This window comes from Vipera berus (assembly GCF_964194415.1).
Source record: "Vipera berus genome assembly, chromosome: 1".
Lineage (NCBI taxonomy): Eukaryota > Metazoa > Chordata > Lepidosauria > Squamata > Viperidae > Vipera > Vipera berus.
In genome coordinates this window covers 361849464-361917673 of record NC_138202.1, presented here as the reverse complement: position 1 = coordinate 361917673, position 68210 = coordinate 361849464, and the positions used below count along the sequence as shown (strand labels likewise).

Here is a 68210-nt window from a genome sequence, read left to right as displayed (position 1 = left end):
TCTGGGCAGTCTTGAGTGGACTGTAAGCCTTCCATGCTTCCCTCTGTGGCTTGCAGCTGTGGGGAGGCATGCGAAGGGGTCCCTGTAGCGAAGCTTGCCTCAGGGGCTGGATGCACGGCTGCCGTCTTTGATTGAAGACTCCTGGTCACAATTGGGGATCTCCTGCCATCCGTCTCAAATGGGTTCTTGCTGGAACCTCCAGGCATCTTGCTTGTAGCTGCTGGCTTGGAAGCGTTGCCTTAAACCATCCTCTTTGCTACCAATTTGTGAGATGGCCTCACGAGACCGATGGTTCGTTAAGGTGCTTCCAAGTAAAAGGCAGCACGCAGGGATGCAATCAGCCAAAGCTTTATTTAACGATAAAGTAAATAGAAAGAGTTCCCTGGCATGGAGGCATCCATGCCTGGATTGAGCTCATGGATCAGAAAGCAAGCAAGCAGAAGAGAGAACAAAGAGAGCAGACAAGAGCAGCCCCCTGAGCAGAGGTTTTTATGGGGGGTCTCAGCCCCTCCCTTACCAATTAACTCTCGCCAATGGGGCTGCAGGGGCCGGGGACGCCTGACCCACCAGTGGGAGCAAAGATGCCTCTTTGCTCCCATCTGATGACCTTTTGGGGGAACTGCCATGGCTGGCACAAAAACATCTAACAGGTGAGACACAGTCAAAAGTCCCTTCCAAGGACAAAACCCAAATAGGAGACAATCTAAAAGAGGTTCATAAAAGAGTTTTTAAAAAATCATCTTCATAACTTTGCTTTACCAGGGAAAATTCAGGGGCAACACCAAGAAAAACTAAACAACAACAAAAATCGTACTCTAATAAAAGTGTCTAAAATGAAACAGTTGATGTCGATTTATTTTAAAAAGACAATTCAATTTCCACATTTTTCACACGTGATTACAGCTAGCCCTTCACTTAACAACTTTTCATTTAGTGACCGTCTGAAGTTGCAACGGCATGGAGAAAAGTGACTTATGGCTGTTTTTCATACTTATGACCGTTGCAGCACCCCCAGCGTGATCGGAATTTGGGGGCTTGGCAACTGACCCGTATTTATGACGGTTGCACTGTCCTGGGGGGGGGGTCACGTGATCCCCTTTTGCCACCCTCATGGCAAAGCTAAAGCAGGCAGGGGTGGTGGTGGTGGATGCAGTGCCATTGTAACTTTGAGCAGTCACTAAATTTATTTATTTATTTATTTATTTGATTTGTATACCGCCCTTCTCCCTAAGGACATGAACGTTTCTAAGTTGCGGACTATTTGTAAAGAACAAATGCCCATGGTGCTCTAGTGGGAAGATCTGACCACAGGGTTCTCGGTGTCCAAAAGTCCAGCAAGGTGTAGGGTGTGTTTGGAGGGCTGCTCCTGGCCAAATCTCGCTGACCTTTTGCAAAGAATGTCTGTGTGATGCAAATGGCCCTCTGAGGTTCACGGATGATTAGCCAGTGGCATCCTGGCATGGCCATGTTCGTGCCCTCTGGAAGGAAGGCGGTTTGGCCAAAGGCTGAGCACCACAGCTCCCAGAATGCTCCAGCCAGGAAGAGGAGGTGGGGGAAAGGAGGGAGGGAGGGGAGGAGGGGGAGGGGGAGGAAAAAGGGAGGGGAGGAGGAAGGGAGGGAGGGAGGGGGGAGGAAGACTGTGGAGTCTTTGCATGTCTCTGATATTGCTGGTTTTCTTGCAGATGTTTCATGAGCCAACTAGGGAACAGCTTCAGTGCTAGAAGGGAGGGGGGTTTGCACAAAGATGGAGGAAGGGGAGGAGGAGGAGGAGGGCGGCTGTGGGGTCCTTTGTGCCCTCTGAACTGGCAGACGTTTCATGACCCAACTAGGTAACATCATCAGCGCTGGAAGAGAGAAGGGTTGACATTCTATTCTATTCTATTCTATTCTATTCTATTCTATTCTATTCTATTCTATTCTATTCTATTCTATTCTATTCTATTCTATTCTATTCCATTCCATTTAATTTCTATTCTACTCTACTCTACTCTACTCTACTCTACTCTACTCTACTCTACTCTACTCTACTCCACTCCACTCCACTCCACTCCACTCCACTCCACTCCACTCCACTCCATTCTATTCTATTCTAGACTCTGCTCCTCTTTTCCTGCTCTGTTGGAAGCCAGGAAAGGCCTGTGTCTGCCCTGGTCCCAGATAAACGTATTATTCCACACAAGCGACAGATTCAGCTTCCATGAGGCCCAGCCCCAGCTGGAGGCAAAGGAAGACAAATTAAATTTAATGAATAATAAAATATATTATCAAAAGTAAAACAAAACATTTTTAAAAAAAAAAACAAAACACGTTTCTGTGTTTTAATTGTTGGGGGCAATTAAGCTGACTTTGTAATAATGCCGCTTGGGGTGTGTGTGTGAAAGCCCTAATAAGCAGGCATATACATAGAATGAAGGCTACTGCTAAGCTTGTAAGCCGCCCTGAGTCTTCGGAGAAGGGCGGGATATAAATGGAATTTTTTTAAAAAATTCACTTTTAAAGGTTTTTTCTAGTTTTATTTTACTTTGTATTTTTTTTCTTTTGGAGTTTATATTTTAATTTTCTGTGTATTTTCTTTTTAAATAATAAAATGTTCCAAAGGTGCTTTTTCCTGGGAGTGAAGATGGGATGTGGGACCCTCCACCAGACTGTGTTCTCAAGCTACTAAGGGCCATAAAAACACCACCAAGCAGCAGCTTATAAAGTGTAAATGGGTCTTCGCGCAGCCAAAGCTGGCTTAAGTCTCTAGTCCTCACGGATCCTGCACTGCGGATCTGAGGCCCTAATCCCCAAACAAAGCCACTTATTCATTTGATTTATAATCCGTTTAAGAGCAAAGCCGTTGGAGGGCTTGTGGGCGAGCTTCAGTCATTAAAAAAAACCAGAAAAACAATCGGCCACATCAAACGAGGACTCCACGTGGATGGATTGGGGACGCGCGGGACTACAACTCCCACCGCTCCGTCATTAAAGACCACAATTCCCATGACCCCCCGCGATCCCGCCGGCCCTCGCAGCCCTCGGTGCGCACGCGTACCCCGCCCCCTTTAGCCTGGCCGGCCACGCCTTCCTATTATTTTTTTTCTTCCCCCGGCAGGCGGAGTTAGCGCGCGCCCTCCTGTGTGAGTCCCGCGTGGCTTGGCCGGGCAGCTCTCGCGAGATTTGGCCTTATAAGCGCAGGCGGCGCTCACGCGGCCGCCTCTTTTCCGCCGAGCCAAGATGGCGCCGAAGGCGAAGAAGGAGGGTGAGCGCTGAGGGGCTCTGGCGGGAGGGGGGCCCCGTCTTACCCCACCCCGACCCCGTCGCCCTTACCCACTCCCCAAACTGCCTCAGCATCGCCACCCCTGGGAGCTGGGCCTGGCCCTTCCCCACGTTTCCCCCTCAGAGATGGATCGTGGCCTCCTTGCAGCCCCCTCAGAATGGGGCTGGATGCCCCCCCTTCTTCTCTCTCTACCCGACTCTCGCTGCTGCATGGCAGTTCCCATCATCCCCGGCCGGTCGAGGCCTGTGGGTATTTGGCAGGGCCTCATGGGGTGGAGACTTGCTGGGGATCCCAGTGCCCATCATCCTCGGCCGGTCGAGGCTTGAGGGTGATTGGCAGGGCCTCATTGGGCGGGAGACTATTGCTGGGGATCACAGAGCCTATCATACCCAGCTGGCCGAGGCTTGTGGGTAATTGGGTGGGGGGGAAGAAAGTTGCTGGGGATTACAGAGCCCGTCATCCCCGGCCTGTCGAGGCTTCAGGGTGATTGGCAGGGCCTCGTTGGGCGGGAGACTATTGCTGGGGATCACAGAGCCTATCATACCCAGCTGGCCGAGGCTTGTGGGTAATTGGGTGGGGGGGAGAAAATTGCTGGGGATTACAGAGCCCGTCATCCCCGGCCTGTCGAGGCTTGAGGGTGATTGGCAGGGCCTCATTGGGCGGGAGACTATTGCTGGGGATCACAGAGCCTATCATACCCAGCTGGCCGAGGCTTGTGGGTAATTGGGTGGGGGGGAAGAAAGTTGCTGGGGATTACAGAGCCCGTCATCCCCGGCCTGTCGAGGCTTCAGGGTGATTGGCAGGGCCTCGTTGGGCGGGAGACTATTGCTGGGGATCACAGAGCCTATCATACCCAGCTGGCTGAGGCTTGTGGGTAATTGGGTGGGGGGGAGAAAATTGCTGGGGATTACAGAGCCCGTCATCCCCGGCCTGTCGAGGCTTGAGGGTGATTGGCAGGGCCTCGTTGGGCGGGAGACTATTGCTGGGGATCACAGAGCCTATCATACCCAGCTGGCCGAGGCTTGTGGGTAATTGGGTGGGGGGGAGAAAATTGCTGGGGATTACAGAGCCCGTCATCCCCGGCCTGTCGAGGCTTGAGGGTGATTGGCAGGGCCTCGTTGGGCGGGAGACTATTGCTGGGGATCACAGAGCCTATCATACCCAGCTGGCCGAGGCTTGTGGGTAATTGGGTGGGGGGGAGAAAATTGCTGGGGATTACAGAGCCCGTCATCCCCGGCCTGTCGAGGCTTGAGGGTGATTGGCAGGGCCTCATTGAGTGGGAGACTATTGCTGGGGATCACAGAGCCCGTTATCCCCAGCCGGTCGAGGCCTAACGGTGGCAGGCCATTGCTGCCTCACTACACCCCCCCCCCCGCCTTTTCCATCTGCTGAGGATGATGGTTCTTTGGGGGAGGGGTGGCTTTTGGGTTCGGTGGGAGGGGGGTGAATGTGCTCTTTATGGAAGTTTGATTTATTATTTAGCAAATGGCACAGAACACGTGCTTTTACAGGGGGGGGGAACGTCCCAGAAGGAGAGGGTCCCCTTAAAGATCATCTGGTCTGGCCCTGTCTATTCAGCACGTGCTTCCAGCAAAGACCGGACCCCATTCCAAGGAGACCAGTGTTGAATTTGATTCATTGATGATTGATTGATTAAATTTCTGTGCTACCCATTTCCCCCCACAGGATGGTTCTAGGCCGTTTGATGAATGGAAGAAAAGCTCTTCTCCTCCCCCCCCCCCCCCGAATTACTCAAACTGAGCCTTCTCCTTAATTTCTTCTCCAGGGATAATTGTTTCATCTACTTCAGCGGCTCCCAACCTTTTCTGTACCCCTCACCCCAAGAATGCTTCTGATATATTCTTGCACCCCTTACAAAAGTTCGAAATAACTGCAACGAATTATCCATATAATTATAATGTTGAAAAGCCAAGTTTTCGCACCCCTGGAATATCATCTTGCACCCCCATTTGGGAATCCCTGAGCTACTTGATGTAGAGAACCAGACTAAAACTAAGGAAACATTTCCTGACAGTGAGAAACAGTCAGTGGAATGGTTTCCCTCCAGAAGGTATGGTTGCTTCAACACTGGAGAGGTTTTTAAGAAGAGATAATAATAATAAGAAGAAGGGACCTTGGAGGTCATCTAGTCCAACCCCCTGCTCAGGCAGGAAACCCTATACCATTTCGGGCAAATAGCTGTCCAGTCTCTTCTTAAAAACCTCCAGTGTTGGAGCATTCACAGCTTCTGGAGGTAGGTTGTTCCACTGGTTAATTGTTCTAACTGTCAGGAAGTTTCTCCTTAGTTCCAGGTTGCTTCTCTCCTTGACTAGTTTCCATCCGTTGCTTCTTGTCCTGCTTTCAGGAGCTTTGGAGAATAGCTTGACTCCCTCTTCTTTGTGGCAGCTCCTGAGATACTGGAACACTGCTATCATGTCACCCCTCGTCCTTCACTTCGTCTGAAATGTTATAAGTTCTCCTGCCTGAGCAGGGAGTTGGGCCAGCTCTGTTACTCTGTTAGCATGTCCCCCTGCAGTCTTCTACAGGCTGATGGTACCCAGCATCTCCATCAGTTACCCTCTTTTTTCCCCCCATAACTTTTATTCCCTTGGTTGATGTCCTCTGGCCTAGAGTGGTGTATTTGCCTACTTAAAATATGCTACTCAGATCTGAACACTTTTAAAGTGATTTTAAAAGTTGTAGAATACAAAGGGGAATTTTTTTTGTTGACTTTGCCTAGGACTGAATTTATTGCTTTTTAATTGTGTCAGAAGCACCTACAAATTATGTAACAGCATTTTTGATTATTGTTCATGTTCAGCTAGTAATCCACAGGACATCCCCATCCTTTTTTGCATACTCTAGTCCAGGGGTCCCCAACCTTGGCAACTTTAAGACTTGTGGAAGTCCACAAGTCTTGAAAGTTGCCAAGGTTGAGGACCCCTGCTCTAGTCCCTTATTCTGTATTTTATTTTTTTTCATTTCTAAATCACTTATAAATTTGGTAGCTCTATTTTTTTTCCATCCAAATTATTTGTAAATATGTTGTACAGGTTAGGGGCTAGAATAGAGCTCTTTGATGTAGCACTCAATGACCAGTTAAATATAGAGCCTTGCCATAGGTGATTGTGTGTGTGTGTGTGTGTGTGTATGTATGTATTTCCATACAGTGTATCTTACTGAATAGTGCCCTAGTCTGAGTACTGAGGTCAACATTTACTGTGTTCATTTGGATTCCCATAAACAGCAAAAGTTCTTTTGTTAGAGATTGGGTCTAATTAACCCATGCTGGCTCCTACCAAACAAACATTCCTTTTCTTGAATGTTCACAAAACAGTTTGTCTCCAATATTGTGCTTGCTAACATCAAGCCAAACAGTCTAACCTTTTTTTCCTTTTTGAAATTTTGCCGTTTCCCCATCCCTAAACAACCATGTGTGTCCTCAGAGCCAAAATGGCAAGCACTCTTCAGATGATACTTGCAAGCTTTTTCAAGATTTGTGAATATAGTCCTGGTGACTTTATAATGGCCAAGGGCTTCCTAGCATATATATTTTTTTTACTTCCTTCTCATTCCCTCCTTTTGCCAGTCATTCTGCTTAAAAATATTTGAACAGAATTCCCCATTTTTGAGAGGAGCAACTTAAAGTCATTTCAATATGAGAGATGGGTGGCAAATTTAATAAAAAGCTAAGTTAGGCTGGGAACTGTTCCTGTGATCTGTTGCCTACCACCTTCTGAGCAGTCGGCCTGTGCTTTTTTCTTTTACTGCTGTTCTTGCATTTGTTTTGAGACCCAAATATTAAGATGAAGCGTCCTTTCTCAAACTGAAGCCTCTCGATATGTTGGGCTGCAGCTCTTTGGCTGCTGCAATAATCTAGACTGGCATCCCTGGGAGTGCGAGACGAAATTCCGGGGGGGGGGAATGAAAACTTTGCTTTTCAAAATTATAGTGCATATGCATAATTTGTTGCTGTTATTTTGAAGTTTTGCAAGGGGTGCGAGAATATATCGGTTGCGTTCTAGGGGTGCGGGGTTTAGAAAAGGTTGGGAGCCACTGATCTAGACCAATCTCAGTAATTCGAAGAGGTGTGGCCTTCAACTCCCAGAATACTTGCTGAGGAATTCTGGGAGTTGAAATGCACACCTCTTAAAAGTTAAGGATCATGATGTAGAAGGTGGCGCACAGATGGGTAAGGCTGCAGCTATGGATTTCTAAGAGGACCTATACCTTAGGGCCCGAATGTGAAAATATGCTTTTCACCCAGGTTGAGTCTCCATTTTGTATATACAGACATCTTGTCAACTTCCAGATTGTTTCTGCCTGGTGTCCATGGGGCTTCTTGAGCGAGTACAACAGCTAGGAACAAGTTAGGGACTGAGTTCACAAAACAGAGACATCTGTTCTGCAAGACAGGGCAGAAATCAATCATCTTGCTCAGGGGTCTTCAAACGTGGCCCTTTTGCCTGGCTGAGGAATTCTGGGAGTTGAAGTCCACAAGTCATAAAAGGGCAGAGTTTGAAGACCCCCTGATCTTGCTTATCTTCTCCGAGCTGTTTTTTCCCCAGATTAAACCTGCCCAGGGCCTCCTCCATCTGTTCTCCCAGGCCTTCCCTTCCAACCCTGGGAACTCTTCTCTGGACACATGTTCCAGTTTGCCAAGTGTCCTTTGCCAAAATGTAGTGCCCAGATTGGGCTGTTACCATCTTGGTGGTGATCTGAGTTTTATCGCTTTCTGCTCAACCGCGTTACTCATGTTTGCACTTCACAGATGGTGCCCCTTTTTTCCTCCCCAGGATGGAGGCTGTGCGTGTTGAGGCTTAAGCGACCAAAGTCTGAGTGGTTGTGATTGTAGCCATGAGCTGATGCACCTCAATCCTGGGCAAAGCCTTGGGCCTTTCGGGGCTCCCCTTGGCCCGTTCCCCAGTGGGCTGATGAAAACCTCTCCCTTCCCAAGTTTATGCCATCATCAGGTTCCCACTGACCACGGAGTCAGCCATGAAGAACATTCTCCTAGGCTAGCTCGGGGAATGCTGGGAGTTGAAATCCACACATCTTTAAAGATGCTGAACTTGAGAAGCCCTGATAAACTCTGACTACATTCTCTCACAGACAGTGTTACATCCTAAAGCTCGCTTTTAAATTGTGCCCCTCAAGTTTCTTGTAACGCATCTTTGGCTAGGCTGGCCCTAAAGTGCTTTCTCCCCACCCCCCCACCCCAAAAAGGCAACTGGGACTTTCTTGGCCTTTTCTTTGAAAACATTTCCCTTGGTTGGGATTGAAGAAGCTTCTGGGATGAGAAGCAAGACATTTTCATAGGGGGAAAAAACAACATGGTCCAGTTGCCTTTTTTTTGGGGGGGGAAGGCACCTTTGGGAAAAAACCACGACCTGGAGAATCTCCATGGACATTTGGCTACGCTGCCACCTAGTGATGGGTTCATCCGGGTTCATCAGTCGTGATTCTTGGGGGGGGGAGAGATTGCAGATCTGTTTGTCGGGATCAGATCCTTAGTGCTTGTGGGAGGAGTAGAGAAATGGCCCAGCTGTAAACTGAATTCTACTCTGCTCAACCTGTTTCTTCCTCCCGCAGCTGTGCCAGCAAAGACTGAGGCGAAGTCCAAAGCACTTAAAGCGAAGAAAGCCGTGTTGAAAGGTGTCCACAGCCACAAGAAGAAAAAAATCCGGACATCGCCCACCTTCCGGAGACCAAAGACGTTGCGGTTACGGCGACAGCCCAAGTATCCCCGAAAGAGCGCCCCACGGAGGAACAAGTAGGTTGGCCCTGTCTCTCTCTCCTTCCCTCCCCCCCGCCCCCGAATGTCAAAGGGCTTCCACTTGACCCTAAGCCAGGGGTCTTCCAACTTGGCCCTTGGCTGAGGAATTCTGGGAGTTGAAGTCCACAGGTCATCAAAGGGCCAAGTTGGAAGACCCCTGCCCTAAGCCATTAGAACAGGCCTGCCCAAACTGCACCCACAAGATCGTACACTTTTAACATTACGGGATTTTTAGCAATAGGGGGATGACACAGAATGAGGTGGCTGGATGGAGTCACTGAAGCAGTAGGCGTGAGCTTAAATGGACTCCAGAAGATGGTAGAGGACAGGAAGGCCTGGAGGAACATCGTCCATGGGGTCACGATGGGTCGGACACGACTTTGCAGCTAACAAAAAACTATGTGATATATTTAGTATGTGGCCCAAGACGACTCCTCTTCACCCGTTGCGGTCCAGGCAAGCCAAAACGTGGGCGAGGCCTGCCTTAGAAGCTGGCTCTTCCCCCTGGAATTGTTTGCCTGAATGGGTGTGTGTTGGAACCCTCGTGGGATGGTTCAGATTATTAGGCTGTGTTTTCCAGACACCCATTTTTAGATTGCACCAGCCGGGAAAAGGAGGTCCTAATCCCGCTGTATAGGGCTTTAGCGAGACCCCATGGAGAACACCGTGTCCAGTTTTGGAGACCGCACTTTAAAAAAAATGGCCACTGGATGTCCAGTTCAGCTATCCAGACGATGGCCCCTGGTGTTCCTCCGTGAAGGGGTCCACAACCTTGGCAACTTTAAGATTGGTGGACTTCAACTGAGGAATTCTGGGAGTTGAAGTCCAACAGTCTTCAAGTTGCCAGGGTTGGAGACCCCTGTTCTAGGGAACCAGAGAATGCACGTCATGGACAGTCCTGCACACTATATTCGAATCTCCATCCCCATGGATAGAGGGGCTGCAGAGCTGCTTCTTCCGGTGTCACAACTAATTCTGGACAATTCCCATCCATAGCAAGGCAGGTTGAAACCAAGTGGTTTGGAAGAGGGATCCCTTAGTAGAGGGATCTATCTGTCACTTTGGTAGAGGGATCACCAAGAGCCGTCGTGGCGCCGAATGCAGCATTGCAGGCAGACTCTGCCCAAAATCTGGAGTTCGTTGCTGACCGGCTCAAGGTTGACTCAGCCTTCCGTCCTTCTGGGGTGGATAAAAGGAGGACTCATATTGTTGGGGGCACTAAACTGACTCTATAAACCGCTTAGAGGGGGCTGTAAAGCACTGCGAAGCGGCATATAAGCCTTGACTGCTATTGCTATTCCCCTCTACAGGCAGTCTAGTAGCTGTTTTCCATACTGGCCTACAGGAATGTGAAAATGTGATTTTCACCCAGGCCGAGTCTCCATTTCACTTGTTCAGACATTGCTATCAAGTTCCAAATTGTTTTGGCCTGGAGACTCTGGGGCTTCTGGAGCTAGTACAACAGCTAGGAAGATACTAGGGACTGTCAGTTTGCAGGGGCTGTAGAGAAAGCAGTTCTGCAAGATAGGACAGAAATCAAACCATCTTGCTTATTCTCCACCTGGTAGCCCTCCAGCCCTTCTCAGGGCTGTCATGTTTCTCCCCCTCCCCCTCCTTCCAGTTTTTTTTTAATCCCAGTTTAAACCTGCCCAGGGCCTCCATCTGTTCTCCCAGGCCTTCCCTTCCAACCCTGGGGACTCTTCTCTGGACACATGTTCCAGTTTGCCAAGTGTCCTTGCCAAAATGTAGTGCCCAGATTGGGCTGTTACCATCTTGGTGGTGATCTGAGATTTATCGCTTTCTGCTCAACTGCGTTACTCATGTTTGCATTTCACAGATGGTGCCCCTTCCCCCCCCCCCCCCAGGATGGAGGCTGTGCGTGATGAGGCTTAAGCGACCAAAGTCTGAGTGGTTGTGATTGTAGCCATGAGCTGATGCACCTCAATCCTGGGCAAAGCCTTGGGCCTTTCGGGGCTCCCCTTGGCCCGATCCCGGGTGGGCTGTTGAAAACCTCTCCCTTCCTTCCCAGGCTTGACCATTATGCCATCATCAAGTTCCCACTGACCACAGAGTCAGCCATGAAGAAGATTGAGGACAACAACACCCTGGTCTTCATCGTGGACGTGAAGGCCAACAAGCACCAGATCAAACAGGCGGTCAAGAAGCTGTATGACATCGATGTGGCCAAGGTCAACACCTTGATCAGGTAGAGAGCAGCTGGAATCGCGAGGGGGACGGGTACCGGGGCTGTTTCGTGCAGATGATGGAAACTGTTTCCGGCTGAGCTGAATGATGTTTTCAAAGGAACCGCTGATGCACGGAGAGGCCTTTAGAGCAGGGGAGTCCCCACAGTGGACACTTTTTAAGAGTGGGGAATTCTGGGAGTTGAAGTCCACCAGTCTTAAAAAGTGGCCAAGGCTGAACGCCTCTGCTTTAGAGAACACAGGAAAGAAGGAGTGTGTAATTGAAACATTTGAAGGCTTAAACATAAAAACTTTGGGAAAGGATCCATCCCGTAAACCAGCCATGCTGGCTTCCAGAACAGAAGTCAGAACGGTTGGAGATTTAATAGATTAAAGCAGAATACGTATAAGTGGTCTGAAGCCCTTTAGCAAGTGGCTCGGTGCTTTTATTCAGCTTGGGCATGTTGAAAAGAGAAGCATCTTGTTGGAAAAACCTGGTCTTAGATGAGTCTGGAGAATACAGTCCTTGACTTACCACCAAATTTCTGTTGCTAAGCGAGACAGCCGTTAATGGTTTGCCCCGTTTTAGGACCTTTCTTGCCACCGTCGTGAAGCGAATCACCGCAGTCATTCAGTTAGCGACAGGGTTGGGGAGCCAATCCGGCTTCCCCCATTGTGAGTAGGTTGCAAAGGGGGGATCACGTGACCATAGTAAAACCGAGTCAGGTGCCAAGTGTCCGAATTTTGATCACGTGACCCGTGGGGATGTGGCAATGATCGTAAGTGTGAAAAACACTCAGAATCCGTTTTTATCAGTGGTGTAATTTGGGTCACTGAAGGATTGTAACTTGAAGGGCTATCTGCATTGGAAATATTAATATTATCAGTTTCTTTGGGGTCAGCTGCCTTTGACCCAGGGAGACTCAGACTGCACCCCAATTCCTGTGCTGAGGAAGCCTCCTTTTCTTTCGACTAGTCCAGGTGTAGGCAACCTCGGCTCTTTGATGACTCGTGGACTTCAACTCCCAGAATTCCTGAGTCAACTGACTCAGGAATTCTGGGAGTTGAAGTCCACGAGTCATCAAAGAGCCGAGGTTGCCTACCCCTGGACTAGCCAATCCTAGTTCCTCTTCTCTGACTTTTTGCCAAATTCAACTTTTGGGTGTGTGTGTGATATGGTGAGCAAAATTGGCTGCAATGCTCCAGGTGTGGAATAAATGGATAGTCGTAAGTCGAGGACTGTATTCGTGCTTTTAGAGACCTCTGGGGATGGCAACCTTCTCGATGGGTAGACCTGGGGAGGAGCTGATTATTTTCTGGCGCTTAAGTCCTCCTTCCTCCTTACAGGCCGGACGGGGAGAAAAAGGCCTACGTCCGTCTCGCTCCAGATTACGATGCCCTCGATGTAGCCAACAAGGTAAGGCTTGTGCCTTATGGGACTTGCTTCCGTAAAGGGATGGGGGTGGGGTTTCTTTTAGGAAGGGGGAAGGGAGTCTGCTTTGGGGGGGGGCCTCGAATCCACCCGGGCTGGAGGCTAACGAAGAGTTTCTGGTTCTTTTTCAGATTGGAATAATCTGAGCGGGATCTGGCCAGAATTGCTCAAAACGTGGCATTTGTACAAGTAGCTTACAAAACTGTTCAAAGGTCTTACAATAAATTATCCTGAACGCCGCTGCGGTTTCCGCCCTTCGTTTCAAAAGTGAAGAAAACTTGGTGTAATTTCCCTCTGAAGGATTGTCCTGATGACAGGTGTGGTCCTCACTTAACAACCGCCACTGGGCCCAAAATTTCTGAACAAGACAATTGTTAAGTTCAGTTTTGCCCCATTTAACGACCAAAGTTAAGTTGGTAACAGGGTTGTTAAGTGGCTCTGGCTTCCCCATTAACCTTGCTGGTCAGGAGGCCGCAAACGGGGATCGCGGGACTCCAGGACACTGGCAACCGTCCTGAATACGAGTCAGTTGCCAAGCGTCCGAATTTTGACCAGGCGACCTTGATGTAGGCCAGGGGTAGGCAACCTTGGCGCTTTTATGACTCATGTACTTCGACTCCCAGAATTCCTGAGCCAGCTGGCTCAGGAATTCTGGGAGTTGAAGTCCACGAGTCATAAAAGCCAAGGTTGCCTACCCCTGATGTAGGCAATTTAGATTGCGAAGGCTGGTCTTTGGGGGGGGCTCGGTATCTCTGTCCCACCCAAGAATTTTTTTAAAAAGTAATATAATGGTCAGACTGGCTAATTGGAGGACTTGGGGCTTTTAAAGCGAGAGATTCAATTCCGAGTCTGCAAATCCTCAGCGACACATCACTGTCCAGCCTTCTTTTCTAGAATTTGAATCCCTCGGCCTCATTTGGACCGTGGCCGCTTTCAAGACCTTGTGGACTCCCAACTCCCAGAATTCCCCAGAGGTGAGGAGCAGCGTCTGCCCCTTCCAAACTCAGCAGTGCCCCGCTGGCTTTGTGCTTCTTGGCCACCAGCCTCCCCCAGGTGTCCTCACCTGTCCTCTTAATGAAACTTCACCTGAATGACTCGGACCGATTGACCCTCATCCTAAGAAAAGTCATATAAATACACGGGTCTGTCAGGGCTGCCTCGTGCTTGGCCCCACAGAACCCGGGACCCTCTCTGGACCCCCTGCCCGCTAAAGCCAGCGGCTTATAAGGTCGCAGTCTCCCACTTGACCTGTAGCTGCATTCAAGCCACAATGGATCTTTGTAGCTGCTGGCAGCACTTTCAGAGAATTTCCCCAAAGGCTGAACCAAAGAGAGCCCCACTTGTTTGCCACTTCCAGCTATTTTACTGTAAGGTACACTGCCTCTGCATAGGGAGGCTCCCCACTGATATTGATTACTTGAGCCGAAGATTTGATTTACAGGCAGGGTTTGTTGGGGGGAAAAGAACCCACTCGTTTTGTGACCATTTGAAGCTACAACTGGAAAAAAGCGACTTACAACCAGTTTTCACACAACGGTTGCCGAGTTCCCCGGGATCATGTGATCAGAATTCGGAGGCTTGTGGCAGCGGCCTCGTATTTACTGACGGCTCCGATGACCCGGGTGCCCCCTTTTGCGAACGTCTGACAAGCAAAGTCAACAGGGAAGGCAGATTCACTTTGAAACAACTGCCAGTGATTCAATTAGCGACTGGCAGGGAAGGTCATAAAATGGGGCAAAACAACTGTCGCTTAGCAATCGAAACGTTGGGCCCAGTTGTCATAAATTGAGGACTACCTGCATTGAAGCCAGTTTTCCCCTCCTTGCCTTCTCCATCTGTCTTGGGCTTCCCATAAGCCCCCACCAGCTTAGCGGATGGTCAGGTCAGATGGGGATTATGGGAATTGGAAGTCAGCACCATCCAACCCGAGGTGAAAGTGACTCAAGCAGCTGCTGCCCTCTTGTGGGCCAGTGTTGTCCTTGCAGCGAGATGATGTCACTCGAAAACAAGTCATCCAATTAAGCCCTACTTTGTATTTCTCCAGGGGGTTTCACAGCTCTCCAATCACTCTGCTGTTTGCTCTTTCCCCACTGGAGGAGCGAGGCAGGGGCTTCTGGGTTGCCAGGGCTCCAGGCGTGCCAGTCTCCAGGCGGGTCTCACCCCTGAGGCCCACCTGGGAGCCCTTGCATTGTTTGGGCAAGGGTCAGAAGTGTTGGGCTCCAACTGGAAAGAGATAAGGTGGTAAACATGCAACCGAGGGAGGGCCGGGCAAAGTGCCAGGAAGGGACTGATTGATCTTTGCAGACAAGGCGAAATTTCAATTCGGCACTGCCCAGCAGCTGGTCAAGTTGGAAGCTGGTCCTTTTGTGAGAGCGTCAACAAAACCGTCTTTCCAGCAGAGGAGGAACAGATTTGGGGAAGTCTCGAGAAGGAAAGAAAGCTGCAAGATAGAATTTAATGAAGAGGAAGACGAGGGGTGACATGATAACAGTGCTCCGATATCTCCGGGGCTGCCCCAAAGAAGAGGGAGTCAAGCCATTCTCTAAAGCGCCTGAAGGCAGGACAAGAAGCAACGGATGGGAACTCATCAAGGAGAGAAGCAACCTAGAACTAAGGAGAAACCTCCTGACAGAACAATTAACCAGTGGAACAACTTGCCACCAGAAGTTGTGGGTGCTGCAGCACTGGAGGATTGCAAAAAAGAGATTGGACAGCCATTTGGCCAGGATGTTATAAGGACTCCTGCCATGGGCAGGGGTTGGACTAGATGACCTCCAAGGTCCCTTCAAACTTATTCTGCAATCTGTATCCACACAACGGTTGCGGCATTCCCCACGATCACGTGGTCAACATTCATTAACCGTGAGAACAATCAACCAATGGAAAGGCTCGCCTTTGAAATGATCATGATGATGATAAAAAGTTAGAAGGGGCCTTGGAGGTCATCTAGTCCAGCCCCCTGCTCAGGCAGGAAACCCTATACCATTTCAGACAAATGGCTGTCCAGTCTCTTCTTAAAACCCTGCAGTGTTGGAGCACCCACAACTTTTGTTCCACTGATTAATTGTCCTCACTGTTAGGAAGTTTCTCCTTAATTCTAGGTTGCTTCTCTCTCTGATCACTTTCCAACCGTTGTTTCTCATCCTTCCCTCGGGTGCTTTGGAGAATTAATTTCAACCCACCCACCCCCTCCTCTTTGTGGCAGCCCCTCAAATACTGGCATGCTGGCTATCCTGTCACCCCTGTTTCTTCTTTTCTTTAGACTAGCCGGACCCAAGTCCTGCAGCCGTTCTTTGCGTGTTTTTAGTCTCCAGGCCTTTGAGAAGTTGTGGCTGCTTCACCACTGGAGGTTTTTAAGAAGAGATTATACTGACTGGGGAATTCTGGGAGTTGGAACTCCACCAGTCATAAAGTTCCAATGTTGGACACCCTGCCTTCTGCTCAAGCAAAGGGGTTGGACTAGAAGACCTCCAAGGTCCCTTCCAACTCTGTCATTCTATATTCTGCATACTTGGATAGCATCAGAGAGAGGGAAGTTTTAAGACATTTTTTCCCCTGTCACCTGAGCACAGAACTGAGACTTGTCGGATCAGGTGCTTCGCTGTGAATTATTTTCCCAGCTGAGCAGTGAAACCTGCTGGGTGTGTTTGTATGTTTGTGCAGGCAAGTTTCAGAGGATGAGCAATGTCTTTATCAGGTCTAGTTTCTTGCAAAGAGATAAGAGTCACACACACACACACCCCAATTCCCTTCCCCAACCGGCTGCTTGAACATGTTTGAAGATGGCAGAATTTTGTCTCCGCACGCCAAGCCATTGTTTTCCGTCTGGGCTGGCTTCCCTGGGGGGAACGCCTCCGAGGAACCTGTCGGGGCTCGTGGACGTGGTGCCACATCGATTGAGTATTCGTTTAGTCAATTGTTCTGGCACTGAAGGACTCCTGTGAATAACTGTAGTGTTCGCTCAGTCAATGTCTCATTCAATATGTGTGCCCGTCTCAACAAGTGACTTTGGGTGGGCGAGTAACCGTGAAACAAATCAAAGCAATTCCTGTCATTTTTATTACAGTTTCCTTACAAAGTTAAAGCACCAAGCGCACACTCTCTCTCTCTCTCTCTCTCTCTCTCTCTCTCTCTCTATATATATATATATATATATATATATATATATATATATATATATATATATATATATATATATATATACAGTATATATATATATGTGTGTGTGTGTAAATTACTAACAAAGAATTAAGGGAGACTGAAATGCATTTCTAACTCATTAGTTTTCATCAGTCAGCTATATACATATATATATGTATGTTAAATGCTTGTTAACTATTTAGATTACCTTGCTAGGCCCCAAACATGGGACAAATCTTTATTTCCTGTTTCAGCCTAACCAGAGGCCATCGACAGGCAGTAGTCACAACAGTGACAGCTCATATTTGTGTAAATTTTTTTAGATTGCTAACAAAGAATTAAAGGGAGACTGATATGCACTTCAAACTTATTTGTTTTCATCAGTCAGCCATACCCTTCTGAGATTCGAACCTGGGCTGATTGCACATTAGGCAGTTGTTTTAACCTCTAGGCCACAAGCTCTATCTCACTTTGTTAGCTGAGAAGCAAGGGAGATATGTGTCAAATGCTTGTTAACTATTTAATTACCTTGCTAGGCCCCAAACATAGGACAAATCTTTATATATATATATAAAGGAGGGAGGGAGGGAGGGAGGAAGGAAGGAGAGCAAGGAAACTCGTCAAGGAGAGAAGCAACCTAGAACTAAGGAGAAACTTCCTGACAGTGAGGACGATTAGCCAGTGGAACTCCTGGCCTCCGGAAGCTGTGAATGCTCCAACACTGGAAGTTGTTAAGAAGAGACTGGACAGCCACTTGTCCGAAATGGTCTAGGGTCTTCTGCCCGAGCAGGGGGTTGGACTAGGACTAGATGACCTCCGAGGTCCCTTCCAACTTCATTATTATTATTATTAAGGTAAAGAAAAGGAAGAAAGGAAAAGAGAATAAGGGAAAGGAAAGAGGAGAAAAAGGGAAAAACGCCCAGTTGATGGGGGGGCGGGGGGGGGCTCCCTTTTGTTTGCCAGGGGCCCATTTTCAATTTTGGCTTCCTCGCTGCCCTTTTGAGGTCTTTCCCCCCCCCTCCGTGGGCCCCTCCGGTTGGTGCAATTGAGGGCACCTCCCCTGCCTCCGAAGAGACCCCCCCTTTGCCCCCAACCCCTTTCAAAGACGCCCCAGGAGGTCAGCCCGAATGCTGCTACTCTCCCTTTGTCCTCTGCACAAAGGCCCGGAGGAGGAGGAGGGGCCGGCGATGGGCCAAGCCTCTGCAAGGGCCCCCTCCCCACTAGAGCCCACCAGGACTGGGCAGACCTCATGGGGGGGAAGGAAGGAGGAGACCCCGAGGAGGCTCTGGTGGCGCCAGCCCCACTCCAAGGCAGAACAGCGGGCGGGGGGGGGGGCGCGTCCTGGGCCTTGTCAAAGAGGCTGAGTGCTGGCAGCCAATTTCCCCCCCCCCAAGAGAATGTTGGCTCCAGCAGGGGAGGGGAAAAAGATCTTTCTTTTTAATTTTCTCTTTTTCTTTCTTTCTTTCTTTTTCTTTCTTTCTTTCTTTTCTTTCTTTTTCTTTCTTTCTTTCTTTCTTTCTTTCTTTCTTTCTTCTTTCTTTTTCCTTCATTCTTTTTTTCTTTCCTTGCTTTCTCTTTCTCTTCTGCCTTTCTCTTCTTCCTTCTCTCTCTTCACTTTTGCTTAACCTTTGTTCGTCGTATTTTGTATTTTACCCGATATTGAATGTATAATAAAAATAAATAAAAACTCGCCCGTTTCCTTTCAGGGCCCATCCGCTGCCCTAGAGAAACGAGCTTGCTGGGTGGGCCTCGGGGAGGGGGGGGCACAAGCCCCCTCCCCACCCCACCCCTTGGGCAAAGGGTTCGAAACCCGTACCTCCCACCTAGAAGGAAGTGCCAAAGTCCTTCCTCACGGCTAAAGTTGCTTGGCTGTCGCGTTGCGTTAAACTCAGGCCAGCATCGATACTATGACTGAAGCGTTTTGGTATTTATTTTATCTCCGATCTGCTTCCTGGATGGAAAAGGGCAGTTAGCTGAGTTTTCACCCCACCCACAAAACACGCTTGGGGGAAATTTGCATGGCTGGTTCCTGAATTACTCTTGAGCGGTCCACAGTACAGGCTGTCCTCGGCTTACAACTCTTTGAAATTACAGTGGCTCAGAAGAAGAGACTCGGGACCCCTTTTCACACTTAGCGACCGCTGCACATCCACAGGGTCACGTGGACCTTGGCAACTGACTCATATTTACAACTCTTGCAGTGTCCTGGGGTGTGTGTGTGTGTGTGTGTCACATGATCTCCTTTTGCAACCTTCCGACAAGCAAAGTCTATGAGGGAAGCCAGATTCACTTAACGACCGGGTTAAGCAGCCACTGCAGTGATTCACTTAACGGTTGTGGCAAGAAAGGTTGTAAAATGGGGAAAAATTCGCTTAACAACCGTCTTGCTTATCAATACAAATCTGGGGCTCAACTTCGTGAAACCTGGCTGGGTGACTTTGGGCCAGTCACCGGGAGACGGTGAGTTCTAGTCCTGCCTTAGGTATGAAAGACAGCCGGGTGGTTTTGAGCCAGTCCCCCTCCCTCACCCCAACCCACCTCACAGGGTTGTTGTGGGGAAAATAGGAGGAAAGAGGTTTAGGTACCTTTACCGCTGCCTTGAGTTATATGTAAAAAATAATAAAGGCGGGATACAACCAACCAAGCCAGGATCCTGCCTCCTGGCTTCCCGTATTTCCCCCCACCCACCCAAGGCCGGACCCCCTTGTGCTGCACCCCTGACCAGGCCCCCTCCCCCCAAAGGAGCAACCTGACCAGGTGGGCTCGGATTGCAAATAGATTTAATGCACAAAATAGCCGCTCTTCCTCTCCCTTCAAAAGTCCCCAGGCGGCTTCCTCTTCCTCCCTGTTCCTTGCGGTCATCTCCGGCCCAGACTTGCTTCTTGACCCTTCCTTTGGAACCAGGCCAGGCCGAGGGCCAGGCCGAGACCCAGGCCCAGCTGTGGGTGGAGTCCTCCCTCGAAGGGGCACCGTGGACCAAGTCGCTAGTCCTCCGTGCTTTAAGGCACACCAGCAGCCACGCAGCCGGACAAAGGACCCCATTTTTTGCGTCCTCTCCGCTGCGGAGGGAGGGGGCACGGGGGGGTGGGTGTGTTTCCTCGGGACCTCAGTCGATCAAGTACTTCTTCTCGTCGTCCGAGTCCGGCCGGCGGCTGCCGGGGCAGAAGTCGGAGCGCAGCAGGCGCGAGAAGTACATGAGGATCATGGCGTCCAGCAGGATGAGGTTGACCATGAGGAAGGCGCCCTGGCCTCGCATCTCCACGTGCCGCACGAAGTACCAGGTCAGGTAGGTCTGGGGGGCCAGGCGGAAGAGGAAGTAGGCCGCCAGGTTGGCATACTTGTTGACCTCGTAGAAGGTCGGGACGGGCAGCTTACCCAGCCGCATCATCATCCTCATGGTCAGGAAAATGTTGCTGACCTCCACAAACATGGAGAGCAGGCCGGCCGCCACAAAGCGGTTCAGGACGATCCCGGACATCAAACCAGTTGCGGCCTGCGAGGAGACCAAATTGGGGTGGGGTGGGGGGGTGTTGGGTGAGAATCCTGCGACTCTAAATAAGGCCGACCCCTGCTAATCCCTGGACCACCCAGCCCCCTCACACCTCTCCAGCCTTGGCTCAAGTTCTTTCAGGAAAGAGAAGGACCCCCCCAATTTCTCTTTGAAGAGTGTGTGTGTGGGGGGGTCAAACTAGTCTCGGAAGCAGCAGAAGGGAAGACGAGAAGCAACGGGTGGACCAAGAGAGGAGCAACCTGGAATTAAGGAGGAACTTCCTAACAGTGAGAACAATTAACCAGTGGAACAGCTGGCCACCGGAAGTTGTGGCTGCTCCATCACTGGAGGAAGAGATTGGATAGCCATCTTCTCCAAGGTCCCTTCCAACTCTGTTATTCTGTTCCTCCTCCTCCTCCTCCTCCTCCTCCTCCCCGTAAACCCCTCTCTAACACTGATGAGGTACCCTAGTTGGGTTATGAAACGTCTGCAAGAAAACCGCCTCCCAGCTCAGAGGGCACCAAGGACCCCACAACGGTTGCCCTCCAATTAACCAGTGGAACAACTTGCCTCCGAAAGTTGTGGCTGCTCCAACACGGGAGGTTTTTTAAGAAAGAGATTGGACCACCTTTTGTCTGGAATAGCCTCCCTGTTTGAGCAGGGGCTGGACTAGAAGACCTCCAAGGTCCCTTCCTGCTCTGTTTTTCTTCATTCTGACACTCCGATCTCGCTTATTTTTTCACCCAGATCTGCTTCCCTGCACTTCCCTGAACAGGGCAGCCTGTTCCGTGGCTGGCTGGCGTAGCTCAAGGTGCTTCAGGCCCTCCAAAGCCACTCTGGTATCGTAAGGCAGGGAACACGACGTCCCTCCTCAGCTCCTTTGGGCTTTGTAGTCTGCCCTGGCTTGTTTGGGACGGCCGGCAGAAGCAGGAATAGAGCTGGTCCAGGGTTGGAGGCCCCAAGCTACAAAGCAGGGGGTGGTGAGTTCCAGTCCCGCCTTAGGCATGAAAACTGGCTGGGTGGGTTTGGGCCAAACGTCAGGAGACGGTGAGTTCCAGTCCTGCCTTAGGCACGAAAGCCAGCTGGGTGACTTAGGCCAATCACTAGGAGACTGGGAGTTCTAGCCATGGCTTGGGCATGAAACTCAGCTGCATAACTTTGGGCCCATCACCAGGAGATGGTGAATTCTAGTCCTGCCTTAGGCACGAATGCTGGCTAGGTGACTTTGGGCCAATCACTGGGAGAGTTTTAGTCCCGCCTTTAGGCACAAAAGCCAGCTGGGTGACTTTGGGCCAATCACCAGGAGACGCTGAGTTCTAGTCCCGCCTTAGGCACAAAAGCCAGCTGGGTGACTTTGGGCCAATCACCAGGAGATGCTGAGTTCTAGTCCCGCCCTTAGGCACGAAAGCCAGCTGGGTGACCTTGGGCTAGTGATTCTCTCTCAGCCCAACCCACCTCACAGGGTTGTTGTTGTGGGGAAAATAGGAAATAGGAAAGAGTATTAGGAATGCTTGTCACCTTGAGTTTCTTATACCGCGACCAAGGCGGGACGAAAGTCAAGTCAAGTCAAGTGGACCCCAATAAATAAAGAGTAAAAGGAAACTCAGGTGGAGAGGAGTTGACCTCGAGGCAGGCATGTCAAACGGCGGCGACGTATTGCGACTTTTTCCCCAGTGCCGGCAATGGGGAGGGTGCGGTTTCGTCGGCAGTTTGACATGCCTGCCTTAAGGTCTTCCCTTGTAAAGCCTCGTTGCCTTCCAACCGCAGGGAAGGGGAAAAGCCGGCTGCAGAGCGGCTTTTGCAGCCTGACTTAAATTTATTTGGGGTTAAGCAACACCGTCCTTGGGGCAGGGAAGGAGGAACAGAGATTAAAGGCAGGTGATGCGGGTGAAGGAAATAAGAAGCAAGGTGAAAGGGATGAAAAGTATTACTCAGAAATTTCTATTGAGTCTAAGGGTTGAAGCAGAAGCCAGCTGAAGATCAGAAATAACATTTTATCTAAGTACCGACAAGTAGAAATGTGAAAAGCAGAAGTCACAAATTGTAAGGGGAAATATCGAAACAACTATAGGAGACGGCCTGTGGTAACAGAAAATCAGATGGTGAAAGATGGGATACGGACAGAGGGCCTTCCTGGAACATGGGAAGGACGGTGGTTTTAGGCGGTCCGGAAAGTTTATCGGATGACTAGGGAGGGGGCGTTGAGTGCGATAGGAGAGGGGGAATCTCCGTCGGGGATAGGATAGAAAAATGTGTCAAACAGCTCTGTAAGGTGTGGCTGAAGTCCCGGGTGTGTTTCAGTCCAGCAAGCCTTTGCAAAGGCTTCTTTTGAAATAAGAACTTTGTTGCCGGAATTCCAGGTGAGTTTGTTTTGTTTTGGATCAAACAAACGGAAATTACAAGGAGGTTGGCCGCCTTGACGGGTTTTTTGTAAACATAATGAAGGCAGGATAAAAGCACTGTGAAATTAAAATAAAGTTAAAAGCAAAGCAAAGCAAAAGCAAAGTAAAAGTAAAAAAGTAAAAGTAAAAGTAAAGTAAAAGTAAACTAAAAGTAAAGTAAAAGTAAAGTAAAGGTAAAGTAAAAGTAAAAAAGTAAAAGTGAAGTGAGTAAAATAGCAAAAGGCCCTACACATTTCAAACAAATGGTTGCCCAATCTCTTCTTGAAAACCTCCCGTGGTGGAGCACCCACCCCATCTGAAGGCAAGCTATTCCACGGGTGGATGGCTACTAAGGTTAGTAAAAAGCAAGCTAAAACGTTAAGTAAAAGCAAAGTAGAAAGGCAAAAAGTAAAAAAAATAAGGTGAAAAAGCAAAGTCCAAAGACAAACAACAAGCTAAAAAGTAAAAAATAAAAGAAAGTAAAAAATGGACATAGAAAATATTAAAGATGGCAAAAAGCAAATTAAAAAGTTAAGTAAAAGTAAAGCAGAAAGTAAACAAACCAGTTAAAAAATAAAGTAAAATAAAGCAAAGCGTAAGGGAAAAAAGTAAAGGGAAAATAGGGTTTTTAATGGATTTTTTTTTATATTGTTACTGTTTTATCTGGGCGATTATTTAATTCTCTTTTAATTTTTGTATTTTCTATTTATATGTGCCCTGTTCACCGCCCTGAGTCCTTCGGGAGAAGGGCGGTATACAAATTTAATAAATGAAATGAAATGAAATGAAATAAAGGGAAAAGGAAGGTTTTTAAAAGCTAAAGTAGAAAATGGAAGCACGGCCAGGGTGGTTTCCCAGGCCAAGAAACCGAGGCCGGCATCGGATCCGGATCAAGCGGACGCATCCAGAAGCACCAGGGCTCTCTCCCCATCCCCCTCTGCACCTCCCAGCCCAGGGGTAGGCAACCTCGGCTCTTTGGTGACTCGTGGACTCCAACTCCCAGAATTCCTGAGCCAGCATAGTTGGCTGAGGAATTCTGGGAGTTGAAGTCCACCAGTCATCAAAGGGCCAAGTTGGAAGACCCCTGCCCTACAGGTAGGGCCCTGGCCAGGCTGCCCCCCCCTGCCCCTCGCCAAGGAAGAAGGGACGGCTGGGGTCCCTCTGCTGCCCGAGGCTCCTCTCCCGGGGTCTGCGCCCCCCTCGCTCATCTACCCTCCACCCGACACGTGTTCCTGGCTTTACGACAGCTCACTTAGCAACGGTTTGAGGTTAGGATGGACCCCGAAGGAGGAACTCGCAACACAGATCTGAAGTTCTGATGGCTGATTCCCCCACCCCCCCCGGCCCAGCCCGGTCACGTGATGACTGCATTTTGGGCACCCCGCAACCGATCTGCACTTAAATGGCCATTTGTGGTCACCTGTCCGGGATTTACGACATTTTTTTTCCCCGTCTTTGCAGGTAGTCCTCGGCTTACGATCGTGACCGCGCCCAAAAATATGTCTTGCCAGGCGAGGCGTTTGTTAAATGGATTTTGCCCCATTTTACGACCTTTCTTGACATGGTTGTTAAGTGAATCACCGCAACTCTTTCAGTGAGTAACACGGCTGTTGAGTGAATTAGACCGTTGCTTATCAGAAGGTCGCAAAAGGGGATCATGTGACCTCCGGGGCATTGTGACTGTCATAAATAGGAGTCAGTGGCCAAGTGCCTGAATTTGGCTCACGTGGACCACAGGGATGATGCCGTGACGGTCGCTAAGTGTGAAAAACAGCCAGACAGTCCCTTTTTTTCAGTGCCATCATAACTTTGAACAGACACTAAGTGAACTGTCATAAGTCGAGGACTGCCCGTATTTCCAGTTTCTGCCAAAAAAACGCCCCGTAATGAACAAAGGTTTCAATTAAACGATGGCAGCAAAAAAAAAGGGTGATAAAATCGGCCACGTCATGACCCGCTTAATGCTCTTAATTACGGTCGTTAAGTCGAGGACTCCCTGGAATGCAAGCAGATCACACACACACCCCGAAGCCCCCACTACTTGCCACGGCGTGGTGGACCAGATACTCCCATGAGGCCCTGGACTGGCGGCAGACGATGATGTCCAGAGAGTCGTGGATGAAATAGCCTGGAAATGAAGGAAAAGGGGGGGGGGGTGAGGCAGCCCCTGTATTTTACATTTGAATCTGGTGTGAAACGGGGTGGGGGGCGGGGGGGAACAGCTACCCTCCCTATCGAGAGCAGGACAGCCAAAAGAAAGCAGCAAATGTAGAGTGCTCTTGAACATGGAGGTTCCATCAGCCAAGGGCTGAGCGTGTCCATCCTCCATCCTTTCTCCCAAGTTGCGCAGGCTTTTTGAAGAGTTGCGTCGTCCGGACCTCATCGAAGTCCGGCTGCAGGGCAGTCCTTGACTTACGGCTACGGCTGGGCCTAAATGTTTCAGCCGATAGGCGGTTGAGTAAGTTCTGCCCCATTTTAACCTTTCCTGCCGCAGTTGTTAAGTGAGTCTGGCTTTGTTCTCCAGACGGTCAGAAAAGCGGGACCCGTGACAGTTGCGACCGTCATAACTAGGAGTCAGTCACCCAGCATCTGAATTCGGATCACGTGACCACAGGGACGCTGCAGCGGCCGTTAAGCGGGAGTCCTAAGCCACTTTTTCCAGTAACTTCGGTTATTAAACAAACGGCTGTAAGTCAAGGACTTAACAGCTGCAGTGATTTGCTTAACGTCTGTGGCAAGAAGGGTCGTAACATGGGGCAAGCTCGTTTAACACCCGTCTTGCTTAGCCTGGAAATCCTGGGCTCAGCTGTGGACTTTAGTTAAGGACTACGGGTATATAAATTGGTTTAAAGAATCGGTTTTAATAAATCTGCAGGGCAGGTATTCGTAGAGAAGCTGCAGATCCAGCCGGGGCCCATTCAGCCACCCTCAAACCTGTCACTCAGGAGTCAAAAGAACCGCCATTAAACCAGGAACCTGTTTCCGCGCCTACCCCTTCGGGCTTTCTGTCTGGTTTCCAATTTGAACTCGGGTCCAGCTCCTGGATAACTCCATGAAGCTTTCTTGGCCCTGTCTCTCAGAAATGATTTACTCTTCCCTTCTTGCTGGGTTGCGCGAGAGGCAGGGACCCTAAATTACCAGCTGGCAGGACTCGAACTCGGGTCTTCTGCTTCAGGGGTCTCCAGCCTTGGCAACTTTAAGACTTATGGGCTTTCAATACCGCTGGACTTCAACTCCCAGAATTCTCCAGCCAACGTTAAGACTCGTGGACTTCAACTCCCAGAATGCCCCAGCCAGCTGTCTTAAAATTGACTGGAGTCTTAAAGTTGGGCAGGGAATTCTGGGAATTGAAGTCCACGAGTCTTAAAGTTGGGCAGGGAATTCTGGGAACTGAAGTCCACGAGTCTTAAAGTTGGGCAGGGAATTCTGGGAACTGAAGTCCACAAGTCTTAAAGTTGGGCGAGGAATTCTGGGAGTTAAAGTTGCAAAGATGGGGGTCCCTGTGCCTACTTCATAGCCAGGGGTCTTCAGCCGCTCCCCCCAGCCCAACACCCTTAGGTGTCTCACCCCACTTTCGCCCGGCTGCACCCAGGAATGATAGAAACTTAACTTTCCCGCCTCCACCTCACCTTTTTTCGGCAGAGAATTCAGTCCGGCTTGGCCTGACGGGGGATGGGTTGGGTTTTTATTATCATTTTTAATATATGTATTTACTGTTTTTTAGCTTGGGCATATGTTTAATTCTTTTTTAACTTTTTTAACTTTTGTATTTTTTGTATTTTTATATGGTTGCCCTGTTCACCGCCCTGAGTCCTCCGGGAGAAGGGCGGTATATAAATAAAATTATTATTATTATTATTATTATTATCTCCCAGTTGTGCTAAAACACACCCCTCCCCCCACAGCTCAACCCCCAAATTTGGGGGGGGGGGCGTGTGAAATGCCCAGGAATTCGTATCAATTCGTATCACCATTGTCAAGAGCGACATTCAGGGTGGGGGGAGGAATACGGCAGCTCTCTGAGGGGGGGGCAGCGGGACGAACCACGCAACTGGAACAAAAGCATTTAATGCCCCCATTGTGTTCTCCTGCACGACAACACGGCAAAGCTAAAACAACATTTTCTGCCTGGAACAGATCCTCTGGCAGCAGGTGGGCCTTTCCCACCGAGACCCCCCCCCCTGCCCTTTCAAGGCCACGCTAAAGGGGGGATGCAGGGGGGGGGTGTGATCTTTGTGTCCCCCCCAGCCCATCTCTTCAGATGCCCCACTAAACAGCTCCAGTGCCAGACGTTGGGTCCTCTGGGGTCCCACAAGAACCCCCCCATAAGCGTTGCCAAAGGCCAAGTTTTCCTTGTGGCAGAAGAGGCAGGTGGGCTTAAATGAGTTGGTGGGCTTCAGTACTAAAAGCTGCGCCCGTGAAAGTCAAAAGAGTTACCAACCAATTTGACAAACAAGCCGTTTCCAGGAAACCCCAGCCAGCCCCCCCCCAGACCAATGGCAAAGGCTGAGCCCCCCCTTCTTCTTACCTGTGGAAAAGCAGAGCAGCAGGTGAGCGGAAGGGCTGGTGGTGTGCACCAGGTCATCCAAGGCCCCCGGCAGCTGCCACATCCTGCGAGGGGGAGAATCCCCCAGGTCAGCAGAAAGGAAGGGAAGACCCCCCACAACCAGGAAGTAATTTTAGAGGGGGGGGGGAGAAAAGAAAAAAAATGCCTGTTGGCATTTCTTGGCCTTTACCCAGCTTTCCCACACCCCAAACGTAGCAAAAGGTTGGCGGAAGCTCGGCAACCCTCCCCCCCCCGCACCCCCTCCCCCGCAAAGAGGCAGCTCGAGAAAGCGAGCCCAGCTGGGAAGGGGAGCTAAGATTGCCCCCCCTCCGCCTCCCCGCCTCCCCTTAAGCCCCTTTGGGGGTCCCGGCCAACGAGCCGATCCCAGCCCCCCCAACCCCCCCCATCGGTTCCCGGAGGGTCCTGGGGGGTCCCGCTTCGAAGCCTGGGCGATCGTTGCTCGGCCGCGTTCCCAGCCTGCGGGGGGGGGGGCTGGGCGGTAGCGGCCGGCGCTCTGTGCGCGCCCAGAGGCGCCCCGTGCCCCGCTCACCCGACGACGGCCCAGAGGCCGGCCACCACCGAGTGGGCGAAGGAGACCAGCAGGTTCCTCCAGCGCCAGGTGCGGGTGGCGTCGCGGCGGACGTGGGCGGGCAGCGGGCAGCGGCTCAGCGCCCAGCGGAGGGCCGCGAAGGCCAGCGACGAGCCGCCCACCAGCCCGGCCGAGCGCAGCCACGGGGCCATCGCCGCCCGCCCGCCCGACCGGCCGCTGCCTCCCTCCGCTTCCCTCCGCTCGACGGCCCGGCTCACGTGCGCTCCCGCGGGGGGGGGCAGGACCCCACGCCCCGCCCCGACGCCCCGGCCACGCCCCCGGGGGCGGGCTTCCCCAGGCGGGGTGGGCGGGGCCAAGGCCGGCACGTGCGCGGGGGCAGCCGTTGCAGCCGTCGGGCCGGGCCCAGCGCCGGGCTCCCGCCAGGAACCCCCCCCCCGCCGCCGCCGCGATCGCAACGGAGCCCCCGAAGCTCCTGGGGCTCAGCCAGACGGTTTTGCCCGTTTTGGGGCGGCTTTCCTTCTCCCGTGACTGTGCTGGTCGTGAAAGGGGATCCCGTGACCCCAGGAACCCTGCAACCGTCACAAGCGCAGGCCAGCTGCCAAGCCTCTGGATTTTGATCACGTGACCGCGGGGGGGGGATTCATGAAGTGGGAAAACCAGTCAGAAGGCAGTTCGGTTTGGCTCCATTTCCTGCCACAGCCCCGTGTCTGAAATGGTCTCTAGGGCAGGGGTAGGCAACCTTGGCTCTTTTAGGACTGGTGGACTTCAACTCCCAGAATTCCTGAGCCGGCCACGCTGAGGGGAAAGGGAGAGGTTTCCAAGCTGAGTCATGCTGGCTGAGGAACTCTGGGAGTTGAAGTCCACCAGTCATAAAAGAGCTAAGGTGGCCTACCCCTGGACTAGGCCTAGGCTGCTTTATTTATTTATTTATTTTATTTATTTATTTATTTAGTTACATTTATATACCGCCCTATTCCCTGGGGACTCAGGGCGGTTTACAGGAAATTAAAAAATCCACCATACAAAAGTTAAAAAAACCAAATTAAAAAATATTAAATTGACCCTGTATACTTAAAACCCCAATTAAAATTTCTCCTCAGCCTGGGCCCGAGAGCTCAAAGAGCCAGGTCTTCAGGCCCCGGCGGAATGATCGGAGGTCGGGAGCAGTCCTCAACTCCACCGGCAGCTGGTTCCAGAGGGCAGGCGCCCCCACTGAGAAGGCCCTATCCCTGGGTGTCACCCGCCGGCAATCTCTCCCCGGCGGCACCCTGAGCAGACCCTCCCTGTGGGAGCGCACTGGGCGAAGGGCGTTTGATGCCGGCAGCAGGTGTTCCCTCAAATAGCCCGGACCCAGGCCATGTAGGGCTTTATAGGTAATAACCAGCTCTCATGGACTTCAACTCCCAGAATTCCTGAGCCGGCCATGCTGAGGGGAAAGGGAGAGGTTTCCAAGCTGAGTCATGCTGGCTCAGGAATTCTGGGAGTTGAAGTCCAGGAGTCATAAAAGAGCCGAGGTTGCCTACCCCTGTACAGAAACTCACAACATCCATACAAAATCATACAAAAATCAGTACATTTACCTATCCAGGTTGCTTCTCTCTTTGGTCAGTTTCCAACCGTTTGTGTACATATAGTTTATGTCCGGTCTACGAAAATTAGGCCAACATAGGGAGGTTTTACTGTGGATAAAAGATGTTTATACGTGTCTAAAAGCTGCAGTGCATATATTTTAATTACTGGTTGCCAGGAGTCCTGCCCCAAAGCAAGCCATTTTGAGTTTCCTGTAATAATTTCAGCTGCCTTGACCGCTTTAGAGGAAGCTTAGACCTGCTGGCAGCTGCATCTGGAGAAGGGCGGGACCAAGAAGGAGGCAGAGTGTCAATTAAAATCCAACTTCCTGGCTGTTCTGCCCACTCAGGCTCCCTCCCGCTCCTCTTGCAACCAGCTGCGGGCACTGGAAGGTGCCACGTCAAGGAGAAGCAAACTTCTCTTTTTTTTCCCTGAGTTTTTTTTTAACGCTTTTCTCTCCAGCTTCTGGCTATCCTTCGCCCAGCAGGAATAATTTAATCGATTTTTAGAGCTCCCATCTCAGTCAAGCAATTCTGGGTGACTTCTCAAACAGTTGAGATAAAGACCCTTATTGAGAGGGGCGACCCCTACTCTTTTCCTCCTGCCCGGAGCCTCCGGAGGCTCAGCTGGTATGTCTCCCAGTCCAGGGAATGCCACGTGAAACCTCAAAGCCTGTGCAACATGTGCCTGGACATGGAAGCTCATTTTGTTTGCAGAATACAGAATAATGGAAGGGACCTTGGAGGTTTTCTAGTCCAACCCGCTGCTCAGCCTGGGAATTTAAAGACTTGTGGTCTTCAACTCCCAGAATTCCCCAGCCGGCATGGGACTTCTTTGCACCTGCCCCAAAAGCAGACACCCCACCATTGATGAGGAGGGGGGGCGATGGTTGGGGGGGCACAGTGAGAGGGAGGATGAAAGATGCTTTGTGCACAATGTTGCCACTTTAAAACTGATGGGGGAGCCAGACACCCCGCCCCCCCAAAAAACCCTGAACCCTCCTCACCAATGGAGGAAACAGAACTCCAGAGACCATCTTCCACCATCATCCCCTGCAGAGGGTTGCCTCCCATCCCCAGTTTGGGAGCAGCCACAAAGTGCATAGACCAGCCTAGAGCCTTGGGCACCCCACACACCTGCTGGCTGGGGATGATAGGAACTGAAGTCCTGAGCCAGGGGGGGGGACCCTCCTCATCTCTTTGCACCCACCCTGCAAGGTCGTGGCTGGAAGAATGGTGGTGGTGGTGGTGGTGTGACAAGCAAGGTCGCATTCAAATCCCATCATCCCCTGCCAATATGAAATAGACTAGGGAAGGCCACGGTCCTTCAATGGTACTATCTGAGAGGATGTGGGATGCAATGTGTCAGGTGGGAAAGGGCCGCATGGTGGGTGTTGTTATTGTAGTCCTTCCTCCGGGGTGGTTATTGTAGTCCTCCCTCCGTGGTGCTCCATCGCTGGAGGTTTTCAAGAAGAGACTGGACAGCCATTTGTCCAGAATAGTGTAGAGTAAGAGTGTCCAACCTTGAGAACTTAAAGACTGGCGGACTTCAACTCCCAGAATTCCCCAGCCAACTTTACTGGCTGGGGAATTCTGGGAGTTGAAGTCCACCAGCCTTAAAGTCTCATAATTGGACACACTCCTGGTTTGGGGTCCACTGCTAGAGCAGGGGGCCCGACTAGAAGACCTCCAAGGTGCCTTACAACTCTTGTCATTCTATGTATTCTATTCTAGACGGGCGGCGCGATAACGGCGCGGCTTGATCCCCGCCGGCCGCCGTAGGCAGCCGCGCCCGGCAGGGTCGCCATGGCAACGCGAGACCCGTCGGCCGCGGCCTACTCGGCGGCGCCCGATGGAGAAATACGAGCGGATCCGGGTGGTCGGGCGGGGGGCGTTCGGGTGAGGGCGGCGGTCGCCGTGGCGACGCGGGAGGGGGCGGGACGTCCCCCTCCTCTCTCTTCTCCCTCTCTCCCCAGCCAATGGGAACCGCCCGGCTCGAGAACCGGTTCTTGATGAGGGTTAGGGGGAGGGGAGGGGGCGTTGAGGGCGGGGCGGTTCTGGAGGCGCGGGACTACCACGCCCATCGTCCGCAGCCGGCGGCCTTTGGTCCACCACCTCCCAAGAGGCGGGGCTTCTCCCGCGATGGGATTTGTAGTCCCTCCCTGCGTGGATGGGGGGGGCCGTCAGCATTCAGCTCTGGCGATGAAAACCCCATTTCTGCCCCCCTCCCTACAGAGGAAGCCCCCAACCCCCCTTTGCACCCTCTCTACCCACGGGGAAACTGAGGCACAGACAGGGCACCACCTCTCAGGCCAGCTGGGCTCCCCAAGGAGGGTCCCCTTCCAAAGGGGCGCTCAGGAGAGGGAGGGGGGCCAAGCTGACCCCCCCCAATGTGGAAGGAGCCCCTCTATGACCCCTGCCCCCATCTCCCCCTTGATATGCCCGCTGCCCCCCAAAGTAGAAGCTCCCCCATACCCCCCTGCCTCTTCACCTACCCAGTTGCCCCACAAAAAGGGGCTCAAGGAGTGGGAGAGAGCCAGGCTGACCCCTGCAATATGGAAGGAGCCCCCCCATGACCCCCCATCTCCCCCTTGATGTTCTTGTTGCCCCACAAAAGGGGGCTCAGGGAGTGGGAGGGGCCCAGCTGCTCCCCCATTAGACAGAAGCCCCCCATGCCCTTCCCATGCCCCCTGCCTCTTGAAGCACCCAGAGCTGCCCCACAAAAGGGGGAACAAGCAGTGGGAGAGCCAAGGTGGTCCCCCCTGCCGAGGGAATCCCCTCATTACCCCCATGCCTCTCCCATGCCCCCTTGACATGCCTGTCTGCCCCGCCAAAGGGGGCTGAGGGAGTGGGCGGGGGCTTAGCTGCCCCCCCATGTAGAGGAACCCCACCCCGGGCCCGTCTCCTACTCCCTGACCCGCCTGGCCCCCCCACAGGATCGTCCACCTGTGCCTGCGCCGGCTGGACCAGAAGCTGGTCATCCTGAAGCAGATCCCGGTGGAGCAGATGACCAAGGACGAGCGCCTGGCGGCCCAGAACGAGTGCCAGGTGCTGAAGCTGCTGCATCACCCGCACATCATTGAGTACTACGAGAACTTCCTGGAGGACAAGGCCCTGATGATCGCCATGGAGTACGCGCCGGGTAGGGGCGCCCGCGGGCACCACCGGAGGCCTCCCAGCCTCGAAGGGGAGGGGAGCTTTGCCCGTCAAAGGGTCGAACCCCCGGTTCAATGCGGCCTATCCCAGAAGCCTCCTGGCCTTGAAGGGGAGGGGGGCCTTGTCTGTCAAAGGGTTGAACCCTGGGTCAAATGGGCCGATGCAAACAGCTGGCGCTGGGCACCTCCTGGTCTCAAAATGGAAGGGAAGCTGCCCCACTCTAGGACTGACCCCTGAGTCAAACGGGCAGGTGCCATGGTCTGTCCCAGAAGCCTCCTGGCCTCAAAGGAGCCTTGCCCACCAAAGGGTTGAACCCTGGCTCCAATGGGCAGATGCCAAGGGGCAGGCATGGGCACCTCCCGGCCTTGAAAGGGAAGCCTTGCCCACCATCGGGTTGGACCTCAGGTCGAATGGGCAGGTGCCAATGGGCTATCCTAGGTGCCACTGGCCTCAAGAGGGGAAGCCTTGCCCGCGAAAGGGTTGGGTGCCAGGCCATCCACAGAAGAAGTGTAAGGTGGCAACCCTGGGAAGACTCTGATCAGCTCAGCTGAGGACGAGCCGGAACATTTTTATTTTATTTTATTTTAATTCCATTTATATCCTGCCCTTCTCCGAAGACTCAGGGCGGCTTACAAGCTTAACAGTAGCCTTCATTCTATGTATATGCCTGCTTATTAGGGCTTTCACACACACCCCCAAGCGGCATTATTACAAAGTCAGCTTAATTGCCCCCAACAATCTGGGTCCTCATTTTACCTACCTCGGAAGGATGGAAGGCTGAGTCAACCTTGAGCCTGGTGGGACTCGAACCTGCACTAATTGCAGGCAGCTGGTGTTACTTAAGGAGGCATTAGCCCACTGCTCCACCAAGAACATATTGGGATGGGAGACCCAGAGGAATTTTGGGAGTTGAAGTCCACAAATCTTAACGTTCCAAAGTTCCTACAAGGTCAGATGAATGGACACGCTCCTAGCCCCTTCCCCTGGACTTCATCTGGACCCCACAAGAGGTTGTGGGCGCTCCATCACTGGCCACTTGTCTGAAATGGTGGGGTCTCCTGCTTGAGCAGTGGTGGGGGGAGGTTGGACTAGAAGACCTCCAAGGTCCCTTCCAATTCTATTCCGATTGATGTTGCCATCTGATGGGAGCTAGGAAATTTTCCTCTTCCCTGGCAGCCCTTGCCCCATGGAACACCCACCCCACAGAAATTAGGCAGGCCTCCCCCCTCCCCCCCAAGGCTTGGAAGACCCCCCCAAGCACTGGGATCAGATTGGATAACATGAGAAGCCTGGCTTGGTGCCAGGTTTTTGTCACGGTTAATGTTTTTAATGTGCTTCATTTTATGGTTTTATTATGGTTTTTATGGGTTTTTACTTCGCCTTGGGAGCCGCCCGGAGTGGGATTATAAAACGGGTGGCTACATAAATGTTTTGCATGAATAAATGCATTAAATAAATGAACGAGGTCAAAAAGTACTTGGGGGGAAGGCGTTGGCAAAGCCGGCTCTGGGGCTGAGAAATCTGTCCGTATTCATCCCTGGGAGTTTTGCTCCACTCCGTCTGAATGTTATTGGCGTGGAACGGATGGAACAAGACCACGAACCGGTTATTTAAAGCAGATTTCTAAATATCCAGCGTTTCTTGCCGCTTATTCACCGGCCCTGTTCAAATTCAGGGGCCTGAATTCATCCACCAGAATTACAGCTTTGACCACAAGCATGAGGAACTTTATGCAGATTAACAGCTGCAGGAATTTCTGTGGCCCAGCAAGGCGGTTCTTAACTGGATCGGAAGGGTGCAGTCGTTAAGCGAATCCGGTTTGCCCCATTGACTTGGCCTGCCAGAAGCCAGCTGGGAAGGTCGCAAAGGGAGGTCACATGACCTCAGGACACTGGCTGTCGTAAATAGGAGTCAGTTGCCAACCCCCACCCCCCGAATTGCGATCATATGACCACAGGGGTGCTGCAACGGTCATTCGTCCGAGGACCGGCCCTAAGTCAGGACTGATCGTAAGTGTGAAAAGCGGTCATAGGTCACTTTTTTTTAGCGTCGTCGTAACTTTGAACGGTTGCTAAACAAGTCGTAAGTCAAGGACTGTGTGGAACTGGGGCCTGACCCAGCAGACTGCATCCTCTTTTCCCATTACCAGCCTGGATGAAAGCGCACTGCCTTCTCCCCCCCTCTCAGAGGATCCTCCCCCAGGAACTGGGGTGGGGGACTTGCCAGCCACCTGTCTTTGTGTGTCTTTATGTGTTTGTGTGTGTGTGTGTGTGCGCTAGAGAGTGTTGCACCAGCCTGGGATACGTGCACAATAGTGTGATGGGGGAAGGAGAGGTGGAGGACTCCAGGAAGCAGCCTCCCGCGCCCCCTTCCCCAATGCAGCAAGGAAGACCCCCGCCTTGCCCCCTCCTCCTCTCCAGCCCCAGGCTCCAAAGTTTGGGGAGGGGGGGGAGTTGCAACCGGTGGGCTGCTCCCTGCTAACACCTGGGCTGCTGGGGGAGGGGGGCTGGGGAGGCCACTGAGAAGCCCTCCTCCCCTTGTTACAGAAGCAAGTGTGTGTTCCCGTGGTGAGTGTACACCTGTGTGTCCGATTTCAGAGGCGGGGTGGGGGTGGGGGGGAGGAGAGGCACTCCCTGCCAGAGGCAGCCCCACTGGGCCTTGCAAACAAAGGGCCGTTTTGTGTGTCTGCTTACACAGTCGCAAGCCAGGAGGAGACACCGCAGACCCCCCTGGGCGGCTGGCTGGGGAGCAGAGCTGCCGAACAGGTTGGGCTTGATCCGCCCCGCCAGACGTGGGGCTCAGCTGCTGCTGATTTTTCCCCCTGGATGGCGAGGAGGCTGGGTTAACCCTTGGCGGGCCTGCTCCCTTGGCCCAGTGGCTCCCCGGGTGGAGCTTTCCGATGCTTCCCAGGCCCTGGAAGCCCCCCACCCCCTTTGGCCTCCTCTTGGCCCATGAGCCTGGAGTTGGAAGGGTTTGAGTTTGGGTTGGATTCTTGCCTGGTCCTTCTCAGCCCTGCCTTGCGCTCTGGAATGCAAAACGCCTTCCCCTCTGCCCCCCCCTCCCCAAAGAGGGAGCTGGCTCTAGGCTTTCCAGCGCAGAACAACAGAGTTGGAAGGGCCCCTGGAGGTCTTCTAGTCCAGCCCCCTGCAGGAGGCCTCCTGCCATGCCGGACAAACGGTTGTGCATTCTCTCCCGGGTGACCTCCAGTGATGGAGCAGCCGCCAATTCTGGGGGCAAGTTGTTGCACTGGTTGCGGGCGGTCCTCAACTTACAACCGTTCATCTAGTGACCATTCAAAGTTACAGCGGCACTGAGAAATGTGACATTTTCTCCCGTCCCCTCATCGTGTTAGTTAATAGAATAGCAGAACCAGAAGGGACCTCGGAGGTCTTCTAGTCCAACCCACTGTGCAAGCAGGAGGCCCTATACCAGGGGTGTCAAACTCAATTTCATTGAGGGCCGCATCAGCATTGTGGTTGCCCTCGGGGGGGGGGGTATGGCCCGGGTGGGCGTGGCCTACTGGGTGGGCGTGGCTCTACATCGTTCGCATCCAGGGTGCCTATGGGGGCCTGGGCAGGAGTGGGACAGATCTGGGGGTCTCTGGCAGAAGGAGGGTCTCTGGGCCAGGGCCAAGGCAGTGGGGGCCGTTCCCTCACTGTTTCCAGGATGGCTTCGCGGGCCGCATGAAACCACTTCGCGGGCCGGATCCGGCCCCCGGGCCTTGTGTTTGACACGTCTGCCCTATACTATTTCAGACAAACGGCTGTCCAGTCTCTTCTTAAAAACTTCCAGTGTTGGAGCATTCAAAGCTTCTGGAGGCAGGTGGTTCCACCTGTTAATTGTTCTCACTGTCAGGAAGTTTCTCCTTAGTTCTAGGTTGCTTCTCTCCTTGATGAGTTTCCATCCGTTGCTTCTTGTCCTGCCCTCAGGTGCTTTGGAGAATAGGTGGACCCCCTTCTTCTTTGGGGCAGCCCCTGAGATATTGGAACATAGCAATCGTGTCATTCCAAGTCCTTCTCTTCGTTAAGACTACTAGACATACCCAATTCTTCCTATGTTTTAGCCTCCAGCCCCCTGATCATCTTGGTTGCTCTTCCTTGCACCCTTTCCACAGTCCAGCTTGGACAAATGGCTGTCCAGTCTCTTGAGGATGGGAAGGTTGAGGAGAGGAAACCAGCGAGCAGCTTTGCCGCCTCCCCAGCCGTTCCCTGTCCTTCCTGAGGCCTGGCTGGCTGGGACTGGAAATAGGAAGCTATCCCAAGTAAGCCCTTGGACCAGGCTGGCGGGGCCTTGGTGCTGGCTGGTCTTGGCTCCCTGCCTGCTGGATACGACCTGTGGGATCTGCCTACTCTGGGGGTCTTTCCAGAGAGGCTTTGGTGCCGCGGGGTTGTCCAGCATGCTGGACCTTTGGTGCAGTTCTCTCCGAGTGCGGTGGCAGCACTGAAAGGCAAAGCCCTTTTTCTTAGGATCTCGTCACTAAGAAGCTCAAGCCATCCGAGATTGTCCTCGTCCGATAAGGGAGGGCTCTGTCGGAGCGTGCACAGTCTTATGGTGCGAGATAACCCAGGAGTAAACACAGTGAACAGTAGTCTATATTAAATGGTGGTTTATCTTACACTGTCTACAATATCATACACCAGGAACAATATCCATACCTGTGCTAATACAGCAGGATCCAACAAATCACAGTTACAGCAGGAAACAGGAGAGAGAGAACACCTCAGCAGAGCCTTCCCTTTATACAAAGGCTCTCCAAGGGACACAGACCCTGCTGAGTCCTTCCCATCATTACATCATACATCTTACATTACATAACCTGGTTAGCTGTTAAATCAATGCCTTGACAGGCTCCTTGCCCAGTTGACTGATGAGGTTGGACGGTCTGTTGTCTGAGATGGCATAGGTTCTCCTGCTTGAGCAGGGGGCTGGACTAGAAGACCTCCAAGGTCCCTTCCAGCTCTATTCAATTCTATATATATTCTCTATTCTATTCAATCTAATGACTGAATTTACAACAACAATGAAGTAACGTATGACCCTTTTCACACTTACGACCGTTGCAGCATCCCCATGGTCACGTGATTTACATTCGGACGCTTGACGAACTGGTTCATATTTACGACGGTCGGCGTGTCCCGGGATCACGTGATCCCCTTCACAGCTGTGATTCATTTAACGAATGTGGCAAGGAAAGTGGTGAAACGGGGCAAAACTCATTCAGCAAATTTCTCACACTGCAGCATAAATTCTGGGCTCAAGTGTGGTCGTAAGCCGAGGACTACCTGTATCTGGACAGTGGCCATCAAAGGACGCGGCAGTCCAGTTGTCCTTGTCTCCTGCCTTGGCCACTTTAAGGCCGGACTTCAACTCCCAGAATGCCCCAGCCAGCAAAGCTGGCTGAGAAATTCTGGGAGTTGAAGTCCACACGTCTTAAAGTGGCCACGGTTGGCTGCTCCTTTTGAAAGTAAAGGCAGAGAACTTGCCGGCAGCCACGCTGAGAGGCAAAGAGAGTGGGTCTAGCAGTGGGGAGCAAACCCTTTGGGGGTCGCGGGCTCTGGGGGCCTAAGGCCACCTCCCTCTTCCTCCCCTGCCCAGGTGGGACCTTGGCCGAATTCATCCATAAGCGGGGCAACTCCCTCCTGGACGAGGAGACCATCCTGCACTTCTTTGCCCAGATCCTGTTGGCCCTTCACCACGTCCACGCCAAGCAGATCCGGGACCTCAAGACCCAGAATATCCTCTTGGACAAGCACCACACCACGGTCAAGATCGGCGACTTTGGCATCTCCAAGATCCTCAGCAGCAAGAGCAAAGCCTACACTGTGAGTGGGCTTTCGGCTGGGTGGGGGGGTCTCCGCTGGCAGTTTCTGCGTGAAGGGGGCAGGGGTAGGCAACTCTGGCTCTTTTATGACTGGTGGACTTCAACTCCCAGAATTCCTGAGCCAGCATGGGGGAACTATGGCCCCCTCATGACTCGTGGACTTCAACTCCCAGAATTCCTGAGCCAGCATGGGGGAACTATGGCCCCCTCATGACTCGTGGACTTCAACTCCCAGAATTCCTGAGCCAGCATGGGGGAACTATGGCCCCCTCATGACTCGTGGACTTCAACTCCCAGAATTCCTGAGCCAGCATGGGGGAAACTTTGGCCCCTTCATGACTCGTGGACTTCAACTCCCAGAATTCCTGAGCCAGCATGGGGGGAATCTATGGCCCCTTCATGACTCATGGACTTCAACTCCCAGAATTCCTGAACCAGCATGGGGGAACTATGGCTCCCTTCATGACTGGCGGACTTCAACTCCCAGAATTCCTGAGTCAGCATAGGGGGAATCTATGGCCCCTTCATGACTCGTGGACTTCAACTCCCAGAATTCCTGAGCCAGCATGGGGGAAACTGGCCCCTTCATGACTGGTGGACTTCAACTCCCAGAATTCCTGAGCCAGCATGGGGGAAACTTTGGCCCCTTCATGACTCATGGACTTCAACTCCCAGAATTCCTGAACCATCATAGGGGAACTATGGCCCCTTCATGACTGGTGGACTTCGACTCCCAGAATTCCTGAGCCAGCATGGGGACTATGGCCGTCTTATGACTTGCAGACTTCAACTCCCAGAATTCCTGAGCCATCATGGCTAGTTCAGGAATTCTGAGTATTGAAGTCCCCAAGTCATAAAAGAGCCAAGGTTCCCCACTGCTGGTGTTTCTCAGCCTTAGCAACAATAAGATGTATGGACTTCGACTCCCAGAATTCCCCAGCCAGCATGGTGTTTGCAAAGGATACTGGGAATTGAAGTGCATGCGTAAAGAATGGTCTTGGCCGGTGTTTCTCAAACGTGCTAACTCTAAGATGGGTGGACTTCAGCTCCCAGAATTTGGGGTGGGGGGTGTCTTGACGCTAGGACCACTACAGCCAGGCCTCCCACACCCCGACACTTGTCGCGCTGCTGCTCGACGTCTTCAGCAGCCGCTGGCCGCCACTTGCAGCTGGATGCCTTGTGGCGCACGGTGCCGTTGCCGTGCGGTGTCTTGCTGTGAGCCAGACAAGAGGGGGTGGGGGGGCTTCTGCTTTCCCCCTTTTTTCCGCGTTTCCGGATCGGCTGACGGGCGTTCCCTGGGGGGCCTCTCTCCTCAGGTGGTGGGCACCCCGTGCTACATCTCGCCGGAGCTGTGCGAGGGCAAGCCCTACAACCAGAAGAGCGACATCTGGGCCCTGGGCTGCGTCCTCTATGAGCTGGCCAGCTTGAAGAGAGCCTTTGAGGCCGCCGTAAGGGATGGACCGGGAGGGGCTTCTCTCTAGCGCAGGGGGGCCCCCGGGGTGCCCCAGACCCCCAATAGGCACGGCCTCTGGCCACTGCTGGCCGGGACCCACCGGAAGAGCTGGCTGCGGAAATTTGGTGAAGCTCTGTGGTTCTCCTGCTCAAGCAGGGGGCTGGACTAGAAGACCTCCAAGGTCCCTTCCGGCTCTGTTCTGTTCTGTTCCGTTCCGTTCCGTTCCATTTTCTATTCTGTTCTGTTCCGTTCTGTTCCGTTCCGTTCTGTTCTGTTCTATACTTTTTCCTTATTCTATTCTATTCTGTTCTGTTCTATACTTTTTCCTTATTCTATTCTATTCTGTTCTGTTCTATACTTTTTCCTTATTCTATTCTGTTCTGTTCCGTTCCGTTCCGTTCTATTCTATTCTATTCTATTCTGTTCCGTTCTGTTCCGTTCTATACTTTTTCCTTATTCTATTCTATTCTATTCTATTCTATTCTATTCTATTCTATTCTATTCTATTCTATTCTATTCTATTCTATTCTATTCTATTCTATTCTATTCTATTCTATTCTTCTATTCTGTTCTGTTCTGTTCTGTTCTGTTCTGTTCTGTTCTATTCTATTCTATTCTATTCTATTCTATTCTATTCTATTCTATTCTTCTATTCTCTATTCTATAGAGCCTTGGTGGAGCAGTGGGCTAAGGCCTCCTTAAGTAACACCAGCTGCCTGCAATTAGTGCAGGTTCGCATCCCACCAGGCTCAAGGTTGACTCAGCCTTCCATCCTTCCGAGGTAGGTAAAATGAGGACCCAGATTGTTGGGGGCAATTAAGCTGACTTTGTAATAATGCCGCTTGGGGGTGTGAAAGCCCTAATAAGCAGGCATATACATAGAATGAAGGCTACTGCTAAGTTTGTAAAGCCGCCCTGAGTCTTCGGAGAAGGGCGGGATATAAATGGAATTAAAATAAATAAAATAAATAACTATATTCTATTCTATTCTATTCTATTCTATTCTATTCTATTCTATTCTATTCTATTCTATTCTATTCTATTCTATTCTATTCCTTATTCTGATTCTATTCTATTCTATTCTATTCTATTCTATTCTATTCTATTCTATTCTATTCTATTCTATTCTATTCTATTCTATTCTATTCTATTCTATTCTATTCTATTCTCTATTCTATAGAGCCTTGGTGGAGCAGTGGGCTAATGCCTCCTTAAGTAACACCAGCTGCCTGCAATTAGTGCAGGTTCGAGTCCCACCAGGCTCAAGGTTGACTCAGCCTCCCATCCTTCCGAGGTAGGTAAAATGAGGACCCAGATTGTTGGGGGCAATTAAGCTGACTTTGTAATAATGCCGCTTGGGGTGTGTGTGAAAGCCCTAATAAGCAGGCATATACATAGAATGAAGGCTACTGCTAAGCTTGTAAGCCGCCCTGAGTCTTCGGAGAAGGGCGGGATATAAATGGAATTAAAATAAATAAAATAAATAAATATTATATTATATTCTATTATTCTATTCTATTCTATTCTATTCTATTCTATTCTATTCTATTCTATTCTATTCTATTCTATTCTATTCTATTCTATTCTATTCTATTCTTTATTCTCTGTTCTGTTCTGTTTTCTATTCTATATTCTATTTATTCTATTCTATTCTATTCCATTCCATTCCATTTCATCCTATATTCTATATTCTGAATTCTATTCTGTTCTGTTCTGTTCTGTTCTGTTTTAAATCTCCTCCGCAGGGAGAGTCTGTGGCCAAAATAGCTGGGAGGGGGTCTTGCCAGGAGCAAAGGACCCCCTTATACAGAGAGGGCTCCTCAGTAAGGGGGGGCGCACAGGATGGGCAGGTCCTGGGGGGCTTCTGGTGCCAGTCAGAGCAGGCAGCCCTGAGGGAGGCGGAGAGGTGGAGGCACCAGGCTAGAAACTGGGAGACGGTGAGTTCTAGTCCCGCCTGACGCACGAAAGCCGGCTGGGTGACTTGGGGCCAATCACCAGGAGACGGTGAGTTCTAGTTCCGCTTTAGGCATGGAAGCCAGCTGGGTGACTTTGGGCCAGGCCCTCTTTCTCAGCCCAGCCCACCTCACAGGGTTGCTGTTGCCCCCTGCCCTCCTGAGGCATTTTCAGGGAAGGGGGGGTCCTGCAAATTCCCTGAGGGCGCCCCCTCCTCTCCCGCAGAACCTGCCCGCTTTGGTTCTGAAGATCATGAGCGGCACCTTTGCCCCCATCTCGGACCGCTACAGCCCTGAACTGCGCCAGTTGATCCTCAGCCTGCTCAACCTGGACCCCTCCAAGCGGCCGCCGCTGAACGAGATCATGGCCGAAGCCCTCTGCGTCCGGCCCCTGCTGGACCTTTACACCGACGTGGGCAGCGTCCGGATGAGGAGGCACGTGGGGCAGGGGGGGGCGGCCCTGCTCTTTCCCCACCCCTCCCCCTCCCTGCTTCTTCCTCCCCCCCCCCCGCCTGACAAATACAGGCCCTCTTCAATTTACAGCAGCTCATTTAGTGACCATGTGAAGTTACAATTGCACTGAAAAAAATGACTGAGGGCCGTTTTTCACACTTAACGACCGTTGATCAGAATGTTGGCAACCGACTCGTATTTATGACGGCTACAGTGTCCCGGGGGGTGGGGGAAGGGGTCACGTGATCCCCTTTTGTGACCTTCCAACAAGCAAAGTCAAAGGGGGAAGCCAGGTTCGCTTAACAACTGTGACGAGTGGTCCTCAACTTACGACCGCAGTTGAGCCCAAAATTTAGGTTGCTAGGTGAGAAATTTGTCAAGTGGGTTTCGCCCCATTTTACGACCTTTCTTGCCACAGTTGTGAAGTGAAACCCAGCAATTCATTAAGTTAGCAACTCGGCCGTTAAGCGAATCCGGCTTCCCCCATTAACTTCGCCTGTCGGAAGGTGGCAGAAGGGGATCCCACGACGACGCCAGCGTCATAACTGTGAGTCAGCTGCCCAGCATCTGAATTTTGATCACGTGGCCGCGGGGGATGGAACAACGGTCCTAAGCGTGGAAAAGGGTGCTAAGTCGCTTTTCCCAGTGCCATTGTAACTTTGAAGGTCGCTAAATGAACTACCTGTCCTAACGGAAGCGATTGACGTAACAACTGGGGCAAGAAAGGTTGTAAAGTGGGGCACAGCTCACGGGGCCACTGTCGCCGTGGAAAGTTGAGGCTGAAACTTCGGCCCGTGTCCTGTTGCTCCTGGCAGGCCCGAGAAGTCGTGGAGAGCGGTGCCCCCCGTGGCCCAGAGCAGAGCCGGGGGGGCGGCTGTGGTGGCCAGACTGAGGGGTAAGGCTGGGCACGTGCCGGGGGGGGTGTCTCCCTGGGGGGGCTGCCTGGGGTCCTCCCCTGAGGGAGGGGCAGACTTGCGGCTCCTCTTATCGGGCCCTGGGGCGGCCGGAGAGACAGCCCAGCACCCCACGGGCCTCCTTCTCTCGGACACAGGTGGCCGCGCCGGGACCCCCAGGCCCGGCCTCCCCCCGGCCCTGTCCTCCACCTACACCTGGGGCTCCGGGATCGCCGCCCCCCTCCGCCTGCCCATGCTGAACACCGAGGTGGTCCAGGTGTCCACGGGCCGCACGCAGAAGGCCGGCGTGACCAAATCCGGGCGGCTGGTCCTGTGGGAGGTGAGAGCCCCTCGCTTCTGCCAGGGATGGGGGGGGGCTGAGGAAGGGAGCCTTGGAGATGCTGGTTCGCCCCCCACCCGCCTCCCCGGTCGTTTGCTCCACTTTTTATTTTTCCAAGAAAACCCATCATTTGGGAGGACGGTTGGCAGCTCCAAGTGGGGTCAGGAGGGGGGGGGCTTTAGGCGGGCACCAGCGAGGTTGGCACTGCAGAGGCAGAAGAGGCCTGTCGAGGGCGAAACGGACACCCCCCCTTTCTTTTTTGCCAATGAGAACTGAATAGGTTGAATAGCCAGTTCAGCTCCAAGTGGGTGGGGGAGAGAAGGAATGAAGTAGCTGGGAAGAGGAGGGAGGGGGGGGGGCAGCCAGACTCTTGGGGGGGAGGGGAGGAGGGGACCATTGTGGGGTCTTTCGTGCGCTCTGAGTTTGGCTCTTTCCTTGTAGACGTTTTGTTATCCCACCAAGGGAAGACCATCAGTGCTAGAAGGGAGGGGGGTTGATAGAGAGGAGGGAAAGAAATAGGGGGTCCCTGGTGCCCTCTGAGCTGGGGGGTTTCCTTGCAGACGTTTCATGACCCAAGTAGGGAGCGTCATCAGGGCTGGAAGGGAGGGGGGGTTGGAGGGAGGAGGAGGGGAAGAGGAAGGGGTGGAGGGAGAGTAAGAGGAGGGAGGAGGAAGATTGTGGAGCCTTTATTGATCTCTGAGCTGGGCGGTCTTCTTGCAGACGTTTCATGACCCAACTAGGGAACGCCATCAGTGCTAGAAGGGTGTGTGTGTGTGTGTGTGTGTGTGTGTGTGTGTGCGTGTGTGTGTGTTGCAGAGTGGAGGAGGGGGAGGGGATCTGCTCCTCCATTTAGGGCAGGCCTCTACCTGAGAAGGCCAGCAGAGAGATGGTGAGGCTCACACAAGCCGCAGGACCCCCCCCCCTCTTCTTCCCTGCTTCTTTCTCTCCTGCTGGAAGAGCCCCGTTCTCAGCCCCGAATGGGAAACTCAGCCAATGTCCCACGGGTAGAGTTAGTAGGCTGTCCCTGGGAAGGAGCTCTGCACGTGCCCAGGAGCCCTCTCCTTCCGGCCCGGATTTTGAATCCCAGCACCTCTGTCTGATCTGCTCTCCCTCTGGCTGCTTCCCCCCCTCCGCAGCCGCCCCCCTTTGGCACGGCCGGGGGGCCCTCGCTCCCGGGGGCCACGGAGCAGCTGCAGCCCCAGTTTGTGTGCCGTTTCCTGGAGGGCCAGTCCGGGGTGACCATCAAGCACGTTGCCTGCGGGGATCTCTTCACCGCCTGCTTGACAGGTAGGAGGAGGCCGGGGCCGGCAAGGGGGGGGGTCCTTGCGGGGTCCCAGGAAGTGGGTCTGCACGGCAGGTGGGGGCAGGCCTTTCCTCCCTGGGACACCTGCAAGGCTCGCAGTGGACTGGGGAAAAAAAATAAACTCAATTTTCACCATTGCAAGATGGTTTCCCCTCCCCTGCGCAAATGTTTTTCCGGGCAGCATTAGGGCAGGGGCCTCCAAGCTAGGCCACTCGAAGACCTGCGGACTTCAACTCCCAGAATTCCCCAGCCGGTCGTGGAATTAAAAGTTGGCTGGGGAATTCTGGGAGTTGAAGTGCGCAGGTCTTAACGTGGCCGAGTTTGGAGGGGCCTGGGCTGCAATACTGAAACCCCCCCACATCCGATTGTGCTGTGCCTCCTTCTGATAACCCAGAGATTTGTCTGGGCTTCTTCTGAACGTGAAGGTGTTTGAAACTCATGTTGACTCAGTTCCTGCCTGTCTTCACCTTGGTCATCTTGGCCGGGGGTGTGTGTCATTTTGGGTGTGGGGTGGGACTAGAAGACCTCCAAGGCCCCGTCCAACTCTGTTATTCTATTCTATTCTATTCTATTCTATTCTATTCTATTCTATTCTATTCTATTCTATTCTATTCTATTCTATTCTATTCTATTCTATTCTGCTCTAATTCTATTCTATTTTCTGTTCTGTTCTATTCTATTCTATTCTATTCTATTCTATTCTATTCTATTCTATTCTATTCTATTCTATTCTATTCTATTCTATTCTATTCTAATTTCTATTCTATTCTATTCTATTCTATTCTAATTTCTATTCTGTTCTGTTCTGTTCTATTCTATTCTATTCTATTCTATTCTATTCTTCTAATTTCTATTCTATTCTGTTCTGTTCTGTTCTATTCTATTCTATTCTATTCTATTCTATTCTATTCTATTCTATTCTATTCTATTCTATTCTATTCTATTCTATTCTATTCTATTTCTTCCTGTTTCTATTCTATTCCATTCCATTCCTTATTCTATTCTTTGATGATCTTCCTTAGTCTCTGTCATCTTCCTGCCCTTTGGGGTCCAGCCGACCCAAGCCAGCTGCCAGCCTTGGTTTGGGAGGCTGGGATTGGGGGGGCTGTGTCAGTGGATCCCCGCAATATGCCCGGTGTCCTCTCGGCTCCTTTTCCTCCCCACAGACAGAGGGATCGTCCTGACCTTTGGCAGCGGCAGCAGCGGATGCTTAGGACACGGAGCGCTTGTGGACGTCAGCCAGGTTGGTTCTGCCCTCGGCTCAAGCGTCTGGATCGGCCAGAGGAGGGAGGTCCAGTCCCCGAGGAGTGCGGGGTGGGCTCAGGGCTAAGCGGGGGAGCCACATATTCTCATTTTATACACACACACACACACACACACACACACACACCGGCCTCCATCTGCCAAAGGAAGAAAACTGCACAAGGGGGCTGCAAGAGATTTAAAAGGAAGAGACTCTCTCAACTCAGGTGCACGTTGATATCAGAATACAGGATCGCAGAAGTGGAAGGGACCTTAGAGGTCATCCAGCCCATCCCCCTGTACCAGGGCCGTCCAACCTTGGGAACTTTTAAGAGTTGTGGACTTCAACTCCCAGAATTCCCTTGTTGGGGAACTCTGGGAGTGGAAGTCCACAGAGTTCCAAGCTTGGACGCTCCTGGTACTGAGTCTCCAGCTCAAGCAAGGGGTTGGGCTAGATGACCTCCCAAGGTCCCTTCTGTTGCTCTGATTCCCCTGGGATGGAGTAAAGCAGGGCTGGTGGGTGGACGGCCTCCCTGCCGTGGCCAGCTTCCAGCTTTTTCCTTCTCCTGCCTCGAGACAAACCTCACCTGGGCTCCCCAGGGGCGCGGGAGAAAGGCCGGGGAGGATGGGGGCGAGTGCCATCGGCCTCTTCTCTTTGCAGCCCAAGATCGTGGAGGCCCTGCTGGGGTACGAGATCACACAAGCCGCCTGTGGCGCCTCCCACGTGCTGGCCCTCTCCAGCGAAGGGGAAGTCTTCGCCTGGGGCAGGGGCGACAACGGTGAGCACCCCGAATTGGGGCTTCCGCTGAGATCCCTGGTGATCCCTGGAGAGTTTTTCTCTAGGGCTGTGGCTTTTCGAACTTACCCCACAGGAGGAACCGGCATCCCTTTAGCTTCAGGGACCCTCCTGGCTTAGGGGCAGTCCTAGAATCGCCCCACCGCAAGATCCTCCGATACGGTAAAGGCCTGCCAGTCACTTCCGCAGCTTCAAAGCATGCCGAAAGCTGGAAAAGCAGCCTTTGGGGAATTTATTTTTCAAACAGGTAGCACCTGGTGCCTTCCTTTATCACTTTTAAGGGCTGTTAATCTGGCTCACTGGGTTAGGACGCTGAGCCTGTCGATCAGAAGGTCGGCAGTTTGGCGGGTCGAATCCCGAGTGCCGCGTAGCAGAGTGAGCGCCTGTTACCCGTCCCAGCTTCTGCCAACCTAGCAGTTCGAAAGCACGTAAAAATGCAAGTAGGAAAATAGGGACCACTACGGTGGGAAGGTAACGGCGTTCCGTGCGCCTTTGGCGTCTAGTCATGCCGGCCACATGACCACGGAGACGTCCTCGGACAAGCGCTGGCTCTTCGGCTTTGAAACGGAGATGAGCACCGGCCCCTAGAGTCGGAAACGACTAGCACGCAATCGGCACCTAACCCTGGGGGATCCTGGCGTTGCCTGTCCCACCCACCCCCTAGAAATAACACCCGAGCATTAAAAGACACCCCCCCACCACCTTTAAGTTTAACATTTAATATTTATAATTTCCAAATTTTAAATGACCACAGTTCCCTTTATCCCAATTCGTCACAAAATCTAATATTCAGAATACACGTCTTATCTGTTTAAATATATTCTAATTCTCACCACCTTACATCAACTAATTAATCATACAGTATAACGTTCTTATAGGGACGCGGTGGCTCAGTGGGTTAGGATGCTGAGCCTGTCGATCAGAAGGTTGGCAGTTCGGCGGGTCGAATCCCGAGTGCCGCGTAGCAGAGTGAGCGCCTGTTACTCGTCCCAGCTTCTGCCAACCTAGCAGTTCGAAAGCACGTAAAAATGCAAGTAGGAAAATAGGGACCACTCCGGTGGGAAGGTAACGGCGTTCCGTGCGCCTTTGGCGTCTAGTCATGCCAGCCACATGACCACGGAGACGTCCTCGGACAAGCGCCGGCTCTTTGGCTTTGAAACGGAGATGAGCACCGGCCCCTAGAGTCAGAAACGACTAGCACGCATGTGCGGGGGAACCTTTACCTATACCTTAATCTCTCTTAGGGCTAAGAGGGGCTGTCTCTAGTCACGGCCTGTTCTTCCTTTTTTGGAAGACTGGCGCCATTTTGCGGGGTTTTCTTTATTGCTAAAGCACAAGGAAGAAGGCTGCTGAAGGCAGACTAGGATAAGGAAGTGCGGAATATCCTTTTTTGATAAATAAATGAATAAATATCGATGGCTGAAGCATCCCGAAGCATTGGCCTCCTCTTGCCCGCTGGGGGGGGAGCTGGGGGGAGCCCCTTCTGACAGCCCCTCTTTCCTTCCTCCTGTGGCCCAGGGCGGCTGGGGCTGGGCACCCAGGAGTCCCACGGCTCTCCACAGCTGGTGCCCCTGCCCTCCGGCTACGACGCCCAGGAGGTCCTGTGTGGCATCGATGCGTCCATGATCCTCACCTCCAAGCATCAAATTCTGGCCTGCGGCAGCAATAGGTAAAACAAACATCCCGGTTTGCCCTCCGGAGCCTACAAAAGGCCCCCGTCTCGGCTGGGGGGGACCAGCTGCTGGCGGAGCTTGAACTCAAAGCGGGCCGGAGGGGGGTCCAAGGGGGAGGGTGTAGCTCTGCACTGACCCTTCCCTCCTACCCACCAGGTACAACAAGCTGGGCCAGGACAGGATGGCGCCCTGCGGGGAGACCCCCACCGCCGCCGAGCAGGTGGAGGAGGTGCTGGTCTTCAGCCCCGCCTGCTCAGCCCCCCTGAGCGAAGAGGCCGTCGTGGGCGCGGACATCGGCACCTCCCACTCGGCAGCCATCACCGGTGAGCCCCCCCCCGGGCAGCCCCCAGGCAGGTTCTCTCCTGGCCCTTAAACCAGGAAGCCTTTCCGAGCCTTCGACTTACCGCCCTTTCTTTAGTGCAGGGCTAGGCAACCTTGGCTCTTTTCACGACTCGTGGACTTCAACTCCCAGAATTCCTGAGCCAGGAATTCTGGGAGTTGAAGTCCACGAGTCGTGAAAAGAGCCAAGGTTGCCCAGCCCTGGTTTAGTGGGCATTCAAAGTTCCAACGGCCCCCCAAAAAGGGGACTTGCGGCCATTTTTCCCACTTAACCATATATCACCTGATCCAAATTTGGACACTCGGCCCCCGGCTCCTCTTTTCTGACCGTGGCTGTGTCACGGGATCCCCTCTGGCGACTTCCTGACCAGCAAAGCCAGTGGGGGAAGTCAGACTCGCTTAGTGTCCACGTTACGGACTTCAGCACCTCAGTGACGCGCGGGGCCACTTGGGCGAGAGCGGTCGTCCAGCCAGGCAAACCCACCGTCTACCGGGCAGTTAGGCAATGCACTGGGGCAGCGCTTCATTTTACGACCCTGTCGCTTAGCGGCGAAGCTTCTGCTCCCAGTTGCCATGCCAACCCCAGGGCCCGACGCGCTTCCCCCCTTGTCCCCCGACAGCCTCCGGCCAGTGCTACACCCTTGGCAGCAACCAGCACGGCCAGCTGGGGCCCATCTCCTGCCGGGCCAGCCGGGCCCCCTACCTGGTGGAAGGGCTGCTGGGCACCAGGGTCATCAAGGTGGGCTGTGGGGACGCCTTCACCCTGGCGGTGGGAGCAGGTGAGTTGCCGGGTGGGAGACTCGGAGCCCCCCCCACCTCTGGGCAGCGCTGGGGGTCAGCTGGGTCAGCCTGCCGCTTGTGCCTCCCCAGACGGCGAGGTCTACACCTGGGGCAAGAGCGCCCGGGGCCGCCTGGGCAGAAAGGAGGAGGAGACGAGGACCCCCCGGCCGGTGCAGCTGGAGGAGGGCCCCCCCAGCCTGGTCGTCTCGGTCTCCTGTTGCCATGGCACCACCCTGCTCACCCTCAAGCGTGAGTAGCCGGCAGCGGGCACAGCTGCCAAGGGGGCCCTGGTTGGGCATGAGCTGCCAGCTGGCAGGCAGTGTGGGAAGGCCCTGTCCCCACGGCCACCCCTCCCCCTGGGGGGGCTGCGAAGGGATTGGACCCAGGATGCCTGAAGTGGGTCTCCAAGGGAGCGGCTGGCCTCCCTCGGCTTTGGAGCTCCAGAAACCACCGGAAGCCACCCAGCAGCGGAGAGTGGCAGTTGTGCACACACAAACACACACACACACACACTCCCCGAGAGTCAACAAGAGTGCTGACAGCAAAGAATCTTCGCAGCCCAGGGTTGAATTTGGGGGTCCCTGGTGCTCTCTGAGCTGGGTGGTTTTCTTGCAGAGGTTTCATTACCCAAACAAGGGAACATCATCAGTGGTAGAAGGGAGGGGGAGGAGGAGGAGGAGGAAGAGGAGGAGGAGGAGGAAGAGGACTATGGGGGTCCCTGGTGCTCTCTGACCTTAGTGGCTCAGCCAATCTCCATGTATGCATGGTTGCACTTGGACAATAAAGGTTCGTTATCAGACATTTGATGACCCAGCTAGGGAACATCATCAGTGTTAGAAGAGAGAGGAGTTTGTAGGGAGGAGGAGGAGGAGGAGAAGGGGGAGGACTGTGGGGTCCTTATTGCCCTCTGAGCTAGAAGGGAGGGGGTCTGGGAGGAGGAGGAGGAGGAGGACTGTGGGGTCCCTGGTGGTTTTCTGGCAGACGTTTCATGGCCCAGCTTGTGAAGAGTCTTTGGTGGACTTACAATCTCTTTCTTGCCTCTTTCTTGCGGGGTGGCCTGCCCCTATCCCAAAGCTTTGCTGGCTGAGGAATTCTGGGAGTTGAAGTCCACCCGTCTTCACGTGGCCGCCTTTGGAGACCCCTGTCCTAGCCAGTCCAGTCGGGCTTTTTCCGTGGCTGCTGGAGCTTCCCCACCAAAGCCTCAAGGCTACACATAGGAGGACATCCCTGCAGCCCTTTTGCGGCGGGGGGGGGGATGTCAGGGAGAAGGGGGGGGGCAGCAGCTCCAGAATCCCCTCCCCAGATGCTAAGCACATCTGGGGACCGAGAGGCCAGCTGCAGGCAAGCCTCCTAAGCCGTGTTTTCAGAATTCCTCTCCTAGGGCAGGAAATCCGGAAATAGCTCCTCCGCTAAGTGTGGCCCCAGGAGAGGGTGAATCAGCCTGCCTGCCTGCCAAACCCGGGGGGGGGGGGTGTCGATGGGGGGGGCAGCTGAGGATGAATGGGCAGCTCTGAAGATGAAAGGGAAGAGGCTGAGTTTGTGGGTTCAGACAAAGCCCCTCTGTGCCACATGCTCGGGGGTTTGGCCAGCTCCGGCTTCTGGCTGTCCTCCCCCCCCATGCTGTGGGGAGGGAAGCAGGTCCTGGCTGAGCCCGAAATACCCCCCTTTGCCCCCCCCTTTCCTTGCAGCCTGGTTGATTACTTTTTTCCCCCAGTGTGTGAGTGTGTGTGTGTGTGTGTGTTGCATTTCAGCCGGAGTGGAAGAATCCAGCCCGCAGTGAACAAACGGATGGAGATGGGAGAGAGCAGCAGAAGCAGCAGCAGAAAGGACCCCCGTGGGGTGGGGCTTTCAGGGAATCCTGACACCCCCCCCCCACACCCACCCACCCACCCATCTGGGAGGCTGAAGCTGACCCACGGACTGTGGGGAGGGAGCCCAGCGCCGGCTGATGCAAGATTGCCCCCTCCCCTCTCTGGAGCTTCCTGGGGTGAGCAGGGCTGCTTGGCCTCCGTGCCCCCCTCCCAAGGCAGAGCAGCCTCTCCTGCGGCAGGCAGGGCCCTGGGGAAATGGGGGGGGGAGCCGTGGGGCCAGGCTGCCTCTTCTCCCTATGCTGACTCAGGCTGCTGCGTGGGTTCCCAGTGGGGAGAGGGCCCTCCCAGCAGTGACTCAGAGGCTGCTTTGACTCACCTTGCTGCCTCCGTCTCAGGATCTGTCCCCGGTGCCGGTCGGGTGCCGGGGGGGGGGGCTGCAGAACCCAGCCTGGGATGGGCCCCATCCAACAGCTCCTTTGGCCCTGGGTTCTCGCCAGGGGGTGGCGGTGGGGGGGGCTGTTGTTTTTTTATTTTTTATATATCTATTTTTCTACACTCTTTTTTATTGCTTGCAAGCCGCTGTGAGTGAGCAGGCGGCTATGAAGGTTTTCTAAATAAATAAATAAATTTTTAATTGCTGAGTCTGGAATACTTTGAGGAGTTGTGGCGGGGGGGGGCTCCCTCAGTCAGAGCAGGGGTCTTCCAACTTGGCCCTTTGATGACTTGTGGACTTCAACTCCCAGAATTCCTCAGCCAGGCAATTCTGGGAGTTGAAGTCCACAAGTCATCAAAGGGCCAAGTTGGAAGACCCCCTGATATAGACTTTAAGAGGAGTGGACTTCAACTCCCAGAATTCCTCAGCCAGCATGCCTGACTGAGGAATTCTGGGAGTTGAAGTCCACAAGTCCTCAAAGGGCCAAGTTTGAAGACCCCTGCTATAGACTTTAAGAGGAGTGAACTTCAACTCCCAGAATTCCTCAGCCAGCGTGCCTGGCTGAGGAATTCTGGGAGTTGAAGTCCACAAGTCCTCAAAGGGCCAAGTTTGAAGACCCCTGCTATAGACTCTAAGAGGAGTGGACTTCAACTCCCAGAATTCCTCAGCCAGCATGCCTGACTGAGGAATTCTGGGAGTTGAAGTCCACAAGTCATCAAAGGGCCAAGTTGGAAGACCCCCAGCTCAGAGCATGGTTTGCAGAAAGCCCCGTCTGTCACGGATAGTCCTCAAATTATGATCACCGTTGGGGGCCTGAATTTCCATCGCTAAGCAAAGCAGTGGTTAAGTAAGTTAAGTCTGATTTTATGTCCTTGTTTGCTGTGGTTGTTAAATGAATCAAGAGATGTTAAGCTAATTCCAGCTTCCCTCATTGACTTTGCTTGTCGGAAGGTCACAAAAGGGGATCACTGCCACCGTCATAAATGTGAGCCAGTGGCCAAGCATCCCGGATGTTGATCACGTGACCCTGGGGATGCTGCAACGGTTGTAAGTCTGAAAAGGGGTCAGAGGTCCCTTATTTCAGTGCCACGGTTACGTTGAACGGTCACTAAACAAATTGCTGTAAGTCGAGGACTATCTTCTTACCCAGGGTGCAAATCATTTGACTGGGGATGTTGCCGTGGTCATCAGTCACATTCCTCAGGGATGTTGTAACTTCAAACAGTCGCTAAAGGAATGTTTGTACCCGGAAGACTAAGCTGTCCAGTCGTAAGCGTGAAAACCGTTCACGTTTTTGAGCTAAAGTCACTAAACGGAACAGTTGTAATCCGAGGACTACCGGTATTGAATTCCCATTCTTGGTTCTGTGTTCAAGAACAGCCACAAAGGCTCCGTCAGGAACTTTGAAGGATTGGATGAAATGGGTCCTCAGCCTTGGCCACAACTGAAGTCCACAAGTCTGAAAGTGGCCCTGGGATAAAGGAGGAAAGGTTCAAATCTATCACTTTCCTGTCGAGGGATGTTGAACGAACCGCAGTAACCTCCGGAGGAATTGCTCCTCGGATACTCCAGGGAGAAAGCTGCTAGTTTGGCTGAACCCTTCGGTTTCCCTGCTTAAAAATCCTGGAAAACTGGTGGAGTGCCAGGAAACTGGAGGAGGACAAACTGGAAGGGAGGAAGAAAGGAAATCTGGGAAATTTCAGCAGGACTTTGTCCAGATTAAAGCTTAAAAGTTTATAACTTTGCCTTTGGGCGAATCGCTCCTTCCTTTGAATTTCCCACCCCCGCAGCCTGTAACTTCCTTAACAGAGCACGTTTCCCCCACCACCCGCCCCAGTTTGGAACTGGTTCAGAGAAAGAGAACGGTGGGTAACAGAAGCGCAAGATGGTGCAGAGCGATTAAAGTAGATTCAAGCAGCTGAACACCTCGAGGAAGGAGGTGGGGTGGGGAGACGGGCCTTATCAGGCAGCTGGAAGACGTCACCTGAGAAACGGGGGTCCCCTTTTGCGGCAGGATGTGGAATTGCGGCTTTAAGTTCCAGGAAAGGCGGTTCCAACTGAAAGATGGGGGGGTGGGGGGAAATGCAGCTGGACAGGAGTGGGGGGGGTGTCTCAAAATCGGTGGTGGGTCCTCGGGTGGAGGAGAGGCAGGGCAGGGCAAAGCTCACTTAACCAACCTCTCAGCCACAGAAACTTTGGGGTCAGTGGCAATCATAAGCTGAGGACTACCCGTACTTTAATTTGGACTTACAGGGTTGGACTGGATGACCTCGGAAGCCCCTTCCAGCCGTAAGATCCTGTGACGTCGAACAACGCTGGAAAGAAAAGGATAACAGGTGGTCCTTGACTTACGACCATCATTTACGGTCCTAAATTGTCCTTGTAAGACGACGCATTATGGCACCAGATTCGAAGTTACGACCATTGACAAGGAGAATACCGTAATTAAATCGCAGCACAGGGGGCAGCCGGGATCATCCAAAATAGTTTTGGCCGCCACATAACAGAAAAGATGTTGAGACTTTAAGTTCAGAGAAGATCAACTAAGGTGATCAAAGGCCTGGAGACTACAACACACGAAGAACGGCTGCGGGACTTGGGTTTGGCCGGTCTAAAGAAAAGAAGAAACAGGGGCGACAGGATAGCAGCATTCCAGTATTTAAGGGGCTGCCCCAAAGAAGAGGGGGGGGTCAACTTATTTTCCAAAGCACCGGAGGGCAGGACGAGAAACAATGGCTGGAAACTGACCAAAGAGAGAAGCAATTAAGGAGAAACTTCCTGACAGTGAGGACAATCCACCAGTGGAACCGCTGGCCACCAGAAGTCGTGGGCGCTCCATCACTGGAGGTTTTTAAGAAGAGGCTGGACAGCCACTTGTCTGAGATGGTGCAGGGCTTCCTGCCTGAGCAGGGGGCTGGACTAGAAGACCTCCAAGGTCCCTTCCAGCTCTCTTCTGAATAGTAAATTGCAAAATGGCAAAAAAAGGTGGTGGGGAGGAAATGGGGCTGTCGGCCAAAGCCACCTCCATCTCTCCCAGGCTGGATCCTTCGATGGGAAGAAGGATTTCCAAAGACGCTTTCAGGAGGAGAGGAGCTGAGCTGGGGGGGGGGGGGGCGAAGGGCATCCGGCCGGTCAGCCAGGAGCGGGAAAGGGGCCCTTGTAACGGTTTCCATTGCATCCGTTTGGGGAAGGACGGCCGGGGCGCAAGGTCAGGCCTTTGCCAGGGGATCATGCAAATCAACTAGTTTTTGAGAGACTGCTGGACGGTCCCTTGTCTGAAATGGTAGAGGTTCTCCTGCTCGAGCGGGGGGGGGGGATGGACTAGAAGACCTCCAAGGTCCCTTCCAGCTCCTTTCTGTTCAAGTGATCTGAAAAGGAAGGAACTGGCTGGGCCAGCGGACTTGGTCTTCCACGGGGCAGGCACCAGAGAACGGCGATCCCTGGCAGATGCCTTCAGGCTGGTCACGCAGGAGGTCTCTGTGGTTTACCCAAGGACCTGGGACAGTCAGCGCAACCCTCAGCCTGCCTTAGTGGCGAGCTGCCTTGTCGTTCCACAGCAAGCAGGAGGAGGGGTGGGGGGGTGGGACAAGCCCATTGCTGGATTATAGCAATGCCCCCCACTTTCTTCTCTGTGCCGTGGCTTTAGTTGAGGTTTTGCATCCCAGAGCCTCGCAGGATTCTGCTGAAACTCCCCCTGGGCAACCTTAATAATCCACTTGTCCTTCCGAGACGCCTGTTTGGTTCATGTTAGCAGTGTGCCTCCAGAGCACGCAGAAGAGCAGACCTGGAAGGGGCCTCGGAGGTCATCTAGTCCAGCCCCCTGCTCAAGCAGGAGACCTTGTACCCTTGGAGACAAATGGCTGTCCAGTCTCTTCTTGAAAACTGCCAACGTCTGAAGGCAACTTCCGTTCCACTGATTAATTGCTCTCATTATTTGAAAAGTTTCTCCTTAGTTCCAGGTTGCTTCTCTCCTTGATGTGTTTCTCCATCCGTTGCTTCTTGTCCTGCCTTCGGGTGCTTTGGAAAATAAGTTGACCCCCCTCTTCTTTGTGGCAGCCCCCCCCCCCCAAATACTGGAACACTGCTATCACGTCTCCCCCTATTTTTTAGACTGGCCGTACCCAATTCCTGTAGCCCTTTTAGCCTCCAGGCCTTTAATCATCTTTGTTGCTCTTCTCTGCACTCTTTCTAGACTCTCAACATCTTTTTTTCTATCATGGTGAGCAAAACTGGATGCAGTATTCCAGGTGTGGCCTTACCAAGGCATTGTAAAGTGGTATTAACACTTCAAGTGACCATGAGACACCACTGCGGCAGGCACAGAACCCCAAAGACAGTGAGTGACTCTGTCTTAACCATCAAGGAGAATATTTGCAACTCAGGGTTGAAATGAGGGGTCCTGGGTGGTCTCTGAGCTTGGTGGTTGTCATGCAAACATTTCACTACCAGACTAGGTAACGTCATGAGTTCTGGGAGGGAGGGGAAAGCTGAGAAGAGGAGGAGGAGGAGGACTGTGGGGTCCTGGGTGGTCTCTGAGCTTGGTGGTTTTCTTGCAGACGTTTCATGACCCAACTAGGGAACGTCATCAGTGATGGGAGGGTGGTCTCTGCAAATCCTGCAAACATACTGCAGCACTGATGATGCTGCCTAGTCTGGGTAACGAAACATCTGCAAGAAAAGAAGCTCAGAGACCACCAGTGACTCTGTCTTGCTCGGATTCAGTGCAAATCTGCTTCCCCCCCCCCACCCTGCAGGCGTGCAGGGTCACGAAGGGCTGCTATAGGAGGTTTCAGCAAGCTACTTGGCAAAATGTCGCATCACGTTCTGATCAGCAATTTAGTCAAATGTCTGCCAGATGCTCTGGCTGTTAATTGGATCCATAGCTGGCTCGGGGATCTTAATTTAAGACTCCTTCCTCATCATCCAACTGGTAACGAGAGGGCCCCGCTGGTGTCAATCCTAGCTTGCCTCCCAATTCTTATGTATGGCTTAGACGAAGCAAGGGAGAAAAATCTTCAGAGGACTCCAAATTACGTAGAATAATATCTCAGGGAAGAGAAATAGAATTTAAAAATAGGCTGGAAATCACAGGACGAAACTGAACAGGCAAACTGCTCAAGGCACCCCCAGCAGAGAATCGGGCCCACCTGGCTTTGTAGCAAGAGGTGTGAAACAGACGTGCAAACAGGTGATCAGCCAGGCACTCCGAAAAAGGCAGCTTTAGGGTGCATGAACGAAAGTTTCCAAATCACACACACACACACACACAAATAAGAGTTCCGGTTTAATTCTGCCTTGGCCAGTGGTGATCTTGAATTCAGGTGGTCCTCGTCTTACAACCCACTCATTCAGTGACCGTTTGAAGTTATGGCGGCATTGAAAAAAGAATGACTTACAGCCATTTTTCACCTTTCCAACCGTCACAGCGTCTCCAGGGTCACGTGATCAAAAAATTCAGACGCTTGGCAACTGACTCCTGTTTATGACGGTTTGCAGCGTCCGGGGGGAGGGGGGTGTCAGGTGATCCCCGTTTGGGACCTTCCGACAAGCGAAGGCAACGGGGGGGGGGGGGGAAGCCGGATTGACTCAACAACTGTGTGACTGACTTAACGTTGGAAGTGATTCCCTTAACAACGAGATCACAAAATGGGCCAAAACTCATTCAACAACTGTCTCGCTTAGCAACAGAAATGTTGGGGGGGGTCCCTCATGGTCGTAAACTGAGGACTTACCTGTATTGTGTCCAATTAATGCTTACTGTTTTCAGTAACAGCTGAGGGAATGAGGCTGATGAGGGCCACAAGGGAGAGGTAGGAGAAACGGTGACCGCTTAGCAAGTTAGGAAAATCTCGACTATGGAGAATCTCCATCCTCCAGGTCAGGCTCCCCCAACCTTGGGCACTTTATGACTTGTGGACTTCAACTCCCAGAATTCCTCAGCCATGCCTGGCTGAGGGATTCTGGGAGTTGAAGTCCACAAGTCATAAAGTGCCCAAGGTTGGGGGGGCCCTGCTCCAGGTCGCAATTGTCCCACAAACAGTTTTTTTTTCTCCCCAAAAGGCAACTGAACTTTCCTGGTTTGTTGGTTTGTTGGTTTCGTTCCTTGAAAATATTTCTCTTCCCATCCAAGAAGCTTCTTCAGTTCTATTTTCAATCCAGTCAGAACCGAAGAACCTTCTTGGATGAGAAGTGAAACGTTTTCAAGGAACAACAACAAAAAAAACCCTAAGAAATTCCAGTTGCCTTTTTGGGGAAAGGAAAAAACAAAACACCACCGCTGGGTTGGGAAAATCTTCCTCCCAGTAAGAGAGGGAGCCAGGGGCCCCGGACCGTGGGTGGACTTCTCTTGGCTGACCTTCTCCAAGTAGGGCTGGACCCCCCCCTCCCCTCCTTGGCCTGGGGTGCCTTAATTTGGATTCCAGCCCTGAAAAGCGGCTGGCTTTGTAATTTCAATTTCTCCTGGGAAGATAAGAGGAGTCACCATCCAGCCGGGCTCCGTTTCATCTGCTGCCAGGCGAGAGGGCAGCTCAGCCGGGCTACACCGGAAACGTTTGTGCTCCAGTTTGAGCCATCTGCTGGCACCCCAAGTCTGGGAGGGTGACCCCCCCCCCGTAACAGGGGAACGCATCGACACACACCCTCCCCATTATATGTCTGACATGGTAGAGGGTTTCCTGTTTGAGCAGGGGGTTGGACTAGAGGACCTCTGGGGTCCCTTCCGTTATTCCATTATTCTAACCCTGCTTTCATCAGAGATGGGACCAGCTTCCCAAAGACTCTGGGATCCTGAATCCCCTTCCAATTCAGTGGCTTACGAACCATTTGTCACACTTAACGACCCGTTGCAGCATCCTCCGTGGTCACGTGATCCAAATTCGGATGCTTGGCAGCTGACTCATACTTATGGCGGCCGCAGTGTTCCAGGGTCACCTGATCCCCCTTTTTTTGCGACCTTTCCAGAAGCAAAATCAACGGGCAATCCAGATTCACTGAGCCGCGTGACTAACTTAAGAACTGCAACCATTTGTTTAGCAACGGTGTAAAGGAAAGTCATAAAAATGAGGCAAAACCCCCAACATCTTGCTTAGCAATGGAAATGTTGGCTTCAGTTGGAGGGTCACCAGCTGAGAAAATACCAGTAACCAAGACAACAAACTATGATTGGAAACTGACCAAGGCGAGAAGCAACCTGGAACTAAGGGGAAATTTCCTGACAGTGAGAAAAATCAACCAGTGGAACTCCTTGCCTCCAGAAGTTGTGGGTGCTCCATCACCGGAGGCTTTTAAGAAGAGGCTGGGCAGCCATTGGTCTGAAATTATATAGAGTCTCCTGCTTGAGCAGGGGGCTGGACTAGAGGACCTCCGAGTTCCCTTCCAACTCTGTTAGTCTGTTAATCAGTGGGACAAGGGATTGGCATCACCACATCTCCGCCTGCAAGCAGGGCTGGCACTTTGCACTGCCTGTGAGCCAAATCATTTTATTTTGCTCTGTTGTTCTGTCTGCTCTGTCAGCACTTTTGATGCTGCTCCTAGTGTTCATTGTGCTGTGTGAGTCACCCTGGGTCGCTTGAAATGAGGGGAGCAGCAAATAAATTTAATAAACAAAGAAGCAAACACTCAAATCCAGCCCCGGTGAGCTGTGTGAGTGCCCAAAGGAGGCAAATTAGCTTAATTGTGGTTACGTTGTTGTGTGAACGGGCAAACGGGTAGGCATAAACCCGACCACGGCCTGTTCGCGCCAGAGGTGAGTTGCATCGGCTTGTCCAGAGCAGAATAGAATAGAATAGAATAGAATAGAATAGAATAGAATAGAATAGAATAGAATAGAATAGAATAGAATAGAACAGATGGAAGGGACCTTGGAGGTCTTCTAGTCCAGCCCCCTGCTCGAGCAGCAGAACCTATACCATCTCAGACAGGTGACTGTCCAGTCTCTTCTTAAAAACCTCCAGTGATGGAGTGCACATGATTTCTGGAGGCAAAGCTGTTCCACCGGTTAATTGTCCTCAGTGTCAGGAGGTTTCTCCTTAATTCCAGGCTGCTTCTCTCCTTGATCAGTTTCCAGCCATTGTTCCTTCTCCTGCCCTCCGGTGCTCTGGTGAGCAACCTGGCCCCCTCCTCTTTGTGGCAGCCCCTCAGATACTGGACGCAAAGCTTCAGGATCAGAAGCCGGGCCAGAGGGAGGCTGTGGCAGCGCAACCAAGGCATCCTTTGGGTGTCATCAACGCAGCGTCCTTGGCCGGGTGGCTCCCACGCCCGCCGTGGGCAAGGCAGAAAATGTCCTTGATGCCAATCTCTTCTCCAAACAGACTTGGGGAAAAAGAAAAAAAAAGATTTCAATGAAAGCCAGTTGGGGAGAAGCCAGCCTCGCTTCCGCTAAAGACAGTGCCCCCCCGTGTCCCCCCCCCCACTGGCCTGCAACTTTGCCTCCTTGCCCAGTTGGCTGGGTGCCTTTTGCTATCCCTCTGGCTGAAAATGGCTGCCCCCCACCCAAAGGACAGCTCTGAAATGTGGAAGTTTTAAAGAAAAAACTGGACCACCATTTGCCTGAAATGGTCTAGAGTAGGGCTAGGTCCTTTTGCCTGAGCAGGGGGTTAGACTAGAAGACCTCCAAGGTCCCTTCCAAGTCTGTTATCCTTCCTTCCTTCCTTCCTTCCTTCCTTCCTTCCTTCCTTCCTTCCTTCCTTCCTTCCTTCCTTCCTTCCTTCCCTCCCTCATCACTGGAAGTTTTTAAGAAAAGATTGGACAACCATTTGTCTGAAATGGCCTAGGGTTTCCTACCTGAGCAGGGGGTTGGACTAGATGACCTCCAAGGTCCCTTCCAAGTCTGTTATCCTTCCTTCCTTCCTTCCTTCCTTCCTTCCTTCCTTCCTTCCTTCCTTCCTTCCTTCCTTCCTTCCTTCCTTCCTTCCTTCCTTCCTTCCTTCCTTCCTTCCCTCCCTCATCACTGGAAGTTTTTAAGAAAAGATTGGACAACCATTTGTCTGAAATGGCCTAGGGTTTCCTACCTGAGCAGGGGATTGGACTAGATGACCTCCAAGGTCCCTTCCAACTCTATTATTGTCATATGTTATCTCTCTCTGTCCATAACAGAGACAGGGGACAGCAGGCTGATCCCAAACCACCCCAATCTGTGCAATTTGTGTTCCCGCCCGGGAGAAAGCCAGTCTCCTACCATTTGGGGAGTGGGACTTAAAGAGACCCCCCTGCCCCCCCCCGACCAGCTCTGGGGTATCCTCCATTGATGAGGAAGGGTCCCTGTCTTCAGGACGAGTTCAGCAAACTTCCCTTAAGTTTGTTCAGTTTGAAATCTGGGGGGAGGGGGGTACGCTTAAGCACGTAGCCGAGCAAAACCACAAGCACCTTTCCTATTAATACAGGGGGGTCCTCAACTTACGACCACAATGGAGCCCAAAATTTCTGTGGCAAAGCGAGACAGGGGTTAAGTGGGTTTCCCCTCCCCCCCTGTTTATACCACCTTCCTTGCCCCTGGAATCACTGCGGTCGTTAAGCGAGTCAAACGGTCATTAAGTGGATCCGGCTTCCCCCGTTGACTTGTGCTTGTCAGAAGGTCACAAAAGGGGATCACATCACACACACACACACACACACACACAGAGGACACTGCAACCGTCATAAGTACCTGCTGGTTGCCAAGTGTCTGAGTTTTGATCTTGTGACCACAGGGATGGTACAACGGTCATTAAGTGTGAAAAAGGGTCATAAAGTCACTTTTCCCAGTGCTGTTGTAACCTTGAACGGTCACTAAGTGACCCGTTGTAAGTCGAGGACTACCTGTGCAATGCTTCATTTCAGAACCCCAACACACACCCCCTCCCAAATTGTTCTCTAAAGCAGAGCTTTTCAATCACGTTAAACCCTACAGACTTCAACTCCCAGAATTCCCCAGCCAGCATACGCTGGCTGGGGAATTCTGGGAATTGAAGTTCAGTCCCCTTAAAGTTATTTAGGTTGAGAAATGCTAACTGTAAAGCAGATTCTGTTTATACGCATTTTCTCCACATTAGAGTTTGAAGGACTCACACAGCACAGCCAGGCAGAGGTTGTTTGCTTTTGCCAAAGGGGGGAAGAGGGGAGATGGCATTAGGGGTGGGGGGAACAGTCAAACCCCCTCCCCACCCCTGCCAAGGCAGCCTTTGGCCTGGCAATACTGCAAAGCAGATGGTTAGAAACTGGAACACCATAATCGCCCCCCCTTCACATGACACCCCCCCCAACCCTTGCTGGAGTTTAAAGATTTTGAAAAGAGGGTTTCTCCAGCCCCCACCCCTAAACCAGGATTGGACATGCATGAATTTGCCTGGAAAACTGATTTAAGCTTTTGAACCTGCTGTTGGTTGTGTCTCTGGTGCCCATTGCTGTTTTTTCAAACCCAGGTTAGGGTTAGTCCAGAGCAGGGATTCTCAACCTTGCCGGCTTGAAGATGGGTGGACTTCAACTCCCAGAATCCCCCAGCAACCCTAGGCAGTCTGGGGAACTCTGGGAATTGAAGTCCACGGGGTTTAATGTCGCCGAAACGGAGAAATCCTGCTTTAAGGAACAATTTTGGAGGGTGGGCCTTTAATAGGAAGCATTGTACAGGTAGTCCTCGATTTACGGCCATCTGTTTAGCGACCACTTCTTCAGGGAGCGTTTGAGGGAGAAAAAAAATGAGGAAAAGTCTCATTTTGCAAGTTGATTCAGCTCCTGCAAGTTCAAAGCTTCCCTTTGGTGCCCTGTTTTCCTTGGGGGGGGTGGGGGGCTTATGCCCCCCACACCCCTGGAATCTGGGCAAGGAGGGGTGGGTACCCCATTCCCATCAGTTGCTATACAGCCTCACAAAAGCCACCTTGGTTTATCTCCCCCTCCCCCCCCCGAATCACCCCGTGCTTGACCTTCTTCAAGCCAGGGTGGGAAACCGCTGCCCCCTCCCCAGAGGCGGTTCCTCCCTCCCGGGTGCAGCGGGGACTGGGGGGGGGCAGGGGTCTCTCCTGCTCCTGCTCTCACCCCTCCCTTTTGGGAGGCGAGGCTTGTTTCGAGCCGGGCCGCGTTTCCAGGCGTCCGGAGGCTGAATGGCAATTGACAGGTAGGCTGCCACCGCACAGAGAGGTTCCACGCGAGCCTCGGGCGCAGCGGGGAAGGTAAGGGGAGGGGTCTCTCTCCGGTTCGACTCCCACCCCCCACCCCCTTTGGGAGCTTGGCTTCACATGTTAGATGTTTAGTGCCAGCCATTGGCAGTTCCCCAAAAGGGTCATCAGATGGAGGCAAAGAGGCTTCTTTGCCTCCACTGATGAGCCAAGGGTCCCAGACCCACAGCCCCATTGGCGAGAGAGTTTTATGGTCAAGGAGGGGCCAAGACCCCCCATAAATACCTCTGCACGAGGGGCTGCTCTTTGTTCTGTTCTCCAGTTCTTAGTTCTACCTCTACTCCTAACCTCTAGTTTAGTCATGTAATGCTAGCTTGTTTTCTTTTCTTTTATTTCTCTCTCACATGCAGGCATGAATGCTTTCATGCCAAGTATTTCTTTCTCTTTGATCTATCATGAATAAAGCTAATATGATTGCATCTCTGCGTGATGCTTTTTGCTTGGAAGCTCCTTTAACGATTCACTCGTGAGAACACCTCACATCACAGGTGGGACTGCCAGCGCATCGGGAGGCTCCACGCGGGCATCCCGAAGCAGCCCGGGCAGAAGCAACGGCAGCGGCGGCGCCCGCGGGCGCCTTTCCAGTTGGCAGGCGGCGGAGCCTGGCGGGCGGGGGTGGGGGCGAGAGAGGGGGCGGGGAGGGGCGGGGCCAGGCCGGCCTTGGCCCCGCCCCCCCGCCCCTCCAGCAGCCCGACCCGCGGCGCACACAATAGCGGCGAGCGCGGAGCTCGGGGGCGCCGGGCGGGGGGCGGCGGGGCCGGGGGGTCAGCCGGAGCCATGCCGGGCTTCGACTACAAGTTCCTGGAGAAGCCGAAGCGGCGGCTGCTGTGCCCGCTCTGCGCCAAGGCCATGCGGGAGCCGGTGCGCGTCTCCACCTGCGGCCACCGCTTCTGCGACACCTGTCTCCAGGAGTTCCTCAGGTCGGTGGGCGCCCCGGGACCCCCAGCCCCCCCCCACGCCCCCCACCCCACGCCCGGGCCCGGGCTTCCCCTGGGCACGTGCAGAGGGCTCCCCGCGCTGCCCCGCCGGAGACCCCAGCCCGGGCTGGCCAGCGGGGCGGGGAAGCTGGCTTGCTCCTCGCCCCCTCCCCTGCCTCTCGGGGGAGGGGGCTGCCTCGGGGCGGGGGGGGCCGTCGCCTCCTCTTGGCCTGATCGGACGGACCCCGCGCGTTCCCGAGGGGGTCTCAGCGCGGGGACCCCGCCGGCCTTTCCCACGCAAGGCAACCCTTCCCCCCCCCTTGAACCCTGCCCTGTTTGGTGCCCGCTGGCCGGGAAACGGCCTGCCCCCCCCTCCCCCTCGCCCGTGTTTGCAGAGCTCCGCCGAGCAAAGTTCGGGCCGGGAGGGCAGGATCGCAGGGAGGAATTCGCCCTCCACCCACCCAGCAATGCTGCCTGTCTGGTTCCTTCTCTCTTCTGGGGTGGGGGGTTATTCCGGAGGTGCGGGGGGGGGGCTGAGAGAGCCGCCGGTTGGCGTCCCCGGAGAGCCGGAGGGGGCGGGAAGCGGAGTTTCACCCCGAAAGGGGCTGAGCTGGCCTGGCCAGAACCTCGCCGACTTTCGCTGGTTTCGGGAAGCGAGCGGGGCCGTCCTTGGCTGCCCCCGGGATGGGAGACCACCAGGAGAGGTGCAGGGCAGTGGCTGGACAAGGAAGTCCTCAAAAACACCCAAGAAAAAGGAACGGGAGGAAGCCTCTGTTTAAGGGACTGCCAGGTTTACTCCCAGGGGATCCTTTTGTTCTCTAGCTCCGGTGGGTGTGCAGAATAACAGAGTTGGGAGGGACCCGGGAGGTCTTCTAGTCCAACCCCGCCCCCCCCCCCCAGCAGGAGACTCTACATCAGGGATGTCCAATCTTGAGAAGTTGAAGACTTGTGGACTTCAACTCCCAGAATTCCTCTCGGTCGTCTTCTTCGCTGGGGGATTCTGGGGGTTGAAGTCTACAAGTCTTCAACTTCCCAAAGTTGGACACACCTCGGTCCCATTCCGGACAAACGGATGTCCAGTTCTGGACAAAGTCCGCATCAGCCAGCGAGACCACCGTCTCTCGGCAAGTCCAAGAAAACAAGAAGGGGGGCAGATGCAGAGAACGCAGATTCTTGCAAGGGTCTGGGGTCTGTGTGAAAGTGTTCCTGGCTATCTTTGGGATGTGGGGGGGCACATCTGGTTGGCCCCCTTTTCCATCTCGGGAGCCCTGTGTGCTTGTGAGGCAGAAAACTCCTCCAGGGAAATTCTGCCTCCGAGTGTTGTTTTGCTCTGAAAAACCGCCATAAGCTTTGCAAGGTAGAATCCCGTCCTTTAGTTGTTGTTTGTTGTTGTTGTTACGTGTGCGTGTGTGTGTGTGTGTGTGTGTGTGTGTGTGCGTGCATGCAGGAGCCCCAAACGTACATAGACACACCGCAGGTATCTGGACTATCTGGATAGCCCCGGTAGCTTTGTTCCTGCTTGGGCTGGCGGCCGATTGAGGAGACCCTTCCCAAATTGGATGATTGGGTTTGAAGGCCGGGCTTCCCCCGTGCTTGCCCCATTTGAAAAAGTTGCCTTTATGGGTTTGGGGAGGGGGCTGCGAGGGCTGCTGTTTTCCTAGCCTGGAGGGGGTGTCCCCATGGTGGGTGGGATGAAGAGGGTCTCCTTCAATGGTGTGGAGACAAAGACAAACCCGGAAGGAGTGGGGGGGCGGTCATATAATGGCTGTTTGCCAACCTCAAAGACTGGGTTTTTTTCTCTGGACTGGGGGAGCAGCTTTGAAGCCCCCTCTTGGATCGGGGCTGTGCAACCCCCCCCCCCGCTTGCCCTGCCCCAGTTGGAAGCAGCAGAGCCTTTGATTCCAGGAATGTGCCTGGAGGGATTTAGGGGAGGGGGGGTCTCTCCAGCCCCAACCAAGGCTTAGGGTTTGTTTGCCTGCACATTTCCCCCAGGGCTTCGGGCGAAGCTGCTTGCAGGCCATCCGTCCATGAAGGGGGGGGGCTGTGGGAATGAAGCCCCCCCAGCCCGGCCTGGATCCCAGAAGTGAGGGAGGGGTGGGATTCCTCTTTCTCTCGCCCCCAGCCCCCATCGCCAGGGCTGCTGTTACTGCTGTCTCAGCACATTCTCCGGCCGAGGAGTTTATGGGATTAATTGGTTGCAGCCCCTCCTGGTGGGGGGATTGGCAGCCCCCCCTGCTCTTTAACCCTTGCGCTTCCTGTGGGTTCACGCTACCCCAAAAGGGGAAGCCCCAGAAGTCCACGGGCCGGTGGGTCAGGAAGCCCCAGGCCCTGAATAACTAAAGAGAAGAATGCCTTCCCAGCCTTACGGCCACAACATTTCCATTGCTTAAGTGAGTTCTGCCTCGTTTTGTGACCTTCCTGGCCACAGTTGTTAAGCGAATCAGTGCAATTGTTAAGCGAGTCACACAGTCCTTAAGTTAATCTGGCTCCCCCCCATTGGCTTCGCTTGTCAGAGGGTCACCAAAAGGGATCACATGACCCCAGGAACCAGTGGCCGGGCGTCTGAATGTGGATCTCGTAGCCATGGGGACACAGCAAGGGTCGTAAGTGCGAAACACGGCCACGAGTCCTTTTTTCGCTAGTACCGTTGTAAATTTAAATCAGGGGTCTTCCAACTTGGCCCTTTGATGACTTGTGGACTTCAACTCCCAGAATTCCTCAGCCAGGTGCCTGGCTGAGGAATTCTGGGAGTTGAAGTCCACAAGTCATCAAAGGGCCAAGTTGGAAGACCTCTGGTTTAAATGGCCACGAAACAAACACTTTGCAAGTTGTGTATTTTCTGTACATCACTTCCAGTGCTGGGCTGGCGGGCTTAGACCCCGAAGATGAGGAAGTGGGCTGGTGCCCGCAGGCCTTTCTCGCTGAGCTGGCTGTGTCCCCAGCTGCCGGAGGAAGAGGAGGGGGCCGCTTGGCCCCTGCCCCACCAGCTGGGAGCTGGGCCAGGGGAGTTGGCTGGCGACCCCTGGGCTTCACAACCGTCCAAGGTGGCAGATGGAATGGGGGCTGGCAGCCTGAGCTGGGGCAGAGGGCCAACCAGGCAGGGCTGGCTGGCATCTGCTGAACAGGTGGGCTCCTTGCCATGTGCCTTCTCCTGGCCAGGTGCCAAGTTCCCTCCCCCTCCCCCAGGCTCCTTCCTTGCGGGTCCCACCCAGTCCAGCTGCCTTGGCGCCCCTCCATAACTTCCTGGCAGGTGGCATAAATGCCCATCTTCCTGGGCGGCTTTGTGCCTAGGCTGCCAGCCCCCCCCCTCCGATGCCACTTCCCCTGATTAAGGAGGATCCCCCTGCCAAGCAGAGGGCTCTGGGTGGGGGGACCCAGAAAGGAAATTGGGGTACCTGCCAGGAGCCGTGGAGCGGAGTGAATTGGGCATCCTTCTTGCCAGGATTGAAACCGATCACGGAGAGAAGCAACCTGGAACTAAGGAGAAACTTCCTGACAGTGAGAACAATTAAGCAGCGGAACTCCCTGCCTCCAGAAGTTGTGGCTGCTCCAACACTGGAGGTTTTCAAGAAGAGACTGGAAAGCCATTTGTCTGGAATGGTGTACGCAGGGTTTTCTGCTTGAGTAGGGGGTTGGACTAGAAGACCTCCAAGGTCCCTTCCCACTCTGTTATTCTGATTGGCAGATGGAAGGTGAGGCACCCAGCGCCAGAGTGACCTTTGCCCGCTTGGCTTGACTTCTCGAGAGAGGCAGGTTGTGCTGGCAGCGTGGCGGGGAGGGGCGTGTGGGGCAGAGGGAGGGGGTCTTTGCAGAAGGACAGGCCGGCTTCAGGAGAGAGCGGGGTGGGCAGCCACCTCTGAGACCCCCTGACAGCCACCCAACCTGAATTCCGGACAAACATCATACAGTCGGTCCCTGACTTATGACAGTTCATTGAGTGACCGTTCAAAGGTACAACGGCACTGAGTAGAGTGACTTAGCACCGTTTCTCCCACTTAGTGACCATCGCACCGTCCCTATGGCTGCGTGGTCAAAATTCAGATGCTTGGCAACTGACTCGTATTTACGACGGTCACAGCATGCTGGGGTCACGTGGCCTTTTTGTGGCCTTCTGACCAGCAGAGTCAACGGGGAAGCTACTTGACAACCGTGTTCTTAACTGAACAACTGCCGTGATTTGCTTAATGGCGGTGGTAAGAAAGGTCGCAAAATGAGGCAAAACTCACAACAACTGTCTTGCTCAGCTACAAAAATTTGTGGCTCACTTGTGGTCGTACGTCCGAGGACTGTCCGTATAAAAATAAATTGGGGTGGCTAGGTTTTCCCAGGGGGGGCAGCCTTCTCTTAGAACCTGCAGATGCAGGGGCACTTTATCG

General features: G+C 53.0%; 4 protein-coding genes across 5 annotated transcripts in view; 3 read left to right on the top strand and 1 right to left on the bottom strand.

Moving 5' to 3' along the window:
- The first annotated feature begins 3103 nt into the window (after positions 1 to 3103).
- On the top strand, positions 3104 to 12890 carry RPL23A (ribosomal protein L23a). The gene is made up of 5 exons (XM_081319570.1): positions 3104 to 3241; positions 8852 to 9032; positions 11065 to 11241; positions 12566 to 12635; positions 12782 to 12890. Exons 1-5 carry the CDS (start codon positions 3217 to 3219, stop codon positions 12794 to 12796), a joined length of 468 nt encoding a protein of 155 aa, XP_081175696.1. The 5' UTR covers positions 3104 to 3216; the 3' UTR covers positions 12797 to 12890.
- Positions 12891 to 19553: 6663 nt separating this feature from the next.
- TLCD1 (TLC domain containing 1) lies at positions 19554 to 28008 on the bottom strand. The gene is made up of 4 exons (XM_081314778.1): positions 27758 to 28008; positions 27190 to 27272; positions 24707 to 24789; positions 19554 to 20283 (listed from the first exon to the last, which is right to left on the bottom strand). The coding sequence occupies exons 1-4, from the start codon at positions 27946 to 27948 to the stop codon at positions 19897 to 19899; spliced, it is 744 nt and encodes a 247-aa protein (XP_081170904.1). The 5' UTR covers positions 27949 to 28008; the 3' UTR covers positions 19554 to 19896.
- A 3117-nt stretch (positions 28009 to 31125) lies between these two features.
- On the top strand, positions 31126 to 51931 carry NEK8 (NIMA related kinase 8). Of its 2 annotated transcripts, XM_081312508.1 has the most exons (15): positions 31126 to 31224; positions 32262 to 32467; positions 38077 to 38303; positions 39619 to 39750; positions 41934 to 42142; positions 42976 to 43055; positions 43212 to 43393; positions 44530 to 44680; positions 45863 to 45939; positions 46600 to 46717; positions 48253 to 48403; positions 48564 to 48730; positions 49367 to 49525; positions 49617 to 49775; positions 51278 to 51931. In XM_081312508.1, the coding sequence occupies exons 1-15, from the start codon at positions 31178 to 31180 to the stop codon at positions 51304 to 51306; spliced, it is 2094 nt and encodes a 697-aa protein (XP_081168634.1). In that variant the 5' UTR covers positions 31126 to 31177; the 3' UTR covers positions 51307 to 51931. The 2 variants fall into 2 exon arrangements, with proteins under 2 accessions (XP_081168634.1, XP_081168633.1); XM_081312507.1 differs by having other exon boundaries at positions 42976 to 43393.
- An 11671-nt stretch (positions 51932 to 63602) lies between these two features.
- The window catches only part of TRAF4 (TNF receptor associated factor 4), a 10590-nt gene continuing 5982 nt past the window's right edge, over positions 63603 to 68210 (top strand). The window contains exon 1 of the mRNA XM_081314307.1: positions 63603 to 63837. Within this exon, the coding sequence (XP_081170433.1) occupies positions 63695 to 63837 (143 nt within the window). The 5' untranslated portion in view covers positions 63603 to 63694. The remainder of the gene's footprint in view (positions 63838 to 68210) is intronic.

What these genes read in the sequence shown, in the direction of transcription:
- RPL23A (XM_081319570.1), top strand. Translation starts at nt 3,217, where the DNA reads ATGGCGCCGAAGGCGAAGAAGGAGG. An exon ending in GCCGAAGGCGAAGAAGGAGG is followed by an intron (nt 3,242 to 8,851) that starts GTGAGCGCTGAG and finishes TTCCTCCCGCAG; the next exon opens with CTGTGCCAGCAAAGACTGAG. An exon ending in AGCGCCCCACGGAGGAACAA is followed by an intron (nt 9,033 to 11,064) that starts GTAGGTTGGCCC and finishes CTTCCTTCCCAG; the next exon opens with GCTTGACCATTATGCCATCA.
- TLCD1 (XM_081314778.1), bottom strand. Translation starts at nt 27,948, where the DNA reads ATGGCCCCGTGGCTGCGCTCGGCCGGGCTGGTGGGCGGCTCGTCGCTG. An exon ending in GCTGCTCTGCTTTTCCACAG is followed by an intron (nt 24,790 to 27,189) that starts GTAAGAAGAAGG and finishes CTTCATTTCCAG; the next exon opens with GCTATTTCATCCACGACTCT. An exon ending in ATCTGGTCCACCACGCCGTG is followed by an intron (nt 20,284 to 24,706) that starts GCAAGTAGTGGG and finishes GTCTCCTCGCAG; the next exon opens with GCCGCAACTGGTTTGATGTC.
- NEK8 (XM_081312507.1), top strand. Translation starts at nt 31,178, where the DNA reads ATGGAGAAATACGAGCGGATCCGGGTGGTCGGGCGGGGGGCGTTCGG. An exon ending in GTCGGGCGGGGGGCGTTCGG is followed by an intron (nt 31,225 to 32,261) that starts GTGAGGGCGGCG and finishes GCCCCCCCACAG; the next exon opens with GATCGTCCACCTGTGCCTGC. An exon ending in CTTCACCGCCTGCTTGACAG is followed by an intron (nt 44,681 to 45,862) that starts GTAGGAGGAGGC and finishes TCCTCCCCACAG; the next exon opens with ACAGAGGGATCGTCCTGACC.